General features: G+C 36.7%; 2 protein-coding genes across 5 annotated transcripts; both read left to right on the top strand.

Moving 5' to 3' along the window:
- The first annotated feature begins 3,483 nt into the window (after window positions 1–3,483).
- PUX2 (plant UBX domain-containing protein 2) lies at window positions 3,484–39,350 on the top strand. Of its 4 annotated transcripts, none has more exons than XM_089804705.1 (5): window positions 3,495–3,884; window positions 4,024–4,919; window positions 8,600–8,878; window positions 18,014–18,076; window positions 38,699–39,350. In XM_089804705.1, the coding sequence occupies exons 2-5, from the start codon at window positions 4,026–4,028 to the stop codon at window positions 38,972–38,974; spliced, it is 1,512 nt and encodes a 503-aa protein (XP_089660831.1). In that variant the 5' UTR covers window positions 3,495–3,884; window positions 4,024–4,025; the 3' UTR covers window positions 38,975–39,350. The 4 variants fall into 4 exon arrangements, with proteins under 4 accessions (XP_089660833.1, XP_089660830.1, XP_089660831.1 ...); XM_089804706.1 differs by having other exon boundaries at window positions 3,495–3,769; XM_089804704.1 differs by having other exon boundaries at window positions 3,486–4,919.
- Window positions 22,532–24,965, top strand: LOC149532412 (uncharacterized). The gene is made up of 3 exons (XM_089803227.1): window positions 22,532–23,827; window positions 23,914–24,322; window positions 24,424–24,965. Exons 1-3 carry the CDS (start codon window positions 22,532–22,534, stop codon window positions 24,963–24,965), a joined length of 2,247 nt encoding a protein of 748 aa, XP_089659353.1.
- Window positions 39,351–72,089: the final 32,739 nt, after the last annotated feature.

Below are 72,089 nucleotides of genomic sequence, written 5' to 3' on the forward strand. Positions count from 1 at the left end.
GAGTACAAAAACAAGATAGTTCCAGGAACATCCATTATAGTGTCATGATTTCAAATAGGACACAAAACAACCTATGATCGTGGAGATTCTGATTGCACCTCAAAGCTCCAAGATTCAAGCACAATTGAAACTATACTGTGACTTTGCCAAGAATACAAATTCATATCAAGCATCAAAATCAAACAACTACTCATGAGCACAAGTACCTATACCATTGGTACAATAGGTTCACTAGTAGTTGTAGGACAACATATAGGTTCCCAATATGTTGTTGACATAAAAGACAAAAATAATGATGATGACAAAATATAGGTAAAAAGCACACTAAACACCCCTTCTTTCTATGCAACAGGCACAATAGTCATGTTTCTATTGAGTACAGAGTTCTAAAAGTAGAAAATAAAAATCTCTTTGAATGACTAGCTCCAAATCAACTCTGCATTCTAAGAAGAATCCATGCAAATAACAATCCAATTGCAAAGAGGTGAGACTCCTGCAATGTTGTTTAGAAACATTGTACGATGGAACGACATGGATAGAATATTATGCATAGTGGTTACTACATACATCTATACACTAAAAGACAAGAGAACATTGAATGCCTTGAATGCATTGCTACAAATAACACTACAAGTAAGTAAACTTAGATAATTCAACACTTCAACTATTAATTAATTCATACACAAGCTACATTAATATTGTTAGAATTCTTTAGAATAACTGAGGGCGGGGGGGGGGGGTGAATCAGTTATCCAAGGTCCAATAATGTCCAATGCAACTTATTCTACAAATCCTTAATGACACATAACCGAAATTATCATGCATGCAATTGAACATTAAACAATCATGAAAAGTAAACATGCATCATGCATCACACCATACCACTAAGAATTTGATAACCCAGAAACCCTCCAGGAATAAGAAGGTAAAACTGGAGTGGGGATGATACCCACAAAATAATTGCGCAATTGATTTCTACCACTTCTGATAGTCTGCCCTGTTAAAGGCTACAACACATTGTTAAATGTGACCTTGTTAGAGGATTTCACCATACTATTAGGAATGGGCCTAGTCAAAGGACTTTGGAACATTCACTTGGAATGTCACCTTGTTAAAGGATTTACAACATGGCTATTAAACCAACCTAAGTCCATAGGATTTATTCTAACTGTTACAATTTCTAGAGAGTAACAATAATGGCTTTTGATCTGATACAACTTACAACATATCTTGCAGATTATAGATCACACTTCAGTTCAATCCTTTGCTTGGCTTTAATCACTTTAGCTCTGTCAGTTTGTCATCTCAAACTTCGTCACCTTGAGTCTTCTTACTCATCATACCAATGCAATCATATCTATGGTCACCTAACGAAGCAGAGTATTTGTGCTTTCTTCCACCTTAACACCTTCTTCAACACTTCATGCTTTCATGCTTGACCATCTACTTTGCTTCGTGACCTTATGACTCCTTAAATAGAAATCTAGAATACCTTTTTTGCTCAATTCTCCCTCTTCAACTTTAGGGTTTCAATAGATTAGGTAGGATACAATGTATCTATCCCATATCTTGCTCTTATCTAGAAACTTCATCTAGAATCCAATTGTATTCACCAAAAATGTTTTACATAGTGTTCTGTGCCACCAACTCATCATTCTTATCTTCCATCTAATTCACAGAATTCTAGGTAACTACCATGTCGGCTCGGATCTGGCGAATCTTTGATTTTCAAAATAATGCAACAACTCGGCATTATTGATTTACTGATGCTCGACATCTTCTGTGTTACTCGGCACTTGTATCTTGCTTAGCACCTGTATCTTCACTCGGCACCTGTTTCTTGCTCAGCACCTAAAGACTACTCGGCACCTGAAGATCACTTGGCACTTGATCTTCACTCGGCACACACTAAAATTGAACTTGCTCGGCTTCAACTAAGAATCTGTTCGACACTAACTAGAACTCTAGTTAATCCTTACATCACGTGTCTTAGTGTGTCCATCCTCAATGTCTTAGAATATGTCATCAATACACTATTTCATCAATGGCTTAGCCGATCCTTATATTTCATTACAACATCATAACTTCAACCTTTCTCTAGGTACTCTAGTTACATCTTATTGATTGCCACCTCCTTGTCAATCAACCAACTGATAGTATTTGGGTTACTAAAGCAATTGTCATTCCTACAAGTAGCAAGTTTGACATCAATGACAAAACAATGATTGAAAACATTCTTTACCAGTTCCATTACTCTTCATTCATGAGCTTTTCAATCATTTTCAACAAATATCAAAACATATCTTGCAAGTTGATGGGGTTCTCAAAGTAGCCAACTCATTCGCAGATCCATTTCATGCATTTTGTTCCCAATGCAACTTAAAATTTGAAGATTATGGAGTGCTAAAAGACAAAACAACTCATTGCAATAGATGCAATCAAGAGGTTGCATATGTATATTCATTATACCTAAAGACTATAATCACATCTGAAAACAAACAAATCATCCAGTGTTCAATAGACAAGTCCATTGTTGAATAACTCCTACTAGGCCTGAAAGACACAAAAGTTGAGGACTACACACAAGACAAATCAAAGTTCATCTTTATCCTCCGAGATCTCACTGTGAAAGGTCAATTCACATTGAACCAGAACAATGCCATCAATCATGTTGTGACAAATGGAGATTGAATAATTGCTCACAACAAAAAGTAAATATGACTAGTCACAAATTAACATTTATTTAAAATACGAAAAGCAAGTTATTATGAGACATATTTACAATATACTAACATGCACAAAATGGAATTTGCAAGTATCATGGATAGCTATAATGACATATCAAGCAATAATTAATGGTAGTTACAAAAGATACCAACCAATATAAAGTAAGGCGTGTAATCAAATAATGTATATGCATAAGTCTCATATCCAAGTAAACTCTTTCTGTCATATATGTATAATGAAATAATGTATGTGCATTGATATACTATGATACATACTTTTGCTCTATCAAGTTGTATAACATGATTGAGTAGATGCTTTGCTAATGTAAACTATTATTGAAATATAATGAAAAATTGCATCACGTGATTTATCTTATTGCATATCCAATGTATAAAACATTATCTAAATTGCTACTTGTCATATGCAAAAACTATACTTAGGCAAGAACTTTATGGGTGTGATCTTTAAAAAATCAATTTCCATATGTACTAAATGCATCATTTACAAAAATATTTTACATTAAAATATTATATTCTTTTCATAATAAATAATATTTTTTTATTTTATACTAGACATTTATTTTAAGAAGTTGTACATTAAGTCACACATTCAAATCTTACCATAAGAAATTGAAGATCCATTTTCCATTTCTATTGAAAAAAAAAAAAAAAAAAACAGATCTCATGCAACTACTGCTCAGATCAAAATTGACGCTCATGACTAGCCTATTAATACCCTCCTCTACCCAGAATAGATACGTGGGAAGACACACAAATGAATGGACAATTATTGAACCTGTAAAACGGGGAAATTACCTTCAGCTTACTCGGAAGAGAACAATTGTGGAGAATAACGTACAACCGATTTTTATTCTCGATTGCAATTCTTGCATCAAAATACAGACGGGATTCTGTGAAAATTACGAGGCGGGGATTAATTTAAATATTTAAAGGAAAGTCGTCGCACAAGTTAACGCGGAGGTTTTGACGGGCAAGGCATCTGGTTATTGATTGGCCACAAACATGGAGCATTCGATTTGATGGTATGGCCTCAAAATATTCCAAATTTTCCTCGGTGAAAAGTCGTCCTCAATAAGTCTTTGGAACACATCGATCGCCTTCTCAAAGCTTCAAATGTTGGACAAATCGTTTGATTTTGTAGTTTTTCAAACCCGCCAAATCATTTTATTTGTTCTTTGAATTCTTTTCCGAGTCTTCTGGCGGGGGATAATTTGATTAATCATACAGAAACTATCGAGCCTTTCAAATTGGTAAGTTTGAAAAAACTTGTTTACAGAGATGGATGAGGTGAAGGGCAAGATGAAGGGCTTAATGAAGAAAATAAACAACCCATTTGTAGCAGGATCTTCTTCTTCGAAATTCAAAGGACAAGGTCGAGTTTTGGGTTCGTCTTCTTCAGACGGTACATCCCAGAATAACGTGCAAAGACATTGGCAATCGTCAACACCATCGTCGGACAATGGGCCCAAAAATCCCCCTCAAAACAACAGAGCAAGTGCAATGAATGAAATTCTCGAACGAAGAATTCCTGATTCGGATACTCACCTAAAGGGTAAACAAGTCACGGATTCGAACCCGAAGCCGCAAGGTTTTGACCCTTTTGACAGTTGCATTTCCAGTCGAGTTGCCCCCAAATCGGGATCTTCGTTGGACATGTTTCAGTGCCCTGTATGCAACGATTGGTTCAAGTCCGAGAAAGAAGTTTCAGCCCATGTTGAGAATTGCTTAGAAACTAAGCAACAAGTCGACGAAGATAGGGCAGAGCGCCCGACAGATTCCAAAACAGCCAAGTTAAAAGATCGGGTGGACGTTTTCCTGTCTGGGAAGCCCTCCAAGAAAACCGTAGAGGTGGTTCATAAGTTGCTTAGGAATATTGTGAGTGATCCCGGCAATGATAAGTTTCGGAGGATCAGGATGACCAACCCTAGAATTCAGGAGACTGTTGGTATTGCTATTGGTGGCGTTGAACTGTTGGAGTGTGTTGGTTTTAAATACCAAGCTGAGGGAGAAGATACCTGGTGTATTATGGAATTGCCATCTGCAGACGAAATGAGTATTGTTACCGATGCAATTGCTCTCTTGGAGCCTCACTTGCCCTCGCCAGTTACGACGTCCGTATCGGCTACTAATCAGAACGGAGCACAAGTCAAGCCTGGGAAAATTGATAGACAGGTATGGTTTTCACTTCACCACGATTTCTCTTTTTTGTTTTATAGGAATAACAACTTATTTTTCGAGGGCTGAGGTTTGAGTGTTCATCATTTCGTCATCTGCTAAAACCTCTCTGGTACTTGGAAGTGAGTGTAATCCTTTTTTCTTTTTATGAGAACACCTATTTTGGCGCCTCCTTTAGTTCTGGTGGAATACAATCCTCGCTAACCTAATAACAGCAAAGCAATTTATGTGCGGCCTGTAGCTTTATTGACCTTTGCATCATCCTTTTGAATAAGTTTGCAATTTATACTTTCTATGACTTAATGCAGTACGAAAACATGCCTCAAACCTTGCAACCTCAAATCTAAAACATAAAACATACAGGTACTCTTTGTTCTTAGATTGCAACAATAAACACAATTTAATTCAACAATCTGCAAACACATCATTAAGATTCATGTCCTCTTAATGGCCTTTCTTGCTACATGACATTTTATTATATTCCTATGCAAAATCCACTCAAACTCTCTCCTTACCATCTGTCACTATCTCGTGCTTTCATTCTCTCCTCCAGTCCGAGAATACAATTTTCTATTTTCACCTTCTTAAGCAGCCTCACAGCAAACTTTTTTCACTTATGTGCCCTTTGGCCTCTATTGGGTTGCTTCCCTTCTCCACGGAGATCTCCACTCCTACCCGCTACAGAATGTTTTCTCTTATTCCTCTTCATTGCTTCCACCACATGGCTTTTCAAATTACGTAACGCCTCCTCCATCTTGTTCTTCCACTCAACTGTTGCACCATGTGCCTTTATCTGGTCCGACTTTTCTTTTCCTAGCCTTTCACTTTCTTTTAAAAATTATAATTCTTTTGATTAACCACCATCATTTATTTGGAAGAGTAATTGGTTTCCTCCTGTAACACGAATCTTACACCTGCCAATATCATTTGCTTGTCAGTGATTTAAGGAATTCTTACAATCCATTAATGTGCATATCCTGCCTGGGTTTCTCTCCGTATCCCTTTGCCAGATGCCTCTGCATCATGACTGGAACTAGCTGATCCTGAAACGTTTGCTGCAATCAAATTTATGGTTTTGTCTCTTTTTGTTATCTCAGGGTTTCTCTCCGTATCCCTTTGCCAGATGCCTTCTACTTTATATATAGTTTTTACAACGTAAGAGGATATATAGAGGAGCAATCTCTTCAAACTATTTGGGATTTTGGGATTGAGAACCAGACTAGAAAATCTCTTTTTTGGTTGGATAGTTGTTTAATGCCATATTTTCGCTGGTGTATTTATATAGTTCCTAAATAAAGAATGTCTGTTCTTGTTATTGCGTAATAGAAATGGACATTGGCATTTGTACTGGGGTTCTTTGCAACAGGATGGGGAGGTTTGTTGGGCATATTGATTCATCTGGTTGTTGCATGTGGCTGTTTGTCTCATGCTGCTGCATATCTGTTGTAGTCATGTCTTGCGGTTTAGCTGGAGCTCTCCTGGCTTTCTGGAGTGAAGAGGGAGGACTTTCATAGCTCTTCCCCTAGGACTTCTAGCAATGTTACCGTGGAGAGTGCAATATTTTAGTTCCTTAACATATTAATATAAGAGAGATGATATTTCCACAGTCTATGATATTCTCTTGCAGTGCTTCTGGATGTAAGCTGTGTAAAGTACTAAAGATTTTGAGAATTGAATCATAACTTTACTGTTCTACAACCTTAAGTCCTGATATGTGTAAAGAAGAAGAAGCTCAATAATTAACATTACAATCATAAATAAAGATTATTTAGAAGTGACAAATATGGGATTTCACTTTACAAAGAACCGGGAAACCATCTAAGGGCACCAATCTGAGCTGCCAATTCTGAATTTTAGAACAAAATTCCCTGGTAAAGTTCTGACAACATTATATTGAACTGGGAACTGGAAATTGCCATAACTAAAACCTGGCAACTTACCTAATATAACTGGGAAAATATAATGTTTAATTTCCAACGATAAACATAAACTGACAAATTACATATTATTGTGCCTCACACATAATTCCACATCTCCTTACACGGCCAAACAATCAACCTGAAACTTCACTTACATATTGAACTCTGGAAAACATACTACATGCTTTACATTTGAGACCAAGTAATGCTTAGATTTCCTCTATATTACAGTAAAACATACGACAAGAGTTTACTAATACTTCTAATAAAAACGTCCCATTGTATCCTTTTAACATTCCCAACAAACTAGCAAAGAAGAATTGGGTACAGAAATTTTATTTCTTTTTATAATGCTAAGGAGTCTTTCACACACACCTGAAGTTGTGTGACTCGGAAGTATTCTCCTTCTAAATATTCAATTTGAGTTATCCTTTTGATGTCTCTGCATATTCCTTGTTCCATCTCCCTCTCCAAAACCTATTCATTTTTTATAATAAGAACATCTCCATTTCCAAAAGAAAGAAATTCTAATTTTAGTCCTAAGACGGGAATCAAAAGTCCAGAATAAGGGCAGTAGCTTGCTATTTCATGGAATTTACTGATCTTAATCCACTGTTATTGATATAAAAGAACGCTCAATACTGACCTAGATGCTATTTTTAGGAAGAAACAGCTCAAGCAATCCACCTTTATTTGAATGTCAAAGACATGGACAGTCTCATAGGTTCCAAAATAACCAATGCCAAAAATGGATAATTGGCCATGCCTAGTCTCCACCAAGGAAAGTGACAGAAACAATAACCATACTGTCAAGATTTTAAAGTGTTTCTGCCCTCTAGAATAGAAATTTAACCACAAATAAGACAACCATCGGCTGGAATTTTAGCACTCCTGATGGGTGCTGGATGCTCCAGCATCCAATGAGGCTCTTACATCTTAAAGGAACACTTCATAACATTTACAGTTCTTAATAATTTCTGTCAGTTGATTTCTTGAAAGGAGTACATCTCAAAGCAGTATTGGGATGGGTGACCTCACAGGAAGGCTCAATGCTTCACCTCTGTGAGCATCAACTAGATGCAATGAGTGCTAATTGTTTCATTCATAGTCATTCTCGTGAAAGATGGGTTCTTGTTAATCACTACTCACGAAACATGGGTTAATGAGTTTGACTCAAAAACTACACAGTTGAATCCGGATAGTTATATCACAACTTCTTAAAAGCACTTCCTTTCCTCAAACATATTATAATGTTTCTTAAAAGAGTTGAGACTACTAAGATTCAATCAGGGTTCCATTCTTGCTCTGCTCCAATAATATTAAAGCATAGTATATTGGAGAAAAGTAATATATTCTTTAATTGAATTGTATTTTTAATTACAAATATCTTACTAATACAAGCATCCACATTAGACCAATACAAGCTTTTAATCCACATTAGAATACAAGCTTTTATGAGCAATTATATTAGAAATCACAAGTGGAAGTCCACCACTACTTAAAAATCCACTCTTATTTAGAAATCACCTCCAATGGAAGACCAAAAGTCATGACTTAGAATTCTACTGTGGATGTTCTTATGGGGAATTGAACATGGTTCTCTACAAACCCAATGTATTAACTAATTAAGTTCAGTGCCTTGGACTATTTTTTTTTTTGTTGAATTCTTTAATATTGTTATTTCTTGTTTTCAAATTATCTGTGCTGGCATCAGCAAGCTTGTTAATATTTTAAATCGCTTGAAATGAGCCTTCTCAGGTCCGTGTGTTTTTTGCTGCTCCAGAAGGCATGGCTGCCAGAATTGAACTTCCAGATTCCTTCTATCAGCTGACAGCTGCAGAACTGAAAAGAGAAGCTGAATCAAGAAAGAAAAAGATTGAAGATTCACAACTTTTGATTCCAAAATCTTTCAGGGAAAAACAGGTAAAAACTACACGAAAGAGATATAAAGCTACTGTGATTCGAATCCAGTTCCCAGATGGAGTCATACTACAAGGTGTTTTCCATTCATCAGAGCCAGCTAATGTGTTATACGAGGTTAGTTCATATGCTCTGAGAAAGAATAAGGGATGTGCCATTTTCTATTTTTGTTTTTTTTCCATTTACCAACTTGATCTTATGAAAGGTAGCTCAAATAAAAAAATACAGACTAGGAATTTATAATGATTGTCCTTGTTGTGAGAGTTACAGTTTATTGGATTGCTCTTAAATATAGTTGGCAGAATAAAGAGATAATCTCATAAATGCATTTTCAATTTTGAAAACACTTGCAGTATATGTTCTATTTTTCATGCATTGAGAATAGGTGTAGTGTATCCATGCATAGAACAAGACATCTCCTTATTTATTATGACTGGGATTTCATCTTTAATAAATAAAGATGATAAAGAGTAGAGATGGATGGATATGGCCAGTTTTATGCATATTTATACTAGAAGCATGGTGCTGGTGCTGATAATTATGGATTCCCTAGTCATTTGTGAGGAAGTATAACTAAATCAAAACGTACAAAATTGATCATCGACAATTAGAACTGTGATGTACAACAGTAAGAAACCATACACCATAATACAATGTTTTGGTTGACTAGGGAAACCCTTGGTCAGAGGGAAAACACCGGTGGGGATGGTATCCAGAAGATAGTGTATTAATACTTAAATTCCTTGTGAAAGGATGTGACCCTGTTAGCAGTCAAATATAACTCATTTAGTGTAACAGTCTCTGTTGGGAGATCTTGAACCCTTCTTAGCAGGTTCAGACCTTGTTAAGGTTGATAAGAACAAGTAGACCCACTGTTCAAATGTCCTAACAAAAGTGAAAGATATATCTTTCAGGATAACATATCCAGTAAGCACGAACTGACTGATCTGCAACTTACTTGCCAAAATAGTTCCTTTGAGGTTCACAGACATCCAAACAACTTCTCTACTTTGCTCTGCTAATCCAACATCAAGGCTTGCATCATTCTATCAAGGTCATACTGTTCACATATTGAGTTCATACTGTTCACACATCTCAAACAAGGAAAATATCTTTCCTTTATACCTATTACAAATAATTAATTAGGTTGGCTTGTTAGAGCCTTCCCTATGTACAATTAATTGCATAGGACCATGCTAAGGCATACACTGCTCCAAAAGCGTCTGTATAACCATTACATAAAGTTTCCCACACGATACAACAAGATTATAATATTTGCCAATGATATCTCCCTTGCTGCAACAACCTAGTTGGCTGCTAGTAAAATGCACTGCATGTTACACACCAGTGTCCTTTCCAGAGTAAGCCAAATGACTCAGAAGTCCATATCTCCCTTGCTGCAACAACCTAGTTGGCTGCTAGTAAAATGCACTGCATGTTACACACCAGTGTCCTTTCCAGAGTAAGCCAAATGACTCAGAAGTCCGGAAATACGCACACGAACAATTCTTCTACCATCTTCCATGCTCACCAATATTTATTCCTGCTCACCAAGAAGATATAGCAAAAATACTGCATCTGTCTCTGTTACATTTTTTTGCACACTGGTTTGCTACCAGTCTTCACAAATGAACTAACTTGACTAGAATGTTACATGAAGTACATCGAACATAGATATGACGACTACACTCATTCTTCTATACAAATGTAAGCTCGCATACCTAAACATGTCAACCATTGTCTACACTAAACTGATAAGTACCCTGCGATACACAAAATCTGAGTCTGTCATGAACCAAAGAATATATGTTGACATCAATGATAAAACCTGCCATCAATACAACATCTCTACAACACTTCAAGTGCTAGAAATATCCTCTAATCCTAACAATCTCCCCCTTTGGCATTGATGGCAACATATGGTGAAAAACTAGCAATCCAAAAGTGATCATCAAAATATAATTTTTTGAATATTCTCAACATATACAATCTTCAAACTTTTCATATTAGTATCTTCCTAGATGAAAGGTTTTTTCACAAATTCTCTCCCCCTTTGACATCAATGGCAAAGGAGCCATTATGTCAATTATCAACAATCTCTCCTTAAGGAAGTTCACTCATAAGCAATCTCTTGCGAGCCCTTTGATGATAAACTCTTCAAAGTACCTCCATTGTGTTGGTTCCCAAAACCGTAGATTGGAAATCCAAGAGCCTGCCACTTCTCCGATAGGAATTCTCAATCAATTCTAGCCAACGAATTGGAATACTTTTTTATTCCCCTGCACTTCGAGCTCCGCAACACCCAGGTCGGTAAACCTTCACCTTAACACTGATTGTCTAGTTCAAGGCTTTTCTAGAGCGAATTTAAGCTTTGGAGTTCTTCGGCAGGCAAGGTCCTTGAACTCAATGAAAATTGGATGTTGAGTGTTTGAATTGAATGGATTGTGAAATATTTATAAATAATTGATTTGATGCTTGTAAGAAGGAAATTACAGATTTTCTAACTTCAATAATAAAAAGACCAGTGCCTCTGCTCATCTAGGCAATAGAGTCAACTTCAGTGAACTTTCACGTACAACTTTATAAAGTTCTTGTGCACTTCTGCTGCCAACAATTAAGTGATCAAGATGCGACAGATCAAATATTTATGCAATCTTAAATTAGTCCAGATTGAACTTTTAACTCCTCTGGTAGGGAGACAAACTGGACACAGATACGAAAACAATTAAATATTCCACACTATTTGTGATGATCAAATTTAAATGCTAAATGACCTTGTCCACTTATCCGACATTTAAATTGTATACAAAATTCCAGAAAATAATAACAAAGGACAATTCGTCTGCAGTTTAAATCTCCATGCCATTTAGTAATAAATAAAAGACATTTTATTTTATTATAAAAATAAAATAAATAGAATTTATATTACGAAGTCATAATATACTCCTTATCCATCTGTACAAGTAATATAAAAATACTTCTTCTGCATGTCCGAATATCTCGTTTTCTTCTTCAAAAATGAAATAAGTTTTATATCTTATAAAGTGACTCTTCAGAAAGCCACGTCCCTCTAAATATATTTAACAAAGAGTTAATAATATTCAAATAAGCGGTAAACATATTGTTTAGGTAATTTAATACTCCCAATTTATATTTTATATCTCCAAAACCACGTAACTTCAAAGCATGACTTGCGAGTTTGATTATTCTCGTCTCTTTAATCTTCTTTAATCTTTTAAATGCATATACATCAAGGACACACGGCTACCGAAAATCATCTCAACTTACTTGTTGGGCTTTGTCTCTGGATTTATTTAACAAATCTTTGTCCATTGTTGATTTAATCAAAGAAAATAATGATATTGATAGTCTACGATTTTCAGAGGTTTCGATATAAATGGAATGGTCTTGCTTATTGTTCAATCACCAACTCCTGACATCATTCGTATGGTTTCATTATTAATAGCTTTCGTTGTTTGTTTGAACATAGCCCACTACTGCAGATGTTGCTCATCAATGGGTCTAGTGCTTCGTACACAAGTTGGAAGTCTTTTCACATATATTTCCTTCAGCCCTCATCTGTAAAACACGACACATACTCTCTTATTTAGGTGTCTTCAGATGCGACCTTCCTCTGAAGACAATAATAAACTCGGAACCCTTGTGCGACTTTGGTATCTTTGTCATTCATACGGCTGAATGTATTAAATTGACCAAGTAATTTGATACACTTCTAATTGATGGCACAAGTGTGAATCTGTTAGGATAAACCACAGACAGAAATAAAAAACTACATGCAAATGTAACCAATAACAGAAAATAATAGATCACACAAAAATGAACACAAGGCACCAAGATTTAATGTGGTTCACCCAATCCCTGGGCTACGTCCACTAAAACAGCAAGTCCGATCTTATTACAATCCAGTGATTACAACCTGATTACAATCTGTAATCCCTTACAGCTCAATACCGCCGCAAGAACCAATTTCGTATCACAACATAATGAAAAATACCCAACCCTAAACCCTTTTATACAAGTATTAAACCGCTTTAGGGTTATAACATGTCGGCCATAATATGTCGGCTACCATGTCAGCCACGGCCCAAAATTTTTTTTCGGGGCATCCCCACTATTTATGAAGTATGTACAGTACTTTCTTGATCAGTCACCATAATCTAACAATCTCCCACTTGGGGACTGATCAGGCTCCACACTAAAAAACAATCTCCCACTTGGAGACTGATCCTGTACCAATACCACTACCACATGGGACTCCCACTAGATCAAACCACCCTGGACTCTACTGTTCTTTTATTCATGTTCAGTCTAAAAGACCAACCGAAGCTGAAGAGGAGTTCAGCTTCTCCCGTGTTACAACCTTTGTCAACATATTTGCTGGATTGTCATTGGTATGTATTTTCTCCAGCTTTAACTGTCCATCCTCCAAAACTGACCGAATGAAATGGTACCGCAACTGTATGTGTTTGGTCTTAGAACGCAGAGCTGAATTCTTTGCAAGATGAATGACACTCTGACTATCGGTGAACAAATAATTATCCTTCTGAGGATGCCCCAATTCTTCCAAGAAGAACTGAAGCCATATCATCTCCTTGGCTGCTTCTGTAGCAGCAACATACTCTGCCTCTGTAGTGGATAGAGCATTAATCTTCTGTAACCTAGAAACCTAGTTCACGGCTGCCCCACCAACAGTAAAGACATAACCTGTAGTACTCCGCCTGGTATCAATATCTCTAGCCAAATCTGAGTCAACATAGCCCTGTAAATTAGTAGTAGAGCCCCCAAAGTGTAAACACTTATTGGATGTTCCTCTCAAATATCTGAGAATCCACTTGACAGCATTCCAATGCTCAAATCCTAGATGACTCATATACCTGCTAACGACTCCCACTGCATGTGCAATATCTGGCCTATTGCATACCATAGCATACATCAAGCTTCCTACAGTTGAAGCATAGGGTACCTTGGACATTTTATCCTCCTCTTCCTGTGTCTTGGGACACATCTCCTTAGTCAATTTCAAATGACCAGGTAAAGGTGTGCTGACAGCTTTAGCATTCTCCATAGAGAAACGTTGCAACACCACCTCAACATAATCAGCTTGAGATAGCGTCAATGTTCTGTTCTTCCTATCTCTGCAAATTTTCATACCAAGGATTTGTTTTGCTGCCCCCAAATCCTTCATAGCAAATGCATGTGCTAACTAGCGTTTTAGCCCCTTAATATGATCCATGTTAGACCCAGCTACAAGCATATCATCAACATATAAACATAAAATAATGTAGCTATCATCATCCAACCTCTTAAAATAAACACAGTAATCTGAATGACACCTGTTATATCCATGCTCATGCATAAAACTGTCAAATTTCAAATACCATTGCCGAGGTGCTTGCTTCAAGCCATATAAACTTTTCTTCAATTTGCACACTAAGTTTTCCTTACCTTTGACCTCAAAACTCTGTGGCTGAGCCATATATATTTCTTCATCCAAATCACCATGAAGAAAGGCTGTTTTAACATCCAGTTGCTCTAAATGCAAATCTTCAGTAGCCACAAGACTTAAAACAGTACGAATAGAAGTCATTTTAACAATAGGAGAAAATATCTCATCAAAATCAATTCCTTTTTTCTGTGCAAATCCTTTTACAACTAACCTGGCCTTAAATCTTTTCTTACCTCCTTCCTCTTTTTTCAACCTGTAAACCCACTTATTTTGTAAAGCCTTTTTACCTGCAGGCAACTTGCACAAATCCCATGTCTTATTTTTCAGCAAAGAGTCCATTTCATCTTTCATTGCAGACTCCCACTGAATCTTAGTATCCACCTGCCCAACTTCATCATAACTTTCAGGTTCACCAGCATCAGTAAGTAAAATAGAATACAAAGAGGGAGAAAACCTTTGTGGAGGTCTAATTTGCCTCGTTGACCTTCTAACATTCACTGGTGTGTGTGGTATTTGTTGTTGCAGTTGTTGCACATCTTGAGGAATGGCTGGAACATCAACTTTTGGAGTATCATCCAACACTACATAATCATCTTCTTTCTTCTCATGTTGTTGCAACAGATCTTTGTACAACACTTTCTCATTGAATATGGCATCCCGACTTCTAACAGTTTTAAGATTTTCAAAATCCCAAAGCCTATAACCAAATTCATTAATGCCATATCCAACAAAGACACATTTCTTTGATTTAGCTTCTAGCTTGGTTATATTTTCAGAGTCTATATGAGCAAAAGCTTCACAACCGAAAGTCTTGAGAAAAGAATAACTCACCTTCTTACCAGTCCATGCTTCCTCTGGAATACCACAGCCCAAAGGAGTAGAGGGACCTCTATAAATCAAATATACTGCAGTATTGACAGCCTCCGCCCACATGTGTAAGGGCAACCCAGCATGCAACCTCATGCTCCTTGCGCACTCCATTATAGTCCTGTTCATGCGTTCAGCCACTCTATTTTCCTGTGGAGTCCTTGGAACAGTTTTCTGTCTACGAATACCATTAGTGGAGCAATAATCTTCAAATTCATGACTGCAATACTCACCACCATTATCAGATCTGAGACATTTTAATTTCTTACCAGTCTCATTTTCAACCAAGCATTTTCATTTCTTAAAAGTTTGAAATACATCAGATTTCTGTCTAAGGAAATAAACCCATACTTTTCTAGTTGCGTCATCAATAAATGTAACATAATAATGAGAGCCACCAAGGGAAGATACCTAAGCTGGTCCCCATAGATCTGTATGCACAAGCTCTAATTTCTCCTTTTTGTTTTCCTTCTCAGTCTTTACAAAACTCACTCTCTTTTGTTTTCCATACAAACAACTTTCACAAAAATCCATATTAACACATTTCAGACTTGGTAAAACTTTCTTTGAATGAAGTACTTTCATACCTTTCTCACTCATGTGCCTAAGTCTATTGTGTCACAGCGCTATATCAGAATCTACAACAGCTATTTGTTCTCCCTGCTCAACTGCAGCAATTGTTCCTGGACATTCATTTTTCTCTGAAACAATCAAAGTAGTAGGAACAATATGACCTGTACAAAGATATAAGGTGCCTACTTTCACACCTTTTGCTACTACAAGGGAACTTTTTGAAACTTTCCAATTTTTATCATTAAAAGTAACTACACAACCCTCATCACCGAGTTGTCCGACTGAAATTAAATTTCTACTCAGCCTTGGAACATGTCTTACCTCATGTAGTAGCCAATGATTCCCATTCTGCAACTTAATCTTAATTTTTCTCTTTCCAACAATCTGACAGGGTTCATTATCCCCCAAATAAACAAGCCTAAAATCCCCTTGGACATAATCAATGAAATAACCTCTATGAGGTGTAGTATGAAATGAAGCACCAGAATCTAAAACCCATGAATCATCAATACTCTTTAAAGACAGAAGCAAAGCATCCTCTTCGGATTTGTTACTTACCACATTTGCCTCCTTGTCTCCATTTGATTTATCTTCTTCATTTTTCTTTTGATTCCAGCAATCTTTCTTTTTGTGCCCTAGTTTCCCACAGTACTAACAATCATTTGGTCCTCTCGATTGAGACCTCCTCCCCTTTGACTTTCCTCTTGATTTTCCACGATTTCCAGAGTTACTTCCTCTTTCAGTCGTTCTGCCCCTGCTTTGTGCATTCAAAGCACTTCCTGATGTAGATCCACTTGAGGATTTCTTACGAGTTTCCTCACTCAAAACAACACCGATCACATCATCATATTTTAAGGGACTAGATCCAGGAACAAAATTACTCACCGCCATTACCAAGCCATTCCAGCTTTCAGGTAAAGAACACAAAATCAAGAGAGCCATAATTTCTTCATCAAAATTGATACCCACAGAAGATAACTGACTAGTAATAGTATTAAACTCATTTAAATGATCTGCAACAGATCCACCTTCTACCATTTTCATATTAAATAAACGCTTCATGAGAAATATCTTGTTTGAAGCGGAGGGCTTTTCATACAGTGTCACTAGGGTTTTCATCAAATCTTCTGTCGTCTTTGCTTTTATAATATTAAATGCCACCGATGGTGCCAAGCATAACCGAATACTTCCGAGTGCCTTTCTATCCAAAAGATCCCATTCAGCCTCTGACATAGTTCCCTGATTCTTGGCTTTACCTTCCAACGGCTTCCATAAATCCTTCTGATATAGATAGTCTTCCATTTGCATCTTCCATAACTGGAAGTTTTGCCCATTAAACCTGTCAACCCTCAGCTTTCCGTCATTTGCCATCACTCCCACTCAACCGTGAGACTCCCACTTAACCGTGAGACTTTCCTGCAGAGGATAACTGAAAGACAACCTCGCTCTGATACCACTTGTTAGGATAAACCACGGACATAAATAAAAAACTACATGCAAATGTAACCAATAATAGAAAATAATAGATCACATAGAAATGAACACAAGGCACCAAGATTTAACGTGGTTCACCCAATCCCTGGGCTACATCCACCAAAACAGCAAGTCCGATCTTATTACAATCCAGTGATTACAATCTGATTACAGTCCGTAATTCTTTAACAGCTCAATACCGCCGCAAGAACCAATTTCGCATCACAACATAATGAAAAATACCCAACCCTAAACCTTTTTATACAAGTATTAAACCGCTTTAGGGTTATAACATGTCGGCCATATGTCGGCCATAATATGTCGCTACCATGTCGGCCACGGCCCAAATTTTTTTTTCGGCTATTTATGAAGTATGTACAGTACTTTCCTGATCAATCACCATAATCTAATAGAATCTTGACTTCATTCCAATACTCCGCATCAAATATTAGAATTGTCACGTTGCTTACTGTGATTGGGGTATGAATAATGTCTGGACCAAGGCTCCATGATCTTTGGTATATCATCGTTGCCGGTTATCTTCAAACATTTGGAAATTCCTTTTCATTATTGCCCCTCTGTATGTCTTCAGCATCCATAATCCTGGATGGCATGACTGCCCTAGCTAATGTCTTTTTTCAACAATGCCTTTTCCTTTTATATTGTCAGGTCCTTCCAAAACATATCAAGCTGGATACAAATAATCATTGCATAAGCATATGTGTTGATCATTGTTGTTTTACTCACACAAGTGCATATGTCATCATATTATGGAGGAGGATATATTATCACTGTAAGTTTGTTGCAGACATCTTTTATATACATCAAATTTTGAGATATTTAGGTCTCTGATCATATATTTTACTATACAGAGAAATCCTGAGAATATGCTATGGTTCAAATCTTCTGCACAACCACTTGGTAATTGTCTCCAGGTTGGACTTCTGTATCTTCCCATATCCAATATCTTTGCAAATAGGAAATATTTTTTACATGTAGTAGCAAATTATAATGCACTTTACTGTCACTGTTCCCCTTTATATTAAAATGCAAGCATGATTCTTCAGACAGCAGCAACAAACTTCTTTCTTTTGGTGATAGATTGGCTTCAGTCTTCAAATATGTCTTTAACTCAAGCAACTCTGATTGGACAAGTGTAAATCCGCAAATTTTTAAATTCTGTATGGATCTGCAGACCTCCATAAAACAGTGGGTATTTAAGAGATGATTTTGATTTATCCCACAGCAATATGAACAACAATCTTCTAACATGTTCCCTGTAGGTTTTGAACATGAACAACTAACTCGTCAAGATTTACAGAACTTGTGATGAGTTCGCATTTACAAAGATTCTCCTTTAATATTGTATCTAGAACTTCAAAATTTCTGCAAATTTTAAGGTTCCATCACGTTGGATCAAGCCAATCTGCAGCCAAAAATAATTCCAAGTGCCAACAAACACTGTTGTGTAAAAATCAATACATAAGAGCTCTATGATTAGCTCTGCACTATGTGACCACTTCCTTTAAGGAGCAGTTCCAAGCATCACGTCTAGATGAATGAATGCACTCTGAATATTTTGGATTGATGCATTCCTGCATAAATTACTCTTCATAAGGAGGGGCTATCACCCCAAGCATACCTCTGAGATACTCAAAAATGTCCTTAGGTAAAGGTTCAGTAAAGATATCTGCTAGTTGCTCTTTTGTGCTTATATATTCCAATCTGATTTCTTTTTCAGTGACTCTCTCTTAGAATATGATACTTAATAGCAATATGTTAAGTCTTTGAATGTAATACTGGTTTTATTGACGTGTTGATTATTGTTGGTGTAAATACATATTTACTATTTACACTTACTTAAGTTTACTTAGGTTAATGCATTATTTTATTATTTTATTTTGTGAGACACTTAGGAGTTTGCGCACCTCTTTTTGAGTTGTCATGTTGACAACACAGAAGTACGCAACTCTATTTCAGCACATGGTGTCTACAACACCGGAGTTTGCATCATTCACTGAGTTGTCATGTAGACAACACAGTTATTCGCACTCCCTTTTTAGCACATGTTGTTTACAACACTGATTTGCATGTTGCACCCTTGTAGGCTTATCCTTTCATCATGACACTTATTTCCATGCTTAATGGAGGATAACTCATATCTGGTGGACATGTGCCTGGTTGTATGACATTATGTAGCTGATTTCGAGGCATTTTAGATGTATCTCAGAGGCCTTTATATACAGGCACTCCTAGTGTACTCTTAATGCATATTGAATGAATATATCGTCATTCTGATCATACACTCTCTTTCTGGTCTACAATTGTGCTTGTGTTTGAGTTCTCAGTTTCTGGGTGAATTTTGCCCTAATGCAAATTCTTACATGGTATCAGAGCTTGGAGATTTTCTCATCACATAGCCGTTCGAGACTATTGTTGCTTTAGCACCTCAGCCTGAATTCGGAGTACTGCAGAAATTGGGAGCGTCTAGAACCAGATTTGACCTCTCCATTGCGTCCGAAACGTTGATTCGGTGAAGATCGATTATAAACTTGGCTACCTTAGCCCAAAGTCAACTGTGAGGCAAATTTTTTTTGCAAATCAGCACCCGGAGGCCTCGATTTGCAACGTGGGTATGATCTTTAGATCTGGTATTTTTATTTAATCTCTGCAATTATTTCAAATTTCTATTTTCGAAAATTTTTTTTGCCCTCTAGGCAGGTAGCAGAGAATTTTTTTTGCAAGTACTGGGCTATCAGATCCCCACCTTGCGCAGAGGAATATTCTTTTATTACAGAGAATATTCGATTTCATCGGCGGGCATCACTTCATAATTTCTGGGCACCTTCCATTTTACCTAGTGGACATTCAACATAATTCTCGCGGCTTAGGCTTTACCAACCGAACCGGCCTACACTTAGCACTCAGTCCGTGACAATTTATATAATACAGAGGTGGTGGTGTTTTTAAACACCACGAATGGCTCTCCCACACTGAATGTGGGATAAAACCCACAAACCCCCGCCCGCTGCCAAAAGGATTCCGGCCTCCTCAAAAAGATCTGGCTCGCTGTTGTTCAAACCCAGTGCTGCACAGAATTTTCAGTACCTAGCTCTCTGTAAGAACTTATTCAGCCCACGCTTAGTATATTCCGGTGGCCGTTGTTGACCCCTCCACGTGGCCCACTTACTACCCACCACGTGGACGTCCAATAGCAACCCGCCACACAGACGGTTGGACCTGCCAACTGGACAGATAGCCTTTTGCTATGTCAGGCGCCCTCCACCTCAGCAACAATGCTTGTAGCAGCCGCGTGGATGGATCTATACAAAGACACGTGGACAATGACTCATTTGACTCAGCGTACACGTTGCCACGTACTCTGTACAGTGAACTACCCCGTAGGCGGACATGTCATCAAACCACGTCCGCATTTTCCTACAGTTTCGTACGGTCCGTACCATGTTCCACACCAGCAATCCGTACCACCACGTCAGCAAAGGTCCAATTTTTTTTGCTGATGTTAGCCAAGCACTGTGTTAAATTTGACGGCTGTCTGACCGTCAAAACCAGGCCATTTACAACTGCTGCGACAGCCATTTGACCGTCAAATTTAAGCACAATTTTCCTTCCAAACCCTTCTCTAGATTGCTTTTTGAATTGGCAGCCTAACTTCGCGAGCCCATAACTTGGTCATCCAGACTCCAGTTCAGGTGCCATTTTTTTTGAAATTGGGTAGAATTTCCTTAACTTTCTAGTGGTGGTGTTCTTTTCTGGTTTTGGTGCAAGGATTTTTTGGAAATTGCATTTTTTGGCGACTATACTTGTATAATCCTGCATTTTGCAACTTCAAATGCTTCGTATGGGCTCATCTGGTCATCTTTTCAAGTTTCGTTTTTTTTGAAAATGCGTATTTTTTCATCTACTTTCCAGATTTGTAGTTAGATTCTAGAGTTGTGTGGACACAAATCTCACTTTCAGAATAGGGCTTTTTTTGCATTGTAAAGCTTTAATTACTTTTCAGAATTGTTGTACATCTGAGCTACAGTGCTTAGTGACAGATTTGGGCCTCAAAAGGTAGTTGCAAAAACAAAATCAGAAAGTCCACTTTGTTCATTTTGACAAGTGGCCCACTGTACATGCACTACTTATAAAGTGCCAAAAGCATCTTTTTTGGGGGGGTCTTTTGATTGAGTGAAAAGGGGGGGTGTGTATTGTGTTCTTGTGTCTCTCTTTTGTGTTCTTTTCATTTTCTGCATCATGGGTTCATTTAAATGTCCACCTCTAACTTCACACAATTGTTCTACATGGAAAGATATTGCACAGAGTAGATTAATGGAAAAAGGTTACAGTCTTTATGTTGATGGTACAATCATAGTTTAAAATACCGGCAAAATAACGCCAAAATTGCGAGTTATCGCGAGTGGGCAGGAAAAACGATAAAAATGCGGAAAAACTCGGCAACGTTTTTTTCAAAAAATCGCGGCGTCTTTTTTGGAATAAAATCGCAAGTAAACGAAAAACACGGCAGTTAAAATCGCAGTCAAAGAAAGTCAATAGAAAATGACATAAAAATTAGGTTTGATGTATATGGTCGACATGAGTTTTAGCATTTAGGTCATTTTCTCTCGCCGACGGGTTTTAGACTCAACTGGTCTTCACTGCATCAGCACGAGGGATCAAAGAAGATTGGTTTTAGACTCGACTGGCCTTCACTGCTTCAGCACTGGTTTGTGAACATGCCTTCAAAGACATACTCCTGGGTGTATTTGCCTGAGTTTCTCGACTGTATTCTGCTATTACAAACAAATATAAATAAATTATAATAGTATATTTCTGATATTCATTTTCTATTTTTCCCGACTGAAGATTGAATAATATTACACACAAATATAGATTAAATATTTGTATTCTGTTACCTTTGTAATATTATTTTCATGACCCACCTTTCACTTGATTATTCCAATTTCCAACCATTGTTCTTTGCACACATTTCCTTTCAACCTTGAGAAACTTCTGAATTTTTCCAAAAAAGTGCTCAACATTTAGAAAAAGCTCAATGAAAGAGAATGCCAATCTGTGGGTTAATATAGAGTCCTTATAATTTTATAGTCTGACAATGAGAGTTTCTCCTCACGCATTTGAATTTTCCATTATATTTACTGTCTTAGCTTAACCGCAGTTATGCCTAATAAGGATCTTTAATAGTAATTGGCATTCAGTAACATAATATAATTTTTAAAGTTTTAATTTGTAATAAATTGATTTAGATGTGTTATAACTTGTTATCTTGTAGAAGGTAATGTAACTCTGCATGATGATTTTTACTTTGGAATGTAATCTGATTTTTCGTTCTTGTACAGTGGACTTGTGTGTGTCACTGAAACAAGATGACTGGTGGTGGCAGAGCAAAGGACCCTTTATGGAAACATGGTATCCCAGGAGCAAACAAAGGAGATATCCAGTGTATCCATTGCTCTAAATGCATGACTTCAGGAATCAGCCGATTGAAATATCATCTTGCAAAGATTCCATGCAATGATATTACACCGTGTCTAGTGTGTCCAGAAGAGGCTACAAGAGAGGCTATGGCAAGCCTTCAACAATATGCACAAAGTAAGGCAGCAAAAAAGAGGATATTCAAGGCCATGGCAGCCCCAATGGGGACTTTTAGTTCTACAGGATCACAAACAGGTGGAGAAAGTTCTTCTTCTATTGGGCCTCGGATACGGGGATCGGGAAGTGTGAGTGGGTCTTTAGCAGATTATTGGGTTCCACGTAACACTCCTGGTGCTCAACCCAACTTACTAGGTACTGCATGGAACAAAGAGATGCACGAAAAGACAAAAGTGGCAATTATGAGATTTTGGGTGTGGAATGATCTTTCCTTCAATGCTTTATGCAGTCCATATTGGGATCAAGTGGTAACTTCTATTTCTTTGTCTGGTAAGGGGTTCAAGTCCCCAACTCCCTATGAGGTGAGTGGGCCGTTGTTAGATGACGAAGTAAGAAACATTCATCAGCTTGTGGAAGAGCAAAGAAGAGTTTGGGAACAGAAAGGTTGCACTATTATCTCTGATGGGTGGACTGATGGCAGGAATAGGACACTCATCAACTTTCTAGTTGCTTCAGGGGGGCAGTTGGTATTTCTAAAATTAGTTGATGCCTTTGATCAAGTGAAAAATGCAGAAAATTTGTGTAACATGTTGGATGAGGTGGTAATAGAAGTGGGAGTGGCTAATGTCATCCAGATTGTGACTGATAATGCCGCTGCGTATGTGGCAGCCGGTAGACTTCTGATGGAGAGACATCCCACATTGTTTTGGAGCCCTTGTGCTGCCCATTGTCTCGACTTGCTTCTTGAGGATCTAGGGAAATTGAGCTGGGTGGAGAAGGTGGTTGAAGATGGAAGGAATATTGCGAAGTACATCTACAATCATACATGGGTCTTGAGTCTTATGAGAAAGCACACTAGTGGTAAGGATCTTGTACGAGTAGGGGTCACACGCTTTGCTACTAATTTTCTAAATTTGCAAAGCATATCAGAGACATTGTTAGACCTTAGGCGCATGTTTCTTGATAAGAAATGGTTAGAGAGTCCTTATGCCAAGAAGCCTGAAGCAGAGAAGATTGTGAGGATTGTGTTTGATAGTAGCTTTGAAAAGCTAATGGAGGAGACCCTCAAAGTAAGTTTTCAAATCTTAATTGATGATTTAGAATTTAATTTTGAAATATTTTCGTTGGCTGATTTTGTATGTTTTATTATGTCCAGGTATCAGAGCCGTTGGTGAAGGTTCTACGAATTGTGGATGGGGATAAAAACCCCATGGGGTTTCTATATGAGGCTATGGATAGCGCAAAAGAGGCCATTCAGCACTTGTATAGGTCAAATGAGACTAAGTATAGACCCGTATGGAACATCATTGATCGTAGGTGGAACCGACAACTCCACCAACACATTCATGCTGCTGCCTACTACTTGAACCCCAAGTACTATTTTTTCAACACTTTTAAAGTAGATGCAGAGGTTCAAATTGGCTTGGACACATGTATTCGAAGATTGGTTGCTGATACGAACCTCCGAGACATCATACTTGATGAGTTGCAGAGCTACAAGAGGGAAGAGGGGCCATTATTTTCTTCTCCTGATTGCAAGCGTAGGAGATACACTTTGCAGCCAGGTAAAAAAGAACTTGCGTTTACTTTTATCATACCATTTATTTCACTCGTGAAGTTTATTGGAAGTTTTACCGCATCATAAATATTTTTTAAAACCTTGCAGATCTGTGGTGGGAAGATTATGGTGCCACAACGCCTAATCTTCGACAAGTTGCCATCCGAATTTTATCGCAGCCTTGTAGTGCTTCTGGCTGTGAGAGAAATTGGAGTACTTTTCAAAACATACACACAAAGAAACGTAATAGGTTGACTCAAAAACGCCTAAATGACTTGGTCTATGTGAAGTACAACCTTCTCTTGCACGAGAAGAAGGTGAAAGGGCAAGCTTCATATGCAGCACTAGACTTGGATGACATTGATCTATATTCAGCAGATTGGATTGCTCCTCCTGATGGTGAGGGTGCAGATGAGGATGTGGGTGAACCTTTATTGACAGATGAGCAGTTAGCTGAGTTTGAGATGGAGGCAGATGACTGGGATGCAGATGTGGCAGCACATGAGGTGGAACCTGAGCTTGGTCATCCATTAGAGGCTTCTGTGGAGTGTGAGGCACCTGTTGAGGATGTTGCTACAGCAACTACTTCAACACCACTCACCCAGCAGCAACGATCTTTTTTGAGTTTTACTCGTAGACGCAATTTATGATTGCTACTTTTAGTTTTCATTGATACTAAAACTTGAACTTAATATGTATTCAGAAGTTGTTATTTCGAACTTTCATGGAGTTTGATTGCTATATGTATTGAACTTATTTATATTTTGATGTTATACAATTATACTTGTTTTTCGGTTTATGATTCTATTACTATGTTAATCTGCTAAGTTTTAATTGCTATGAAATTATGAATTATTGTTTAACTTAGAACTTTGCTTCATATATGGTAGATATCTCAAATCATTATATGTTCACAGTTCTACAAATGTAGTGTGTATGTATGCATTTTAAAAAATATTTTAAGAAATTTTATATTTTCAAATGTTCGATAAAAGTGCCGATTTATTGCCGAATACTTTGCCGATTCTGATATTTTCACAATTTTTGGGTCAGTCGAGATATTGCCGATACCGAATTTTTAAACTATGGGTACAATTATCAAACCTATTGATGCTAAAGAACTCATTGATTAAAAAAACAAGACCAACAGGCTTTAGGAATTATCAGGAGTTGTATACATAGAGATCTCTTCTTTCACATTGCTAGTTTCACGGAGTCCAAACCAACTTGGGACAAACTTGAATCATTGTATGGTAAGGTGGATGAGGAAAAGGGATTTCAGATTGAGGACGATCTACTTCTCTTGGATCCGAAGAACTTTGACACAATTCAGGATTACGTGAACAAAACCAATGAGTATAGGGCACTTCTTAAAGATTGTGGAAATCCCATGAAGGATGAAAAGTTGATTCATCACATCCTGAAGAGGCTACCTTCAGAGTATGCTTCATTTGTTTTGAGTTTTAATACTCACAGCTTGACCATGGGAATTGCTTACCAGAAGCCTTCATTTGATGCATTTGCAGAGATGTTGATTGTTGAACAATCTCACTTGATGGATTTAGGACTTCTCAGGACATCAAAGACCAAAGCATCGGTGGCTAATGATGAGCACCAATCAAATCAAGGAGGGAAAAGTTCTAGCAACAAGAAGAAGAAGCAATGGAAGCAGAAATCACAATCTGAGACACAACAATCCTCCTCACAGCAAGTGAATTCTTCTTCCAACAAGAACGGAAGTAATGAAAAGAAGGACAAACTTTTTTGTGCATATTGCAAAAAGCCAAATCATGATGAGTATCATTGCAAGACTAAAAGAATCAATGAGTTAGAAAATCTACTCAAGAAGAACAAGATTCAAGTGCCAGGTACTTCCAAAGATTCAACTCCAACCTCTTCAAAGGGTAAAGGGCAAGCACTTATGGCAAATATGAATTCTTCTTTGAAATGGATACTTGACTCAGGTGCCTCCTACCATATGGGTTCTTCAAAGGGAGACTTTTCTTCATTGAAGCAGTCAAAGGTACTGCACATCTTCGTGGGAGATGATACTAAAATGGAAGTTGAAGGAAAAGGACATGTGGAAATGGAAAATGGGGAATTCAAAGATGTTCTCTACATTCCAAACCTTAGCTCCAATCTCCTATTAGTTTACCAAATCACTCACCTTGGAGATGGTCACAAAGTTGAGTTCCTTCTAGATTCAGTGATGGTGCGAAGTCTCAAAGATGATTCATTGGTTGTAGTGGGGAAAGTCAATCATGACAAGAGGCTTTATTCCTTCTCCCACTTTGTGCCTAGGTCTCCTTCTCAAGCCTTGTTGACTCACTCTACTTCACACATCAACTTATGGCTTGAGCGGTTTGGTCATCTTGCCTTCCGCTCTCTTTAACAACTTTGCTCAAAACACATGGTCAAAGGTCCACCTAACATCAACTTTTCTAAGGGAGAGTGTTCATCATGTTCAGTGGATATGCATCTCAAGGAGAAGTATGATAAAGGGAAATCTTCATGAGCACCAGTTCTCCAGTTGGTTCACATGGTTTTAGCAGGTCCTTTTGCAGTGACTTCAGTTAGCCAAGGCCGCTGCATCCTTACTTTTGTTGATGACTTTTCACGATTCACATGGGTCTACTTCCTTCATCATAAGAGTGAAGTGGTTCATAAGCTTCAAGCCTTTAAGACTCATGTTGAACACAAATCCAAGAAAGCCATCAAGGTTCTACGGGTGGACAATGAGAACAAATATGTGAACAGAAGACTCAAGGACTTTTGCAAACTTGAGGGGATTGATCTTCAAAACTTACCAGCATTCAATCTGCATAAGACAGATGTTGCAGCTATGAGGATTAGAACTCTCAAGACCATGGCAAGTTGCATGATAAAAACCAAGTCTCTTGATCCAACATTTGAAGTTGAAGCCATTAGCAGTGCCACTCACATACTTAGCAGGTCTCCTCAGAATGCCTTAGACGGGAAGACTCCCTTTGAGGCATGGTGCGGCAAAAAACTAGTTGTGGGTCACTTTAGAGTCTTCGGTTGTCCAACATGGGCAAACCTATCTTCCAGGGGTTGCAAGGCACTGACACCTAGGCCTTGTACTTTCATAAGATATGAAGACAATGTGAAGGCTTATAGACTTATGGATCTAGAGACACATGAGATCTTTGTGGAGAAGGATGTTCACTTTGAGGCAAGTTCATCTAGTTTATTCTCTACTCCTCTCCGCACATCATACATAGTGGAAATTGATAGTGACACCAACGATAGTGCTTCAACAGATTTAGACACGTGGAGTTCTATCGATAGTTTCAGTGAGAGGTCACATCATCAGTCTAGTCCACATGCATACATTGCCACAGTGAAAGGTCTAGCACAACATGGTACATCTTGTCTTCTAGCTCCAGCTTCAGTTGACGACTACAAGGCAGACATTGCAGGTTTGTTCATGGAGTCACACACCACAGACTTGGGAGATAGCCTTGATGAGTTACATCTTCTCTTTGATGAAGGTGATCCTTCTACAGTTGTTGCGAGGGCTCACTCTGACCCTCATGTCTATTCTCTACATTATCAATCTTCATAGGTTGGCGTGATTGTGGATACTTATGTACAGCAATTGGAGGAGGTCTCTTTGTTAGTTGAGGAGACAGATGGTTCATTGGAACAGGTTCAATAGACATCCTTGCTAGATTTGCATTCGTTCTTTTCAGCACAGTTGGAAGGGGCGACCATCAGCATCAACACAGGGATACTTGGGCAGGTTTCAAGGCCACCATACATCTTTAGGATTGTACCTTTGCCATCGTTTCTTCCAAACTGGAGGAACATCATTCTGCATTCATGGACCAGCTTCTTCCTTGGAGTGGCTTTCACTGATAAGCATTCTTCATTTGGGGGGGGGGGGGGGGGGATTACCTTGTCTCTCTTCCTCTTCTTTCTTATGGGGGGGACTTTTTCTTCTTATGAGGTCTTGTTCTTCTCATTCTCCACTTTTGTATATATTGGATGTATGTCGTAATGGGGGGGTCTTGATTACTCCATCCATCCATGCATCCCTATTCATCTCTCTTTTTGGGGGAGGGTTTTTCCCATGAGGTTTTCCCCCTTTCTCCGCTTTATAAGAGATTGCATTTCCATTATGTACATGGGTACCTAACATGGCCTAGTAGCCGAGACCCATTATGCATTTCATCCTAATTTTTCATAAGCTTAAGAGCATTCCCCTAAGTTGCACTTAAGGGGGGGTGTTGGTATAAATACGTATTTACTATTTACACTTAAGTTTACTTAGGTTAATGCATTATTTTATTATATTTTATTATTTTATTTTGTGAGACACTTAGGAGTTTGCACACCTTTTTTTGAGTTGTAATGTTGACAACACAAAAGAACGCAACTCTATTTCAGCACATGATGTTTACAACACTGGAGTTTGCATCATTCATCGAGTTATCATGTAGACAACACAGTTATTTGCACTTCCTTTTTAGCACATGTTGTCTACAACACTGATGTGTGTGTTACACCCTTGTAAGCTTATCCTCTCATCATTGCACTTACTTCTGTGCTTAATGGAGGATAACCCATATCTGGTGGACATGTGCCTGGTTGTGTGATTTATCATGTAGCTGATTTCGAGGCATTCTAGATGTATCTCAGAGGCCTTTATATACAGGCACTCCTAGTATACTCTTAACGCATATTGAATGAATATATCATCATTCTGATCATACTCTCTTTTTCTATTCTATAGTTGTGCTTGTGTTTGAGTTCTCAGTTCCTGGGTGAATTTTTCCCTAAGGCAAATTCTTACAATTATACTTTTATTATCACAGTCATGATGATAGTGTTAGAGTGGGGTTGCCATTGCACCAAAAGACCGATCTGTCAATGCCCGATACAACCAATCAACTTATAATACACAGGAGGTGGTTAAGCCCTTGTTACAAGTCCCGAGGAGAGCACTGAACAAATTTTTTACAATCTCCCCCAATCTGTCAATGCCTGATACAAGCACTCAACTTATAGTACACAGGAGGTGGGGTTAAGCCCTTGTCACAAGTCCCGAGGGGAGCACTGAACAAATTTCTTACAATCTCCCCCTTAGCGTTACTTGAGGGTCTGAGGATTTGAACTTGTGACCAAGCTTTGATACTATTTGTTAGAGTGGGGTTGCTGTTGCACCAAAAGACCGATCTATCAATGCCCGATACAACCACTCAACTTATAGTACACAGGAGGTGGTTAAGCCCTTGTCACAAATCCCGAGGGGAGCATTGAACAAATTTTTTAACAGATAGGTTTAGAGAAAGTTATACCAATATTCTTCAGCATCTATTTCATCCACATTAGTTGATTACAATTATTTGCTGCTGCTATATATTTTGCTTTTGCAGTAGATTGTGATATGCAATCTTGCTTCTTACTTAACTATGAAACTAAACTTCCTCCAAGGAAAAATGCACCTGCACTAGTACTTTTCCTGTTCCCTATCTTATCTGAACTCTGTTCAAGGTGTATACTGCAGTAATTACTGCTTTTCTCCAATGTACATGTGCTACATTACCTTAAAGTAACATCGTTCTTGCTGTCTCACAGACTGTTTTGTTTCTTCTTTCTGCTACTCCATTTTGCTGTGATGTTCTAGGGGCAGAAGTTTGTTTGCAAATTCTATGATCCTCACAATATGCATTAAATTTGTTAGACAAGAATACAACATTTGCCAATGATATAACCATTACATAAAGTTTCCCACACAATACAACAAGAATATAACATTTGCCAATGATATTTCACACACTTCAACAACCCAGTTAGCTGCTAGTAAAATGCATTACATGTTACACACCAACGACCTTTCAAGAGTAAGCCAATTGACTCACAAGGCAAAAAATACGCCCACAGACAAAAATATTGTAACTTTCTCTGTCACATTTTCTTGCACACTGTGTCTGCTATTAGTGCCCATAGGCAAAACTGTAACTTTCTCTGTCACATTTTCTTGCACACTGGCCTGCTATTAGTGTTCATAAAATGAATTCTAAATCAATTAGAATGTCACATGAAGTACAATGAAGATAGACATAATGTCTACTCTCATTCTTCTACACAAATGTAAGCTTGCATAACCAAATCTGTCAACTATGTGTCTACGCTAAATTAATAAGCAGCCTGCGATAAACAGAATCTGAGTCTGTCATGAACCAAAGAATATATGTTGACATCAATGACAAAACTTGTCATCAATACAACATCTTTACAACACTCCCAAGTGCCAACAATATCCTCTAATCCTAAGAAAATTATCCTTAGGGCAGGGTAGAGTATGCCTGTCCTTGAGGATAAAACCCTTCTCATCTGATTTTCGTCCAGTATAATTCATGCAGTTCAGCCCTTTGATGATGATAGGGCACAAATCAAGCAATAAAGAGTAAAGTCCCAATGAGTTCGATAAAAATCAGGGAGAATAGGGTGAAAATTCAAAGGAGGAACATGCCCAAAATCCTTAGGCATGGATAGAATCCACCCCTTGCCTAGGATTTTATCCTTTGGACATTGGGATTTCCGCCTCAATGGAACTGACCATTTAATCTCCTTTTGAGAAGTACGATGAAGTTAAGCAATGTGGGAGCTAGGTCTTGAAGGTTTGCTGATGCAAATTGAGTGGGGAATGTCGAGTTTTGAAGAAATTGATGAATGGAGGATGACAGGAATAAAACTAGGTGAAGTAAAACTATATGAAATTCCTTGGGTAGTGGCAGAATCTGCCCCCTATCCAAGATTTTATCCTCAGCAGTATCAGAATTTCGCCCTCAAGGTAAGGCAGTTTCATGGCTTGATTTGAGCAGTTGCCAAACAAACTACCCAACCTAAGTTAAAATGGAGTAGGACGAAGGAAGTTTGGAGGTGAACGAAGGCATGAAAGTGAATGAAGTTGAAGAAAGAAACTCAAAGGCTTCCATCCTTCTTGATTTCATACCTTGCCAAGGTAGACATGAAAGGGCATAAAGCGAGGCTAGAGGTAATTTATCCTCTATACTCCTTGATTTCTGCATCTCTAGTGGATTGAAATCCTTTCATACCCCTGAATTCCACCCTGATGAAACAAAGATAGGGGAGGCATGAAGATGATGATTTAATTCAAAATGAAGGGTTGAAGATTGATTTGACTAAATGCAATAAGAGTTAAGTAGAGAGGAGACAAGCATGGAATTTGAAGATTCCTCGAGGGATTTGCCCATTCCATCATCCCTTGAGATAAATTCCTCTTTCCATGGGAATTTGTGCCCCATAAAGCATGACCAAATCAGATATTGTTTGGGGGCATAAGTCAAGATTAGAAGTGAAGTCGGGACATTTGAGATACGTTCTGAAACGAGCGAGATAGATGAAGTGAAACATAGGACTAAAATTCCTTTCTCTTGATGATTTCCTCCTATCGTGTACACAAAATCCTCAGCCCTCCCAATTTCTGCCATTGTGAAAGACACATTGCGACTTTGTTTTGGAATCCTAAGTGAGAAAATGATGGAAACCAATTTAATATAAAAAGGTAGCAATTTGATTGAAAGGTGAATGCCAAAGTATTTGTGAGTGCCAAAGGAAGAGTCCTTAAGGGAGGGTAGATTCTGCCCTCCCATGAGGATTTTAGCCTCCTATATGCCAGATTTCCATCTAGGCAAGTAATCCTTGCTCCCTACTTTATTCTTCCTTAGACTTGTAAGTGCTTTGAGCTCATACAACTTGGTGTGGATGATGAATGAAAGTGGGTGGGACAGGATGATGTCGTGAGGGAAATAAAAAGTAAGAGAAATAATGAAAGATATATAATCCTCAACCCCTTCAAGCTTTTGCCTTGACCAATATTGTTTCAACATGATGAAGTCGATGTATGCTTTCATCAAATAAGGGAGGAGGTGAGGTTTGCGAAAAAAGACTCCTCACTTGAGGGTGGATTCTGCTCTCCCACAAGAACTATTTCATCCTCTTTAATATCAAATTTCCGCCCCACATCTGAAAGTGGACCACAACACAAGATAAATGAAGACTTTTAAAGGGAGAAGGTAATCATTTAATCTTAAAACATCTAATCTCTTTTCCAAGTTGGTTCAAAAGGTTTAAAAAGCATTTAAATTAACAAATTTTACCTACCAAAATGTCAGGTCAGCCTATTTTGGAAAGTGTCTCTTCAAACCTTAATACCTATATACAGAGACAAAAGAGATTCATTTTAACATCAGTCCGAAACAAGCTCATCTCTGCAATTTTGAAGGCAGCAAAATTCACCTCCAGATTAGCAGCAATTTACCCTTGCTTAGCAGCAAACCATCTCTTCAAAAGAGTTAATTCATCATTATGGGGAAGCAAGCCACTTCATAAAATGATGGATTGACTCGAGAGGCAATGGATCGACATAAGGGGAGAACAAAATCTTTCAAAATTTTGGGCAAGTTAGGTGGATTTATTCTTAGAAAATTACAAGGGGAGAGTGAGATAATAAAAACTAAGCATTTCATTGAATTGAAAAACTAGGTCATAATCCAGATTCCAGACCACAGGGGCAAGGTTATCTAGAGATTTGATCTTGAACTCGAGAAAAGTCCTATTTTTATTTGATGTTGATGAAGTTTATTTTCATGAGATTTTAAGATTTCTTGCATGTTTGCTTGTCACCTTGTTAGTTTAATGCTATTTTTCTTTTGTCTTGTAAGGTGATTATGGGAAGAGGAGATTTGAGATCAAGTTCTGTTGATGTTTTGCCTATAAATATTAAGATAAACAACAATAAGAAAAGTAAATAAAATGCACAAAAGACATGAGATTATCCTAGGAAACCCTTCCACTTGAAGGGAAAAAACCCAGCTACACCAGCAAAATATCTCTCTTATTGATAATAAATGTTCAAGTACAATGCTTTTCACTTGATGTCGTGTTGTACACACACACACAGATATAAATATAGATAAATAAATAAATAAATATATATAGTTAGAATGGGGTTGCCGTTGCACCAAAAGACCGTTCTGTCAATATTCGATACAAGCACTCAACTTATAGTACACAAGAGGCGGTTAAGCCCTTGTCACAAATCCTAAAGGGAGCATTGAACAAATTTCTAACAATCTCCCCCTTAGCGTTACCTGAGGGTTTTAAGGATTCGAACTTGTGACCAAGCTCTAATACCACTTGTTAGAGTGGGGTTACTGTTGCACCAAAAGACCGATCTATCAATGCTCGATACAACCACTCAATTTATAGTACACAGGAGGTGGTTAAGCCCTTGTCACAAATCCCGAGGGGAGCGCTGAACAAATTTTTAGTGCACACACACACACACACATAGATATATATATATATATAGAGAGAGAGAGAGAGAGAGAGAGAGAGAGAGAGTCTTTATATTAGAGCCACATGGTCAAACATTTTATGTGAACCTTTTGCAAGATACAATAAATCCCAATGATGATAAAAAGTGCTCTCAACAAGGCTGTTGCCAGCAAGCATGGTAATCCCAACAGAGCATAATGCTCAATAACACTTGCACTTCAACATGGATGGTGATGATTATGAAAGAAGTCATTTCATCTCCAAAAACATTCGATAGTACAACTGCATCATAAACACGGTGACATATATGTGCTGGCAACACTAATGCACCAACATCATAACCATAAACACGACAGGCAAAAGTGTGACAGATATGATGAAACTGGAGCAAAACACCATGGTGACTCCAATAGCACCATCATGGGTCAAAAAGAAAATAGAAACATTCAGCATACCCTCTGCAAATAGCAAAACATGAAAGAATGGCTCAACAAAATCATTAGTGACACATTATAACTCGTCTACAGAAAGAGAGAATATAATACTCTCATCACTTATCATTGCAAACACATAAGCAGAAATACCAAGCTGTCTCACTCTTGAAAAACTAACATCTATGATGTTGTCTATCTTTAAATACAAAACATCATCAGTAGACAAGAAGTCGCACCAAAAGATGGCTCTTCATGAATACCAATTGATCATCATTGTGAAACACACATGACGACAACTATATGAAAAATGGATGCATACATTAATGAAAAATGACAGACATAAAGGAGCAGCCATCAACTTCTATAAACTGTTGACCATAAAGAATAGAATGTGGCAGCTGAGTTACACAGAGACCATTCTCATAAGTCAACACAGCATATGCGCTCACACGATGCCAAGGTATATCATCACAATGCTGAGTCACATAATACCAAAATGCTTGCGATGCTATGTCATCATTATATTTCTGGTGAACAATAAGAGATAAGAAAAAACAATTATCAAATCCTAACAAAGACACACAGAACAAAGCTATCTGTGATGATGTCACAAACTTGAACAAAGGAAATTACAAAAAATTCTGAAATGCACGATCTTGCAGCTACTCAAAATTCAACATTCCTTTATTTGCTGTTATCTAAAACTTGGCTCAGATACCATGTTGATGTTTTGCCTAGAAAAATAATGATAAACAACAATAAGAAAAGTAAATAAAATGCACAAAAGATACAAGAGATTATTTTGGGAAAACCCTTCCACTTGAAGAGAAAAATCCCAGCTACACTAACAAAATATCTTTTATATTGATAATAAATGTTCAAGTAAAATACTTCTCAGTTGATGTCGTGTTGTATATGTAACACACAAATCAATCACAGAGAGAGAGAGAGAGAGAGCAAGAGAGAGAGAGACTTCATATTACACCTAAAGGTCTCTTTAATTTCCAATTACAAGACCTTTCATTTTTCCAAACACATGACTCTTTGCATGACACATGTCTCTCCAAATAATACTATCTCAAATATTATCATAAATATTATATCTATTTCAACATATGGCAAACTCAGAGATAAAGATCTGTATCACAGCTACAATTTTCAACAAGTTCAACATCAGGAACTTTAGGACTTCAAGTGGGTGCCTCGTGTTCAAGGGTTCAAGATCAAACTCAACCTCAAGATTGCAAATGAGAAAAAGATTCAAGTCAAGCTAACAAAAGGAAAATTCAGATAGAAATCAAGATAAAATCTAGGAAAGAGAGAAAGATCCAAACACATGAAGACATCACTTCATGAGGAATTAAAAGGATCAAGTTACAAGTTTATATATTCAACAGATGGACGTTCATGTCATGAAAATGAGAAATTTTCTGGGAAAGGAGACAGAAGGATTGAAAAGAGGAAGTAATTTGGGAATATGCTATCATATAAAAGGGCTGGACAATGTTGAGTATCGATAGATATTTCTCTTCATCAAAAGATTGATCAAGTCTACATGACAAGGATGATGAGGTGACACCTAGTTGTCTTCTCGAATAAAAAATTTCCAATTTCAAGCCCATTCAATCACATCATGCCAAGTATACACTTTTCTCATTGGCTATCAGAGGCTTTGTAATTTTCTTACTGGCCCATAATGTGGTACCCTCATGTAATTGGTTGGCAATTTGGCAACCCTAATTATGGTTTGTAGGGATTTTCTTGGCCCTTGATCTTGGATCGATCTTGGCAAGGCCTTCTCATTTGTAAGGGTTGGATGGTGAGCAGTGGAGTTTGAAGTTAGAAAACTTGTAGAAGATTAGAATAGATTGTAGCTAAGGGAGAGACTTTATCAATTTGTTGCTATAATTTTTTCAAAGTGATTGATGACTCATTGTTGGTATTCATGGTGAATTACTTAATGTTGCTTTGAAGTGTTGCATGATTTCCTCATCTTTCACTTGGAGTAGATTTCATTTCGTGTTGAAGTACTTAGAAGTAAAAGTAGCAGTAGAAGTTAAGTTTAAGTTGGAGTTGAAGTGGAAATTGAAAATCAAAACTATATTTTAATTGCACATTGTGAAGCCAAATTTTTGGAAGTGAAAATAGTTGATATCCATTGAATGAATAACATAAGTTCCCCAAGTGACTAACATCAAATCACATTATTTTGAGCGAGTATCCACACTTAATGGAACCTTAAAGAGTGTTCATTGTCTGGCCAATAAAACTCACCCCTTGGCCCACAAGTGGCAATAACATCCACCTTGATGATTCCATTTCTTGGGGTGGCCTGCTTAATTCAGGTGAACCGATGTCTACCAGCTCCTAATGCATTTCCTCCCGTTCCTGTATGATTGCTTATTTCACTTCCCACTACCAACCATCATGGGAATTGGAGAGAATGGCATAAAGGGTGCTTGAGGCCATCCTTAACTTAGCCCAATGATGCAGAGCATCCAACCAAGACAACTTGACCCCTTGGCCCACAAGTGGCAGGAATATTCACTAATACAATTCCATCACTTGGGGGTGGCCTGCTAAGAAGGGATACCTGCATCTGCTCTCCCAAATGCATCTCCTTCCTCACCCACATAAGATTGTTTTTAGGATAAATAAATAAATTAAGAATATATTTACGTCATTAGCTATACCAAATACATAAGCAATTGTGAGACAATATCATGCATACAACAATATTTGTATAATACCAGATGGTTGCATTGTTAACTGCACGTCTCTTTACTGAATATTTACCCATCTTTCACTTGATTCTTTGATGTCTCCCTCCAAGGAAGTCCTCTTCATTTTATATCTTTGTCTCTACGAAGAGAAACAACCATTGAAGGATAATGACCTTAAGAATGGCCACAACTCTTCAAGACCCATGTCCTGATGCCACCTCTTGAATTGGTGGGCTGTGTAATTAATAATTATTAATCACTGCTGCATTAGTTAGCCCATTGTCTTTATGTTAGATGATTGCTGCTTGTCATGGACCGCCGGACTTAATGAAGCTAATCACTGCATGATAGACTTAATGGGTACATTGATGCATGTTTAATGTATTTCTTTTAAGACTATTGGGGAGGCATTAGGCAAGGAAATGGCAAAGGATGTAATTGTTGAATAGAATTGAATGATTGGAAAGCTTTAGTGGGTTGGTAGTCTTGACAGCTGTTCTCGGAAAAAAAGTGACTAGTAAACCACAACACAATTATGGAGAGTGTATATGCTATTTATATGAATTTTATATGGTGAATCATGCCAGATTTGGTAATGGTAGATATAAATGCCAGGCAATCATGATGCTGAACCAAAGCATGGGTTATTATTTCCTGGTAAAAATTGTCCCAATAGTAGGTGCAAGTTCAATTGTGTTGTTAAGTTTTACTTCAAATCAGAATGTTTATAATAAATTCCAAGCTATTAGGCACTACTCATGCACAGATCACTGTCATAAAATAGACTAATGTAAAGACTCAATACGGTTTAACAACTATTGGATCAAATCATGGCGATTACTTGTGGTCAATAGTATCTGCCAGAAAGGAGATTCTGATTGAAACATTTGCCAACTGGTTAAGATTTGCTTCTAAAATAAGTTCCAATTTCAGTAGCATGGTGAATTTAGAGTCCATGGAACCAGTGTATATTATGAGGAGCAGGAGGTGCAGCCAGGGTGGTTGGGGTCTTATTGCATGAGGCAATTGAGTCCAGTAGTTCTACTGAATAATGTATTGTAATTGCATATTCAACACTTTGTATCTAGTACAAGAGTGTTGCCAGAACTTGGAGAAACCCTTGTATGCTTAGCTTCTTCCCTCTTATTTGGCCTTTTAGTTATCCATCTGTTGTAGGCCTTTTGAATCTCTTCTAAATTCAGTCTTATCCATAGTTATAATGCTCGTTCCATTTATTCTGAAAAAATGGGCAGAGTCAAATATTATCTGGAATTCAAGTTAGCTGCAAAACTGAAAAGGGCTGGTAATGAAATTCATGAGTAGTTTGTGTGTTGGTTTGTAAATTTGTAATCAACTCATCACATTATTGGCATAAAATCAACACTGAAGCCTGCTGGTTGACTCTTACTAAGGTGTGATAGTGTTATAATACCATTCTCCAGTTGTTGATTTGGAATCTGGATAATTACATAAACCATTAGTTCTTTCCGTAACTGGTAGTTAACCCTGGATGCCTGCATACCAGTAACTCCAATTTCTGGTTCAAATCCCACTAACAGTTGCATTAATGAGTTTTAGAGTAGTAATCATCGTGGATGGCTTTGATATGTCTTCCACATTATATAGAATTATTTTGAGGTTAGCGTATACTGTATAGTATATATAATTACTTCAAGGGAAGTTTCAATCATTTGAAGTACAAGGGACAACTATTTTCAAATCAGTTAGGTTTTAGTTTCTCTGTTGTCTTTATGATAATTTCTGGTTACAAGTTTACTATGGTGCAGCTTGCTATCAAACTGGAGGAACTTTGATTTTGTGCCCTTGTCCGATAGGTGCTATAATTCTTCACTGAAAATTGATTCTCTTTTTTTTTTTTGTTTTTGTTTTTTGCAGTTTGCAAGATCAGCTTTAAAAGATTCAAGTCTGGATTTTGAGCTGTTGGGACCAGCTGTACCTAAGAGTTCAACAATACCCCGTGATGCAAAACCTGGCGAGAAAATGCGGAGTCTTGAGGATGAGGATCTAGTTCCTGCTGCTCTTATAAAATTTAAACCAATTGAAACAGATTCTACTGTTTTTACAGGTCTCTGCAATTATCTTCTTGCGGTGAGTGAGCCACTCACACCAAAGGCATTTCCAAGTGATGTCGAATTCAAAATTGGCTTTTAAGGGGTTGAGGCAGTAGTTTGAATTAATTTTATGCATTGCTGCTGTTAATGTAATCTGTGAAGCTATTACAAATTATTTCCTTCTATATGAGGGAATAGTAAATACCCTTAATGTAATAATACTATGATTATAACGGATATAACTCTAATGATGCGGCTTGATACCAGTGTTTTCTGGTTTTCTATTTGGTTTTCAGTGCCCTCTTTTCAGTAACAATTGTTCATAAGTTATTTATTGAAAACAAGACTTTTAAGGGCTCCAACTTTGGGCCTGCAAATAATCAATGGTTGCCTGTAATGAGGATATTTTTGTAATCTTGTTCGCTGGTGATGGCAAGAGCTGTGTACCATTTATTGAATCTTTTTTTACTTCAGAAGAGACTCTGCACTTTCCTCTAGACAACAATCTATCAGATCACCTGCATCATGAACTAATCATAATTCCTCTGCTTTGGTAAGGTTAATTGATTCTATATTTATGGTCATCCATACACGAGACAAAATCTGGTTTGCGATGAAATTGTTGTTAACTTATCAGCAAGATTGCAGTGCCATTCATGATCATGTTGCTCATGAGAAACCATGGGTGGGTGAAGGCATGCCAGGATGTATTGTTTGACAATTTGATTCTATCTAATTGAAAATATAAATGTTTGAACTTGCCTATTTGCTAAATAGAATCATGCTACTGACATTGGGTGAACATGGAAACTGTATGCTTATCTGGAAATATTTGATTAGATACAATTGTAATCTCAAAACTTTTGAATTCTTTGTCCTTGGCCGAATGGAATTTTAAGAACCTTTCTAGTTTTAGCCAAACATCACTCTAATAAGACTGTCATTTTGGTAAACAGATTGCAACTTGCCTTTAAACATATTGACAAACAGTTTGCTTGCTAAAGGGAATACAAAAGTGCTAATTGCTTTATTAGGAAGAAAGTTTTATATTTGAGTGATGATTTGGTACATTTGTCAATATAATTGACATGAAAAATTGTGAATGACCATATATAGAACTATAGAATCTTTCTTTGCTGAAAGACGGAAAACTATCCCGAGCAATCATAGAGTAACTTATGGAAAACAATAGCCACAAAAATATAAATGCTAACCGTTCAAATAACTATTCAACAAATGATTTGGTAAAATATTGGATGATTATTAACTAAGAGCTAATTGTTCTTATAGGGTTTACAATTGAGATGTTTCTAGAAAGAAACATACAAATAATACAAAGAATCTACTTACACAAAATCTACAAGTGACTATTAAAATAGAAATAGAATAACTTGGGAGATATTTTTTAATACCCTTCCTTAACGGTCAACTTATCAATGACACCAAGCCGCCTCTTGAAATTGACAAACTTTTCTATAAGTAGGGACTTGGTGAGAATATCAATAGTTTGGTCCATTGCAGGAACAAATTTCAAATCCACAGATTTGTCTTCAATCAGTTGACAAATAAAATGACAATGAATGTCAATATGCCTCGTGCGCTCATGGAAGATTAGATTTTTGGTAGGTTTGAGGACCTCTTGATTGTTACAAAGAGGGGTGAAGGGTCTGCTCAAGGCATATGGATGTCTCATAAAGCATCCTAGGAAGCCAAACACTTCACAATCTACTTCGACTATTCCTCTATATTCAATTTTTATTGAGGAAAGAGATACAACCTATTGCTTCGAACTGGTCCAAGTAATAGCACATCTGCCCAAACTGAAGATATACTCGGAAGTAGTTTTTGACATCAACTGATCCTTCCCCATCCAAGTTTCTATAATTGATAAGTTGGGCATCTTTGATTTGCGCATAAAGGAGACTAAAATTAGGAGTTCTGACATAATTCTGAAGTGGGAGCCATCTTGAAGCGAGATATTTAACTTATTGCAAAGCTAAGATCAATTCTAGTAGTGGTGAGATATATCAAATTGCACACTAGTTGTCTAAATGCAGATTTATTCTCATTAGGAGAACTAGGATTGGTTGATAACTTGAGACAAAACTTGATAGGTATGGATGAATATTGACAATCCTACATTCCGAATTTGTTTAGCAAAGCTTCAGCATACTTAGAATAAGATATGAAGATGCCATGTGACTATTGGCAAACCTTATTAAACTTCAAATATGTGATCAATATAAACAACAACCATAAGAAGATACACATACACAATAACACTCGATTTGTGAACTAGGGAAATCTTTGATCAGAGGGAAAACCTCAGTAGGGATGCTACCCACAAAATGATGTACTAATATATAAGTTCCTTGTAAGAGGATGAATTGTGTTAGGGGCCAATGAAATATATTTAGTACATATTAGTCCTTGTTAGGAGACTTTGAATCTTTGTTAGGAGTTTCCAACCCTATTAGGAGTTGTGCCAACCTTGTTGAGAGTTGTAGAAGGCAGAAGGATCCACTATCCAAACAATTTTAGGGTCAAGACCACTAAACTCACTCTCCAACTGGGCTTTGTATCATTCCTTTTAGAATAATAGAAATGCAACTAATCTTAGAAACTCAATACTTGCTCTGTCCTCTTACCGTGCCTCTACAGCACCAAAACACCTCTCAAATTTCAATACCAGATCTACAAACTCGCATCACAATGATCCCTTTGATTGCTTACTCACATTTACCAAATTCAAATATTACTTACTACTTGCACACTACACATCTTACATCACAAGGAAAATAACTTTCCTCTATACCAATTCCTCAAAATAATTCATTGAGTCGGCCTTGATGCTTTCCCAATTAGTTATAATAGGGCCTCATTAAGATAACTCGCTACAATACATCTTTTTCATAATTACAAAATACTGTTGACTCACTATCTTTTAACTTCTCGCACGTGCAACCTTGGGCTTTGTACACTTGTTGATGTCATCATGAGGCTGTCTTCTGCCTCTGTCTAACTTCGCTCATCCAGATTCTATCCCTATCAGGAGATATAATCCGAATACTAGAAACCACTTCTCAAGTACTCTGTTTGCAAATTGTCTTCTGTAAATCACAAATAACTATTACCAGTCTTCAGCTTTTTGCATGCACACTTGACCACTGAATTAGGACACACTTTAGAACATGTCCCCAAATGTGCTTGACCTTATCTTTTGTACTCAATCCATATGACCTCAATCTCTGTTTGCTACTCTACCAATCTTCTTAGTATGTTGATATCAATGAAAACATAACATAGTCAAGCTAATTGTCTCTCCACTACTCCAACAATGCTAGTGTACTCCCCCATAGGAATATCATCAACATTCATGCTAACAATCTCCCCCTTTGACATTGATGGCAACATAAATGAAAAACAACTAAGTTCTAAGAATACCAAACATACTGCTATGCTACTGTTGCTGTTCCTCATCAATCAAATTTGAAACTCTTAGGAACAACTGCTGCTCCCCCACTGATAAACTTTTCCCTCATTCTATTTACTCATCTTTCTCATGTATTCTGCGCTTACTTCTTCCCACTCACTTTCCTCGATTCATAGGAGATTTTTTCATGCACTTTATCTCCCCCATTGACATCAACGACAAAGGCATCATTATGTCAATTAGCTATTCAAATGTCTTCAATCAGCTGAAGTGTCCAAAGACACTGTTCAATACTAGCTACTACGAGTCTTTCATGACTTTGATCAATCATAGATAGCCCCCCATAGAGTAAGCATCAACATTCAACCCAAATAAACAATAGTGCTCTATACCACAGGACTGATGCAATCTCCACATCTTCTATTATGGAGTAGGTAGGGGCATAACCCCAAGCATATCTCACAAATACTCAAATGTATCCTTGGGCAAAGGCTTTGTAAATATATGCGCAATATGCTCTTTTGTATTAACATACTCCAATATGATTTCTTTCTCTGCAACTTTCTCTCTTAGAACATGATACTTAATCAATATGCACTTTGTCTTAGAATGTAATATAAGATTCTTAGACATACTCCATGTACTTGTGTTATCACAATATATGATAATAGGTTATGAAAATTCTATTATGATATCCTTTAACATCTGTTTCATTAACATGATATGATTGCAATTGTTTGTTGATGCTACATACCCTGCTTTTGCTACATTGTGAAATACAATCTTGTTTCTTTCTTAGCCAAGAAATCAATCTTCCTCCAAGGAAAAATGCTCCATCACTTGTACTTTTTCTTTCATCCATATTGCCTACCCAGTCTGCATCAATATATGCACATAAAGTCATTTGATCTATCATACCATAACCCAAAATTAGGTGCACCATTCAAATATTTGAGTATCCTCTTTATTGTTGCATAATGTGATTTCTTAAGATCAACTTGAAATCTTGCTACTATATCAACTGCATTTGCTATATCTGGTCTTGTATGAGTCAGATATTGTAAACCTCCAATCATAGATATGTACTTCTCAACCGTAGGTGTCTCATCTTTTTTTTTTTTTTTTTTTTTTAGACTGCAGGAATTGGGTGTAGCACGGCCCCCCTATAAACTGCAGTGCGCCGGGTAAACTTTTTAATGTGACCAGTAGCACTGGCACAACACGCCCATCGGTACCACGGGGACGGGGGAGACTAGAACCCGTGACCAACCCTCTGCAACAGGGAAGATTTAGCCAACTGAGCTAGGGCCCCCGCCCTAGGTGTCTCATCTTTGCTAGATAACTTGTGATCAATTATCGTAATTGTACCAAATGACTTACAACTTTCCAAGCCAAATCTCTTCAATAAGTCTTTCAAATACTTGGTCAATGATAGGAAAATACCATCATTGTTTTGCACAATTTGTAAACTCAAGAAATGTTTTATCTCACCAATCATGCTCATCTCACATTCATTCTTCATTTCATCAACAAATTTGTCACTTGCTTCATCACCATCTCCAAAGATTATATCATCCACAAATATCACAATAATTAACAAATTATTCTCAATTTTTTCAAAATATAAGTTGCTATCTACAATACCTTTACCAAATCCCAATTTTGCCAAATACTTATCCAACTCCTCATACCAGGTTCTACATGCTTACTTTAATCCATGCAATGCTTTCTTCAACTTACATACCATGTCTCATTCTTTTGTCAAAAGAAATCCTTTAGGATGCTCAATGTAGACTTCTTCAAGTTCTTCATTCAGGAATGCTGACTTCACATCCATCTGATAGACTTTGAACTTCTTGCTTGTTGCAAAAGCCATAAACATTCCAAATGTTTCTTCATAATCTATACCTTCTTGCGGTGAATATCCTTTGCATACTAGTCTAGCTTTGTTTCTCACAATCTTACCTTGTTCATTCATTTTATTCCTAAAAACCCACTTAGTTCGTATAACATTTTTTTCCTTGGATCTAGGGACCGATTCCCATGTATCATTCTTTCTAGTATGATCTAGTTCTTGCTTGAATCTAATGATAATCTTTACATGCTTCATCTGCACTCTTTGGTTAAACTTGAGAAATCAAATTTAATTCTTCATGTACTCATTTTCTTGTCATAACTCCTCTATCTTTGCTTCTAATAATTTGATCAACAAAGTGATTCTTTGCCAAATTCTTGTTTGGTGTAGGTGTCACTATCTCAACCCTTACTTTTGGTCTAGGCTTAGATCTTGGTTCCTCTCTCTGTTCCACAATTTGAGTGTCATTTTACAAGTCATTGTTAGTCTCATAGTAAGTCTCAACATTTTCTTGGATAGGCTTAGGATTAGCACCTTCATCATCATAGTCATAATCAATCATTTTCTCTTGAACTCCAAACAATTCATTAACTTTTGCATTTGTGCTCTCAATAATAGTCTTAGTCATTTGATTAAAACATCTATAAGCTTTACTTTTCAATAAATAACTAAGAAACATGCCTTCATCACTTCTTGCATCAAATTTACCAATGTCATCATCTCTTTTGATTTATCATTTACTTTCAAAAATTCTGAAATGCTTTACTAATGGTGCATGTCCAAACCATGGTTTATAAGGTTTTTTGTTTGTACCTTTTCTGATATGCACCCTATTCATTGTATACACTGTTGTATTAACTGCTTATCTCCAAAATGTCTTTGATACATCATTCTCAAACATCATAGCGCTTGCTACTTCTATTACAAACCTGTTTCTTCTCTTAGTAATACCATTCTGCTCAAGAGTCTTAGGGGCTGATAGCTACCTCTTAATACCATTCATTTCACAAAAAATATTAAACTCATTTGAGGTAAATTCTCCACCTCTATTTGACCTTAAACATTTAATCCTCAATCCTAACTCATTCTCAACTTTATTCTTAAACAACTTAAACTTCTTAAATGCTTTAAACTTTTCTCTAAGGAACACTATCCACACTATCCTAGTAAATGTTAGAAAGGTTAGGGCTGCCGTTGCACAAAAAGATCAACCTGTTAATGCTAGATACAACCAATAGTCTTATAGAACCACATGAGGTAGTTAAACCATATCGTGAACCCTACGAGGATGCTAGTCCATTGCCAACAATCCTCCTCCCAGTGTCACTCACAATGGCTTGCAGTATTCAAACTTGTGACCAAGCTCTAATACCAATTGTTAGAAAGGCTAGGGTTTTCGTTGCACCAAAAGATCAACCTATTAATTCTTGATACAACCAATAGTCTTATAGAACCACAGGAGCTGATTAAGCCATGTCACGAACCCTATGAGGGATGCTGACCCATTGCCAACAATCCAACTCCCAATGTCACTGCCGTGGCTTGTAGGATTCAAACTTGTGACCAAGCTCTGATACCAATTGTTAAAAATGCCAGGGTTTCCATTGCACCAAAAGATTGATCTGTCAATGCCCGATACAACCAATAGTCTTATAGAACCACATGAGGTAGTTAAGCCATGTCGCAAACCCTGCAAGGGACACTAGCCCACTGCCAACAGTAAAGTCCTCAATAATAATCACGAAGTACCTTTCACCATAGAATCTTCTTATCTTTGTGGGACCACTATGATATGTGTGGACAATTTCTAACTTTGTTGTTCTAGAAAACTTCTTGCTAGGAAAATAACTTTTCTTTTCCTTAGTCATAACACATTCCTTGCGACATTAGTAGGCTTCACAATTTTTGATAGATCTCTTACAACAAATGTACTACTTGCTCTCACAATATTATCAAAATTTAAATGACAAAACCTTCTATGCCACAACCAACTGTTATCAACTTTACCAACCAAACATGTCATCTCTATGGGATTCAACTAAAGATCTTGTACCAGTGCCAATCATCTTACCATTCTTATCTTTGATGATGCATGTATTTTCTGTGAACTATAACTAATATCCTTTATCAACCAACTGTCCAACATTCAAAAGGTTATGTTTCAATCCATCAACAAAATAAACATCACCTAAGTTAGTTTTCCCATCAAGAGTAATAAATCCTATTCCCTTGATATGACATGCCACATTGTTACCAACTCTAACAATTCCTCCAGCTTCGCAGGCACTATCTTGCACTCTACCTTTAGGAGGCCATGTAGCTTCGTGAGCACATTATACAACTCTAACTTTGCTCGACATTGACCCCTACGCAACTCATCATTTCTTTCTTCAGTCCTACAGTTCCTGCTTGAGGATCAAAGCGACCTCTCTGCACTATCTTGATTCACATCAGATCTATGAGACCTCGCAAAGATTACACTCAGCAACGTCCCTCTAGTAGACCTTAGAGGTGACCGTCTAGAGTACTCAATTTCCCTAATGTCCATCTTTCCATTCTGGACTACTTCTTGCCTATGAAGAGTTCTTAGTTGTTGTTATTCCTTTTTCTTAGTTCTTTTGTTGTTATTGCTTTCACGTTCTTTCTACGAACGTCGTTTGGTGCTCCCTCTGGTGGCATTTGCCCTTTGTACTATTTCTAGTCCCTTAGATCCTCATTGGTCTCTTGTTGGACATTAATAAATTTATCCTATCTATCTATCCATCTTATCCATCACAACTATTGAACTCAACAAATTTATTCATATCACTAGTCATATGATATGAACAACCACTTTTTATGATCCAATCATTTTTCTTCTCAACTTGTGACACTAGGGCTTTCTCGTCTTTGACTTATTTTTCAAATTTTTCTTCCTTTATGGCAATAAAGCTTAACTCATCATCACTTTCACTTTTTTCTTTAGATTCATCATCATCATTTTCATATAAACATTCTCTAGGTCTTGTAGACTTGAAATTATTCTTATACTTCTTTACTCTCTTAGGACATTTAGAAGCATAATGACCCAACTCATTACAAGTAACATTTAATGATTTTCTTACTATCTAGTTCTCTCTTCACAAGCAAGGCAATTCCTTTTTAAATCTTCTTGTCTTCTTCAGATCTTGATCTACAACTGCAAGTATAATCTCCACTGGTGCTTGCACTCCTTGATACGAAGGGGCAAACACTTAATGTGCTAAAGGTAGTCTCCACCCTAGGAAAATTTCCAACCTGTTTCAAACTTACTTCTGCTACTTCCAATCTTCGAAAAAGAGTCTCTCTAGAAAATTTCTTAGTACAATGCATCACTTCCTTAATCATTTGCATTGTCTACTTGAATGGTGGTGTCAAAGTCTTCAAGATCTTTCATAAAATCTCATCCTCATCTTGAATTCCATTACAAGACTTGATTCCTACAACTATTTATGATATTTTGCCAATATAACTTCTTACAGATTCATCTTCCATCAATTTAGCCTCTTGAAATAAATATCACCTGTTTTGCAATCTAATTCTCTTGCATGCTTATCACTTTCAAAAGTAGATTCCAAAGCTTTCCAAATTTCATGAGATGATACCAAAGATCTTACTTGACTATACTCATTTTCAAGAAGAGCTAATAAAAGTGCTTCTCTAGCAAGCATGTTACTCATGAAAAAGTTTCTTTCAACTTTTGTACATTCTTCAAGTTTTTTCTCTTTCACATTCAAGTTTTCTTTCTTTCACAATGGTCTTCCCATTCTTCATAATCAACCAATATCCTAGAGCCATGCATAGTAGATGTGTCTTCATCTTCTCTTTCCAATTGTCATAGTTAACTCTATTGGGACTCAAAATTGCGACAAAAAATTGAGTACCTTTTTGTTAACTTTGCTAAATGAACCCTTATAAATACTTTTCATGCATATGTCCTTGACTGTCATTTTGAGGCCTATGATATGTTTCAGGTGCTCCTCCCCTTTTCTTGGGCATATACACATGTCTCATGATGACAAGTTGTAATTCTGAGTCATTTCGTAAAGTGTCATTTGGAGCATTTGAGAAATCTGCACTTTTTGCTTAACAAAGGTCAGAGGGCTAGTTTGCATTTGAATATCTCATACCCGGTTAAGTATCACGATTCACCACTTTAGGAGTGTTTAGTATGCATATTAGAGAACCTATGTTTTAGATTTTAAGTCATTTCCATTTTGATAAGTTTTTGGGTTCCTCAAAGTTGGTTGTTTATCTCTGTTATGATTTTGCACTTTGCACATTAATCCAGGAAGCCATGTTTGACAGTGAATATTTTATGACCTATTGAGTGTTTTGAGGAAATAGTCATACCACTACATTGTAGTCATAAATTGCATCCTATGTTTACAATTTGAAGTTTTGACGAATCCATTTAAGCAGTTTTCAAATGCGATTCCATTTGCAATTTTTGAAATGTTAATGCAGATTAGTTTCACAGATTGGTCAGGAGGCCTATTCAGGATGTTATAACTTTGAAATTGCGATAAATGAAGTTGAGCTGATTTCACCAGTGTATTCTATATGGAAAATACTTGCTCCATGCTAGATTGTAAGTTTCCACCAATCCTTTTTCACACTTTCCTAAGGACATTCCATATGCAAAGATCATGGTTTTGACAAGTTACCCAGTTCTGTAATTCCTAGAGGTCAACTTTGCATGTGTGCCAATTTGGACTAGTTATTCATCATATGCTAAAATCACACATTCATACTCTCCATATGAAAATTTGACAATGTCCCAAGTTTCATCTTCTCAACTGACCAATTGACTGATTTACAAAGCCAAAACCAAACACAATTTTCTATTTCTAACATGTTTGCATGATTAGTTTTGAATGAGAAACTTTGACAGTCAATATCTTTTGACTCAGATGTTGTCATGAGATGAAAATTTGTAGAATGAGAGTTTGTTGACCAGAGGGCAAGCGTGCCAGGTGCCAAGGCTTGGTCAGGTGTTTTTGTTAGTTTTTAAGGCTAGTCTGATGACCTCTCGGTACAAAATTGACGGTTTACAAAAAATATTAAAAATGAAATTTAAAGGTTTAAACAGTGATTGATTTTAAATTCAATCAGTGTGACAAGCTCAGTAGATCAATTAGAGTGGTCAAGTATTTGAGTTTGAATTTTTTTTAGCTGAGCCACTTTGTGACCCAGCTTGGCTTGACAAGTTATTACATTTTGAGTTGATGGAACATTGCAATTATTTGAGTTAAAATTTAATATGGTTGAAAGTGTCAAATACTTATTTATGAAATAAGATATGTTAAAATGTCACTTGGGATCTTTACAATGTGCATATCCATTGAAGCCCTAGATGGTGTCATACAAAGGTGAAATGTTACTTTTATAAGTCTCAGGTCTTTATTGATATAAGATAAGAAAATAATATTTATGTCCAACAAAAGACCAACAAGGGTCCAAGGGACTAGAAGATACAACATGGCAGAAAAGCAACCCACCAGGAGCACCAAACAGTGTCAAAAAAGGAATGAGCAACAAAACAAAGAGAGGAAATAGGAATAAATAGACGAGAGAAGGACTAGATATCCTTTCTCGGTACAAAGAAGTCGATCAGAGAAGGATAAGACCCAAGGAGACTAGGGGCCCGAGCTCGAATCCAAATCCAAGTAGCACTGGGAATGGAATGTCGTTGCTTGATGAATCGGCAACATGGTCTAACAGATCTGGTGTGTCTCGATGCCAGTATTTAAATGAATGGAGCATATGCTTCTCTAAGATTACCACATTATTAAGCTACAACATCTCAATTGTAGCATTCTCCTTTTGAAGTAGGCCACCATTCAAATGGAAAATGCATGAGATCATGGATCGGTCAAGGTGCTAGGTTCATTGAGTATTTTCCAAACAGGATTGGGCATATTTGAAGCATATATCAAAGTGATGAGAATAAATCTTGTTATTAATTTGAGATGCAACCCTCCATCCTCTCGTGTTCATATGTGAGAATAATCATCAACATAGGCAGATGTGGCATTGCTCTCGGTACAAGCAAATCTTACAAAGTCAAGAGACTCTTGCATTGTCAATTCACTATGCACATTAATGGATAAATTAATGAGCTTTAAGTCTAATCTTCTAACGATATCACAAGAAGAAAATGGATTGTTTGACCTGGTATTGACTACAATGGAATGTGTAGGGACGTGCATAGACGAGAGAATGAACACAAATATAATCTTTTCCCGTCTGCCCACGAAAACAAGCACAAAAGACCATTTAATTATTTCAATTTACTCTCTATGGTGCATCCATTCAATTCCAGAAGCGCCTACTCCACTGTAGATTTTTTTTGACTTGACAAATTAAAAGGAAACCACAGCATAGCAGAAGATGTACAAAACAAAGTCAAGAATCTTTGTTGTTGATGATCTTTCCAAATTTGCTTACAAACTGAAGGAGGAGCTAGCCATCAATGCCGAGTCTGGATGAATCCACCTCCAGTCTAGCAACGCAGCCTGCAATCCCCAAATACAGAAGTATAGTAGTTTTATTTGCATTCTTTGGGTTGAATTGAAAATGGTCCATTGCTACATGCAAGAGGCATTGATTTCACGATTTCACTTTGAGGGTCTACGCACACAGGAGTAAATCAAAAGAAATGGTAGAAATGGACGCAGTTCGTGGAAGGCGGTTGGGGCGTCTCAAATAAACTAAGATGTGCGGAGCGGCCAACTTCAAAATTGATGGAGTCTGCGTTGGAGATGAATGTTATAAATTTTTCTTTTCAAAGAAAATGACCTACAACCTACGTCAAATCAGGAGATGTCGTTTTTGCACTTGCAGGACGTGAGTTTGAGCTCATCTTTCGTGTCAAGAGACTGGCGATTTAAGTTGAAAATGAAATTGATTGCCCATATCAAATTACGCGTTTCCAAGTCAATGTGCTATGCTCCCATGGTGTGAGTTCTCAGTTTGAAACGATGGTATTGTAAGGAGGTACAATTAAAAAATGGATACTTTGGCTCTTTGTTTCCGATTTGTCAGAGACTTCCCCAACCTGCGCACGCAGAGGCACAAGAATGAAGATGCATTGCTTCAACTGCCCTTCACCATAATAGTTTGTGAAATAAGGGACACGTTGTCTGAAAAGCGATGAACAGAAAAGGGAGATTTGGCGGCAATGGCATTTTCCCATGAAAATATCATTATTGCTTGAAATGAGAGGTGATCAGAATAGCTGCGGAGGAGGAACACTTTTACAAATTATCCCACATTCGTCCTAGATTATACTTCTTACTTATTTTAGGGTCCGTATTTGGAGGAATTGGAATAGGAGAATGGGTGTATATTCCTAATCTTTGAGAATTTGATGGGGGAATTCGCGGATTCAAAAATTTATGTTTATTAAAAATAAATAAAACTGGAATAGGAATATGTATTCCAATTTCATCTATTTGGGTGGAATTCCAAAACCTCATTTTTGGACCAAAATTGGAATACCTATTCTTATTTTATTTCATATTCTGATTTCGATATGGTGCATCCAAACAAAGAATTCAAAATTTTAAAAATTTATATATGACTATTCCGCTTGTATTCCCATTGCCAAACGAGCCCTTAGTGTACTGGTGCACAAGGTTCAGTTGTCTTTTAAGTGCCACGCTTAGGTGGCAGAAATGATATATGTCAAGTTGTTGCTCAATTGCTGATGACATGGTGTAATGTCTTGCCAAGGGATCCAAAATTTGCTTCCAAATTTGCTTCCAAAATTTGCATCCAAATTCGTCTCTCTCGAAAATGAACCCCTAAATTGAGATATGGTGTTCTCTCCTTAAATCGGGGCACTAATTGTGCATTCACCTGAGAGAACCCTCTGCTCACGGAACTCAACTTTAAATTAACTTTTCTTTATCTTTTCTTAATCTTTTCCATGCACGTTTATTAAATTATTAAATAATTTTATTTACTTTTCATTTGACTTCTATTTTAATTAATTTATTAATTTTAATCTCATGTAAGCACTTTATGCAATACAATGTTTTTATTAAATCCACTTGTTTTATCTTTTTAATTAATTTCTTATATTTTCATCTCTTGCATACATCATGCAATCTAACAACTTTTAATAAATTAATATATTTTCACTTTTAAATTATTTTCGAAACTTAATTGATAAAATATTTATTAACTTAAATATTAATAATATTTAGCATTTATTTAAAAGTGAACTCTAAATATATTATTATTAAATTAAATGAATATTATCACGTTCTAGATTTATTCTTATAACTTTTATCTTCAAATTTAATTCTTTTTATTTAATTAATTTTTCAGTTAATTAAATATTAAAATATCATAATAATTTTTCATTAAATTAAATCATTAATTAAATCTTTTTAATTAGACTTAATTAATAAAATTTTTACCAAAGACTCATAAAACAACATATGAAAACACATCATAGAAAAACACATACAAAATCAAACTAAAGGGTTATAATCACGAATTAACGTCATTCGACGCATTCAGAGGGTAGTCAACTTAGATACTTGTCCTAATTATCTAGGACAAATGGCTTAAAGGTTTAGGATTTGGACTTAAGAATTTATCTCCCCTCTCTTACCATTGAGATAATGCGATAGGGTACGCTCATTTTGGTGATTCAGGAAAGTCGATGCCCAGTACCTGCAACTTGCATAAAATCCACACATGTACAGACACAATATTCTAAGCTAAACAGGCAATGGCAAAAAGTGGTGCATCATGTAGATCCCGACTAGTAGGTGACTACGACTCCTTTCCTTAACCACATCAGAAATGCCATACATAAAGAAAACAAACACGCACACCATACACATGCAGTATGGGGTAAGTATCCATAAGAAGACACATAATAATCCATCTAACTAATCATCATCAATAACTGAAATCACTGAATAATAATTATGCATACATGAAATATAGAGTACCAAATAATCTCATCATATAATAACTGAATCTGAAACAATATCTGATAATCACAAAACAATATTAGTAATCATCAAACATAAAATTGACTTAAAAGAGTTTGGCAACAATAGCAAAATATAAACTAGGGGTAGGCACTACATCCACCCCCTCTAGACTTAGGCTTACTCCTGGAAGCCTACATGAATGATGAAACTAAGGAACTCACTGTGCGGGTCCCATTGGACCCTTTCCCCCTATAGGAGGATATGACTTCGTTGAGAACACTACAACAATAATATCCAAGATATATACAATATGGCTCTGCGTGACACCTCTTGGGCGATTCTCGCACCCTCTGCTGCGACCGTCTCTGTGCCTCGCTTCTCCTGCTGCGCCCGTATCTGTGCCTGCTGAGTCCAAGTTGTCGCCTAGGTTTAGCACTCCTGTGGGTGTGTGAGCTGCTGGGTTGGCCCTTGTTGCAGCATCGACTTCTACAATGACTTTTCTTGATGCCCTAGCTCGGGTTCATCCCCATTCACGGCCATTGGGCCTAGCTTTGGTGGCTTTGATCCTGTGGGGCTGTCCTCTCTATCACATTGTGAAGGGGGTAGGTCGGCTATTTCATACGCTGATGTTGCAGCATATGAGGCCGACATTGCCCCGGTCAAACCTTTGGGGGTGTGGGAAGCTGTTCCTATTGCTGTTGACATCCCTATATGCTTGGATCTTAAGGATGAAATTTCTGATGAGATAGCCTCGTTTGTGAATGATTACTCATCCATGGCTGCTATCTTCCAGTTTAAGGGCTTTTGGCCCTCTTTGTCGGCCCTGCATGCCTGGATCTCCCGTGAATGGGAACCCTTCATTATAGATGAGGCCTGGATCTTCCCTATGGCTTGAGGTTTTTTCATTGTGAAGTTTGCCTCTACTGATGATAGAAATGCCATTTTGCATCGGGGTTTCTCATGAGGGGGAGAAGTTCCCCTTGATGGCCAAACCCTGGTTTCAGGGTTTCGACCCATTGACTGAATCCTTCAATAAAATCCCACTGTGGGTTAGGCTACCGAATCTCCCCCTTCACCTTTGGTTGGATTTTTTCCTTGAGGTTGTGGGGATGGCCCTTGGGGAATTCTTACTGGTTGATACAACATCATCCAATGTATGCTCCCATTCTTGTGGAGATTGACATCTCCAAGGGACTCCCTGAAAAGATTAAGCTGGTTTCCTCTTTTGGATCTTGGACTCAAATGCTTGACTATGAGGGCATCTCCTTCCGATGCTAGAAATGACACAAAATTGGACACCTTGCTGCTCGCTGTTGTTGTGATATTTCCAGACGGAAGAAGTCTCCCTCTTGGTGGAAAGGAGTTTTAGACGATCACTACACGGTTCAAAAGGCCTCACCTATTGGGGATGTTAGCTCGCCTCCAGATTCTTTGGTGGTTGACTCGACTGGTGACGTTGTTGCCCCAGTTGCGTTCTCGTTTGGTATTGCTGATGCCCCTTCGATGGTGCCATCTTTTATTCCCCATCCTCCGGTGGTGGATTCCCCTCCTTCGGTTCCTGCCTCGGTTGTGGGCTCCTCTCTTGCGATTCCTTCTACTGTGGATGTTCCTGCCTCATTCCAGTGTTCTCGGGCTGCAAGGGTTGTGGGGGATGGCCGCGTAGATGATGACTTTTCTTGGCAGAAGGCTGCCGGATTGGTGGAGGAAGGATGGACTACTGTCAAGAAGAAAAAGGTCAAGTTCTCCAACTCAGCTTTTGACATGGCTTTACGTTCTCAAAAGGTGGGACCGAAAGAGAAATCTTGAGTCCCTGCCCCGCTTTCTGTTGTTGTGGTTCATGGTTAGGGACTTAATGCTAATCTTTTTTAACCATGGGGTTCCAGGTGCCTGGTCAAAACCTGGTGTAGTGGCTGAGCTGCACTATGTTATCTTTGTAGCCACCTCAGTCACCTTTTTGGTTGGTAACCTATCTCTCCTTTGGTCTGTTGTTACTATGTAATGGGGTTTCAGGGCCCTTTCAAATCCTGTTTTTCTTAATCAAAAATAATAATATCCGAGATAAAAAGGTACTGTGATAACCATATAACATACTACTTTTAGTCACTTAGAGCAATATGATTCTAGTTTAATAATAAATCAAAAATCACATTGATCCAACATTCATCCTTTTTAACAACTATTAAAATAGATCCCCTAAACACTCTAAACAAAGGATCAACATCCCTAATCCATTGGAAAACATACAAGATGCTATAATAACCATAAACCATATTACTGTAAAGCATAGATAAAAGACATGTTTTGCAAATAGAATAGTTTCAATTTTTAGTTTGCCTATTTTTAGGTTTAAGTATAATTTCAGTTTTGAAGTCTAAGTGTTGAAGTATGAAAAATATACAACTAAAAGTGTAAGTTCTGTTTTAATTCAACTAGTTCAAGTTTCAGTTTGATATAGATATACATAATAGTTTAAAGTTTCATTTTTGTTCAACTAGTTAACAACTAGTGGTGTTCCAATATACCCAGAGCTCCCAATGTAGAAACTTGGGCTCTGATACCAAAATCATATTGCTTTAAGTGATTGAAAGTAGTATGTTATATGGTTATCATAGTACCTTGTTATCTCGAATATTATTGTTGTAGTGTTCTCAATGGAGTCATATCCTCCTACAAGGGGAAAGGGTCCAATGGGACCCGCACAGTGAGTTTCTTAGTTTCATCATTCATGTAGGCTTCCAAGAGTAAGCCTAAGTCTAGGGGGGGTGGATGTAGTGCCTACCCCTAGTTTATATTTTGCTATTGTTGCCAGACTCTTTTAGGCCAATTTTATGTTTGATGATTAGTAGTATTGTTTTGTGATTATCAGATATTGTTTCAGATTCAGTTATTATATGATGAGATTATTTGGTATTCTATATTTCATGTATGCATAATGATTATTCAGTGATTTTAGTTATTGATGATGATTAGTTAGATGGATTATTATGTGTCTTCTTATGGATACTTACCCTATATTGCATGTGTATAGTGTGTGTGTTTGTTTTCTTTATGTATGACATTTCTGATATGGTTAAAGAAGGGAGTCGTAGTCACCTACTAGTTGGGATCTACATGATGCACCACTTCTTGCCATTGCCTGTTTAGCTTATAATATTGTGTCTATACATGCATGGATTTTATGCAAGTTGCAAGTACTGGGTATCGACTTCTCTAAATTCTTAAGATGAGCGTACCCTATCGCATTATCTCAATGGTAAGAGGGGAGATAAATTCTTAAGTCCAAATCCTAAACCTTTAAGCCATTTGTCCTAGATAATTAGGACAAGTATCTAAGTTGACTACCCTCCGAATGTGTTGAATGATGTTAATTCGTGATTATAATCCTTTAGTTTGATTTTGTATGTATTTTTCTATGATGGGTTTTCGTATGTTGTTTTATGAATCTTTGGTAAATTTTCTATTAATTAAGTCTAATTAAAAAGATTAAATTAATGATTTAATTTAATGAAAAATTATTATGATATTTTAATATTTAATTATATTTAATTAATTAGAAAATTAATTAAATAAAAATAATTAAATTTGAAGATAAAAGTTATAAGAATAAATTTAGAATGTGATAATATTTATTTAATTTAATAATAATATATTTAGAGTTCATTTTTAAATAAATGCTAAATATTATTATTTAAGTTAATAAATATTTTATCAATTAAGTTTCAAAAATAATTTAAAAGTGAAAATATATTAATTTATTAAAAGTTGTTAGATTGCATGATGTATGCATGAGATGAAAATATAAGAAATTAATTAAAAAGATAAAACAAGTGGATTTAATAAAGATATTTTATTGCATAAAGTGCATGCATGAGATTAAAATTAATAAATTAATTAAAATAGAAGTCAAGTGAAAAGTAAATAAAATAATTTAATAATTTAATAAACGTGCATGGAAAAGATTAAGAAAAGATAAAGAAAAGTTAATTTAAAGTTGAGTCTAGTGAGCAGAGGGTTCTCTCGGGTGAACGCACAATTAGTACCTGAAATAGATGAGAGAAATCCTTATCACCAATTGAGAGTTCATTTTTGGGGGATGCAAATTTTAGAAGGAGAATTTTGGAAGAGAGAAGAAATTTCTCTCAAATCTTCTGGGTGTTTGCAACTTTAGCATCAGAATCCAGGTAGATTGTTGTGTCTTGAATTGCACAATTGATTACGTTATTTAAATAATTCTATCTTCTTCATGACTGTGAATTGATCGTCTGTATTTCATTGCAAACTTAGTAAAATGTTAGGTTAATTCTTTTGGATCCCTTGGCAGGGCATTACACATGATGGACCTTGAGGTGGCATGCAACAAAGCAACAAGCTACCATGTGGTGGTGGCATGCCACAAAGCAACAAAGCTGCCATAGGACCTGAGGTGGCATGCAACAAAGCAGCAAGCTGCCATGTGGCAATGGCATGACACAAAGCAACAAAGTTGCCATGTAGTGGTGACATGCAACACAACAACAAACTACCATGCGGTGGTGGAATGCAAAGCTATCATGTGGCAGGGCAAACTCAACAAAGCAACCTGCCAAGCTCAACAAAGCAACAAGGTGCCATGTGCAAATTGTCATGTGGCAGTGGCATACAATAGAGTGACAAGCTGCCATGTGGCGGGGAAAGCTCAACAAAGCAACAAGCTACCATGTGGTAGTGGCATGCAACAAAGTGACAAGCTACCATGTGGTGGGGCAAGCTTAGATTGTGTGTGATGAGATTTTGCCATGTGGCACGAGATGGACGGTCGTCATATTGTCACAATGAGAAGATGCTCAAACTTTAATGAATATTAAAATAAACCCTCACAAATATGAACCCACAAGTTATGAAAAGACCTACTTTAAAATGAAAGAATATTAAAGTTTTAACTTTGTGATAAAGCGAATTATTTTTCATAAAAGAGAAGAAGTTCATTTTTTGAGTTGCAACTTTGGATCGATGCCTAGGGCTTGATTTATGCCCAAACCTAACATTATTATATATTGTTGGAAAGGTCTTAGAGTGAGTTTTTTTATTTTTGCAATTATATCAAGTGCATGTGTTAATGGCTGAAAGCTACTCCAAGATTTGTTACTGCAAAGGCATTTGTCAAACTATATTTCTTATTGTTTCCTAGTTCGATTTAGATTCAATTTGTGGGCAAATGATAATGCGGGTTGTCTCCAAACTTGGAGAGGGTGTTGTTATTAGAACTTTTTTACTTTCTAATCCTTTTGGTGGGACTTGTAGCAATGTTTTTATCAGCAGATCTGGTTTTCTTCCAAAGAGGGGTTTTCATCATTTTGAAGAGATATTCTCAAAGTTTATTGCAACAATGATGAGATTTGATTCAATATTCAATTGAGGAGAGATGAGAGAAGTTTTGTTTCAACAAATTGAAGAGATTCAAGTGGACAAATGACACCATTAGATCAGATGCGAGATTTGTTTCTCTTCCTATATCTTCTCATTCTCTTTCATTGTACAAGGTTGGTTCCTAGATTTTTGAGTAAGTTCTAAACCTGGTTTTCCACCATTCTTCTAGTTTTGAATAGAAGATGCATTTCCTTGAACAATAATAAAGAAATAGTGACATATCTAATTTATTGTGCATTATTTTGAGTTTCCATATGCATCTTAATTTTATTTGGTTTCAAAGAGATTAATACAAAGCAATAATGAGAGTATTTTCATCTTGAATCTTGTCTCCTATCTTTGAGTTGTGCAATTTTTTGAGATGCGTAGTCAAAGAACCCATATCTTAATTGCAATTCATTTTGAGTTGTATGCCATTATATGTTATGTTATTGACCAATGAATCAAGTAAATGCTTAGCGTATTTGGCAGATTGCAGAGTTCATGGAAGGATCTTGATGAGTAGAAGGTTCCTAGTGAAATATGCTGTCTCATTTAAAAAGTAAATGGATAGATCGCAAGGATCATGGTGTATTTTTTGGCTTATGTAACACCTAGGGAACTGATCACAGCTAAAAGATTTACATATTTATTATTGTTTGGTTCATGGATCTTGCTGAAATATTTAATAAAAAATCCATTTCCCTTTTCTGTTTGTAGAGATGAAAAGAAGACCCCCACTTAGCTTATGGATCGCTAGGCTATGTAACTAGCTACTACATACTTATTGCATTGCATGAGTATAGAGAATTAAGGGTATCATCTACTTTGTCTAGATTCAAATTTGTATTTTTCATTGGTAGTATGGATGAATCTAAGGTCCACCCGCCTAGGTTTTGCAAAGCCCAAAGTGTAGAAGGAGTATAGCCTTATAGTTGGCCCAAGTTCTATCCAAGTGCATTCGTCATAGGAATAAACTACCTTTAGATGTTGTTTTGTCTCAGTTATTTGGTTATTCAAACACTATTAAATCAGGAGCCAACAAACTCCATCAATCTTAGGATTTTGTTTTATGAAATGACCCGTCATTGATCTCCTTAAGCTAAAAAGATTTTCCTTCAAGGACCTGATGCTCTAATATGAATTGTTAGAAAGTAAAGTCCACCAAGATAATTGAGAAGGGGGGAGGGTGAATCAATTATTATATCAATACAAATTTTATCAACCTTAATAAACTTCAAACATGTGATCAATATAAACATCAACCATAAGAAGATACACATACACAATAACACTAGATTTGTTAACTAGGGAAACCCTTGATAAGAGGGAAAACCACGATGGAGATGATACTCACAAAATGATGTACTAATATATAAGTTTGTTGTAAGAGGATGGACTTTATTAGGAGCCAATGAAATACATTCAGTTGATATTGGTCCCTATTAGGAGACTTTGATTCCTTGTTAGGAGATTCCAACCTTGTTAGGAGTTGTGCCAACCCTATTATGAGTTGTAGAAGACAGAAGGACCCTCTATCCAAAAAAATTTAGGGGCAAAACCACTGAACTCATTGTCCAAGTGGTCTTTGTATCATTCCTTTTAGAATAATAAAAATGCAACTAATCTCAGCAACTCAATACTTTCTCTATCTTCTTATTGTACCTCTACTGCACCAAAACACTTCTCAGATCTCAATAGGAGATCTGCAAACTCGCATCACAATGATACCTTTGATTTCTTATTCACATTTACCAAATTCACATATTACTTATTACTTTCACACTATACATCTTACACCACAAGGAAAATAACTTTCCTTTATACCAATTCCTCAAAATAATCCATTGAGTTAGCCTTGATGCTTTCCCAATTAATTACAATAGGACCTCACTAAGATATCTCGCTACAATACATCTTTTTCATAATTAGAAAATACTGTCATCTCATAGTCTTCACAATTTCTAAAATGTGTGACCTTAGACTTTGTGCACTCGCTGACATCATCGTCAGGCTATCTTTTGACTCTGTCTAACTTTTCTCATCTAGATTCTATCCCCATTAGGAGATATAATCTGAACCCTAGAAACCACTTCTCAAGTAACCTATCTGCAAACTATCTTATGTAAATCACAAATAACTGCAAGCAGTCTTCAACTTTCTCCATGCACATTTGACCACTGAATTAGGATAAACTTTCAAACATGTACCCAAATACACTTGACCTCATCTTCTATACTTGATCCATATGATCTCAATCTTTGTCTACTACAATCTTCTTAGTATGTTGACATTAATGACAAACATAGTCATGAATGCAACACATAGTCATGCTAACCATCTCTCTACTACTCCAACAATGCTAGAATACCCCCGTAGGAATATCATCAACATTCATGCTAACATAATCATCTTTGTATTTGATTTTGTAGGTCCATTTGCAACCCAAATGTTATTCTTCAATAGGGTATTATGGGCAGTCTACACAACTTCTTCTCACTTAGGTTTGTTCGCATGAACGTTGACGGTATTCCTATAGGAGAGTATGTTAGCATTGCTAGAGATATGATTGAGAGCTTATGTGTTGAATTCATGATAATATTTGTCATTGATGTCAATATATACATTATCTTGTGAAGATTAATATTGTTATAGAGGAAGAAACATTTGGCATAGTCAATGATCAATGAGTTGGGTCCTATGCACTTGGGAAAACATTTAGTGATGTGTACAGATGGTACAACTATGAGCGTGGAAAGAAATATGATGATATATCAGAGTTATATGATGTTTTCTAGACATATCTTTCAAAGAGAGTTTCTAGAAAGAAGGTACTCATAAACCAATTGTATCTTTTAGCAGAGATAGAATTTGGTTAAGTGAGCTTAGAATATGGTTAGAGATATGTTGAAGATGTTTTTTTTTTCAAGATGGAAAAATTAGATATGCAATTTGAGCAGACTTACGAAGTCTGTTCAGCGTGTTTTTTCCTGTGAGTTGACTATTGATAAAATCATTATGGGAAATGTTAATTGTAATGTAACATATATTGTAACTTCTTAATGATGTCCTATAATGTTCATAGTAAATTCAAAAATCCTCAATGTTGACTCAATACTTGTTTTAGGACTTGGTATAAAGGAAAGGTCATTTCCTTGGTTATAAGTGTGGCAATTAAATAAGTTAGATCATGTTATTGTGTATGCGAGCTTGGATGTGACACTATGATCATAGAAGAGATTGATGTTGAGGATGTAATGCAAGCTTCAAAGGAATTGTATTGGTAAATAAGTTGATGTTTAGTTAGTTCAAAACTTGGATATGATATCTTGAAGATTGTTTAGTGAAGGTAGTCCGAGGCTATTTGACCAATGGGTTTAGTTGTCCTCCTTTGAACTCCTAATAGGGTTTCCACAACTCCTAATAGGGTTGGAATCTCCTAACAAGGATTCAAAGTCTCCTAATGGGGGTTCATATGTACTTACTGTATTTCATTGGCTCCTAATAGAGTTGATCTTTTCACAAGGAACATTTATATTAGTACATCATTTTGTGGGTATCATTCCCACCAAGGTTTTCCCTCTGATCAAGGGTTTCCCTAGTCAACATATCTAGTGTTATTGTGCATGGTTATCTTACTATGGTTGTTGCATCCATTGTTTACATGTTTAAGAGTTAATAAAGATATTGAGATTTGTTTTAAATGCATAACTGATACTCAATCCCCTCTCAGTTATCTTGGTGGACTTTACTTTCTAACAAGGTTTCCCTTTTGCCTCACTATATGTTTGAGGCTCATACACACTATAAAATTTGATCATGGGAGAAAAATTTACCGAGTTACAATGTTTTCTCTCTTCTGAGTAGTTCTACCCTAAAAAATCTCATCATCATGAAAATCACCATTTGTGTTATCGCACCACTTAAACCAAAGAGATGAAGTGCTAATTTATGAAGCAAGAGGTGCGAGGAGATCATCATCAAATGTAAGGTCAAATGAATCTTGAGAAAATATAGGTGGTGTGGTTGTATTTCTAGGTGAGCTTGCTAGAGAAGGAACTGTTGGAGAGGTAGGAACAAGAATAAATAAAGCCTTCTCAACTAAATCCCTCCCCTTAACTAGGCCTAATGGGAGATGGATATCCAAGTCTTGAGCTCAAAGATATTGATCTTCTAAACTCATAACTTGAGGAGAAATAAAAATAGTCCTCGTTCCTCATCAAAGACCACATCATGACTAGATATGAGATGATTAATATCTTGTCAATTAGATGGGAGTCTTTGCAATTATTGTAGCCAGTTAGCTCAAGTTTTTAGCTCTTGGAACCTAACTTAGTGCATTTAGCACCAGGGATCCAAACAAATGTAGTGGAGTTGAAAACATGAGATTATTGATTCTAGGCTTACGTCTTGACTAATCCTCTCCTAGAGTCTGCTTCTTGACAACCATTGTAGAAGAGAAGTTGAGAAGGTGAATGAAAATGTGAAGAACTTCAGCCCAAAATTTCTTTAGAATTTTCTTGTGTTCAAGCATAGATTGGATCAATTTGGTGACTATGCAATTTCAACACTCAATGACACTGTTTTGTTAAGGGGTGTCGATTTTGTTAATTGGTACTTTATGCCATGTTGATTACGAAAATGTGAGAAGGTATTGGAACAAAACTCACCCCCTTTTCCAATTCCAAGAGTAATAATATGTTGACTAGACTATTTTTCTATAAATGTTTTGAACTATTGAAATACCACATACACCTTTGATGATTGACGAAGGAAATACACCCACATTTTATGACTAAAATCATCAATGAAAAGTAAAAATTCCTTCGACCTAGTAATAGAGAGTAGCAATAAATCCAAAAACATAAAAAAAGATCAATTATAATACATTAGAACCACTTTAGGAGTCACCATCCAAAAAAGGAGTGCAATGTTGTTTCCCACCTTGATATTCTCCATAAACTCCAAGATTCTAGGTTTGAATTTGAACAATTCAATGGTAACATGTTCTTGAACAAGTTGAGAAAGATAGTGTACATTTTGTTGCCCATATCATTAATGCTAAAGTGTACTAATTGAGGAGCAATGAATTTCCAGACTAAGCTATTGAGAATCCCTAGAGTTAACAAGTATGTAAAGACCTTGATCTTCGACACCAATGATAATTGTGGAATGATTTTCTTGATCAATCATACTCCACTGATGTGAATTAAAGGTGACATGAAGTTGAGGAAAATGCCTTAGAATTTAATTAGCAAAGAGAAGATTGATTTCCATTCTTGAAACATAGTACACATAAACAAAAATTAGTTTCCTTCCTCTCAATTGAATCTACATATTGTCTCTGCCAAAAATATTCTACTCTTTTCCTCCTCCAAAAGATAACTGAATTTGAGAATTTCTAGAAGTCTATGAACCAATCTTGATGATAAGTGAAGTGGTAGGAGGCACTCAAATCAATATACCAAGCAGAGGATTTGACATGATTTGTAGGTCTTTTAGCCATGAAGGCATAAAAGGGAGATTCACATGTCTCAATGTGCTCTGCAACATATGCTTGAGGTTGTGAATTAGATTGTTTGACTTGATAAGCTAAGCATTTATGGATCTCCAAAACTAATAGTGGCCTATGGATTTGGCTAAGAAGGCTTGACTATTAGAAGATGATCTAGTACCATTGCAAATTTTTTGTTTCCATCGATGTTGTTCTAGAAAAATTATACAAAGATCAGAAAATGAAATGTCATAATGAGTGGAAGCAATGCCAAGAGTTTTGACAAAGTGCTCATAGGAAGATGGATTACTATTAACAACGATTACCACCATGCCTTCTCATCCATTTTGTGTCTAATGTCTTTCAACTAATCAAACACATTCTTGATATTATTGATGTGCATTTATAGGAATACTTGATCATCCATGATGATCAAGAAGAACACGTCCTTTAGAAAGAATGAATTTTTTTTGGCTTAGGTTTAATGCAAGCCTTTCAGATGGCTTCAAAATTTTATAGTGATTTGATCAAAAGGAACTTGTTGGAGCAATGATCAGTGACACAAAGTTTGATGAACATTATATCTTTTCAATATTGCTCATCAAATATATCTATCTTTGTCTTCATCCTTAGGAATTATTTGTGCCTAAGACAATTTTGTCAAGACACATGCATTCAAAAATTGTCATCATATGTTTCTTCTAGGTATTTTAGTTATTTTCATTAATTTTGTTAATGAATGGTTTCCCCCCCAGTTACTTATGCTTTATTTGCAAGAAAAACACACATTCACAATAATTGAATCTTTATAATTGCAAAGACTCTTTGTGTTTCAATGGCACAACTTTATTTTAAAATGATTTGCAATATAACTCTTTCTACAAATGAATCATTATTTTAACTAGAAAGAACTTAAGGAAAGATGTAAACATCCTTTTATAACCATAAAAGAACATTGCAGATTTGAATAATTGTACTCAAACATATTCCATATGATACACTATTTGAAATCTAAAATTTGATCAAGCTCAACTAGAATGAACGGAAAGAGACAACAACAACAATGAAATCAATGAAATAACACCTGAGTGAGGAAGGCCCTTCCACTATTTTCCATAAGCTAGGATGTAGAAGAAGTAGGAGGTCATGTAAAAACCAATAGTTCTAGAGGATTGGGAAAGTTCTTCCTGCAACCTAGTTGCTATTATATCTACCCAATCAATGTATTTATCCCTAGAATAGTCCAAACAAAGAAATACATCCAAATTTACCAATAGAAGGCATTTGCATTTCCTTTTACTTTGTTTAGCAATGTAATAACATCCTTAATCTTAGGAATCATATGCTCTCTAGTCAAAGGTTTTGCAAGACCTAAACCCCCTCTTTCAGACTTGAAGAGCCAACTCTTAGCGATATTGTTGCTTAGCTCTATGGCATTCATAGAAAATTGAGTGTAGGAGGAACTAATGATCCAGTCTTCATACACTTCCTATGAAAGGATTCTCAAGGTGCCAATAACAACAATTCTTCTCACATATACCGAGATTTCACCATTGAAAGTGCAAATGCATTTCTCAATAGCATCATATCTATCCCTATAGGATAGGACTAATTCAGAACAAGGGAAAGCCTTTGGGAATGTAGACACCTACAATAGATCACTATTTGTGACTTTTTGAGATATGGAGCTAGGTGGTGGATTTGCAAATGTAGCCAACAATTTGTTAATGTCTTCATTGGCGAGGAAGGTGTCTTCTGTGTCAGGGAGGACGCTACTTATCACTAACTCTCTAATCTTGATATGGAGTTTTCGATGAAATGGGGTAGCCATGACAAGAAAAAAATATAAAAGAAAGATAAAAAATGAAAGTAAAATCTTAAAGAAATGCAGATGGAAAAGGCAAGTTGGAAGTGAAGGGATAGGAACTCACTAGACTTGGAGTACGCAGATTTGTAGGAAGGAAAAACTCAAACTATCACCACATACACCTAGAAAAGACAAACCATTTACCTAGAAGTGGAAATAGTAGGGAATGAAAACAAGGAAAGTTGCTTTTAAAACATGAAGCCTAGACTTAAATGATATATATGGATGACATGATTGGTAACAAGACATGAGTTATGATCATTACCAGCTCACCTGAGTTCTACACATGCTGCCACATACCTTTTCATTATTGTTCTTAACTCCTCATTAATGCTGATCTTTTCCATAGATTTAGCAACTTGCACCACTATTGAGTTGTCTAAAAGACATGTGTCATCATAAGCATACATCTTTTATGAATGGGTGAACATGAACACTTGAACTATGAGGCAATTCAATGTTCAAGTTCAAAGGCCATGAAATATTGGAAACTACTCTCACGACTTGACCTAAAAAGAAGATGCACTCATGAGCTTGAACTTTGGACAAAAGAAAAAAGTGTTCAATGTTCACATTCACTCTGACAATGAATATTAGTGTTTGAACATGACTAACTTCCTTAAATGATAAGGTACCCAGTGAACATTGAACCTTGAACCTTGAACACCGAACAAGGTGTTCAATGTTCAAGTTCATTGGTTTGTTCAACCAAAGGACTTTTGAGACAAGAAAACTGAGAGGGTTAATATTGACAATGAAACATCTATGAGGCACCACTCCTACATTGATGAGACCAAAAGGCATCTTGCTGTATGCAAAGGTTCCCCATGGCATGATAAAAGTAGTTTTGTGTTGGTCTTCAGGAGCTACACTAATCTGGTTACATCCAAAAAAACATCGAGCATAGAGATCATTTTTGAGCCTGCTACCATCTGTAGGATATGGTCTATATGAGGGAGGGTGAAATTATCCTTTAGGCTCCCTTAATTCAAATTCCTAAAGTAGATGCAAATACTAATCTCCCCACTCTTCTTTCTAACCAGAACTATATTTGCCACCCATGTTGAATGATGAATAAGGTAAATTATGCACGCCTTTAGAATCTTATCCACTTCTTTGAAGATTGCATTAGCTTCACTTGGATTATAAGTTTTGAGCTTTCGTAAAAAAGGTGCAACATTTGGATTTAAAGGGATTTCATGTTTAAATTTCCCTTGGTGGAAGTCTTTCAAATCTTCATAGAACCATGTAAACATGTCTTCAAATTCCTTCAGTAGCTTCAAGAACCCATCTTTCTCTGATTCTTTGCAACATTTTTCCAAATTGACCCACTTAAGATTATCCTCTGAGCTAATGTTCACTTTCTTGCATTCCCCTAACTCCTCTTTTATTTTGCCCATATTTTTACTGAAACAACAATCTTTTTGATTAAAAAGTGACTTCAAAGTGACCATGCCTTTGGGGATGTGACTGTCTTTCAATTAAATGATATCTTTAGGTTCAACTTCAAGCTTGATGTAGAGTTCAAAATCTTTAAAGTCAGATCCTTTAGACTGTCAAAATTGAAATGGTACAGATCCTTGGAGAAAAGTATTGATGTGACCATTGTTATCAAAAATCTACCAAGAGTTTACATTATCAGGCACACTTAGTCGATGAACCAATTCAATCGTATAGGTATCAATTATGAAATCAAGACAAGGAATCATTAACGATGCGAACCCAGCTAATAAATCGGCTCTACTATTAAATTCTCTAGGCATGGCCTCTATGGAGAATGCCTCAAAACCTTTGATCTCATCCTAGACTCTATTTCTATAATGCTTCAATCTGGGGTTCTTCATAATGAAGATATTTCGTACTTGTTTGACCATAAGTTTAGCATCGCCCTTGGCCCTTAATAGCTTAATCCCTTTCTTTTTGGTTTCCTCCAAGCTTAAGAGTAGAGCTTCATATTCCACTATATTGTTGGTATTTTTGAACTCCAGTTTAAATGCTTTAGCAATAATCTCACTTAAGGGTGAGATTAGAACTACCCCTACACCTGAGCCAATAGTAGCACAACTTCCATTGAACTCTAAAGTCCATAGACCATCTTTAGATGAAATGAAATAGTTAGCGAAATCAGTTTCTATGTATAAGATATGAGATATTGGGTTCTTAAAAGCTAAGATCATGTATTTGGCTTTACATTCGGGCTTGAGTACCACTTTCTTGTTTCCAATCAGAATAGTAGCCTGAGACCAATCTAATTTTACCTCCCCACCCAAATCTTTACAAAATGTTCTTCTCATAAGCATTCCGTAACTAGCAGGGATATTTGCAATTAGTATAGTCAACTTAAGCCTTTTTTCAGGAAACTCGGTCAAAGCTACATGGTTATCTTTTATTTGACATATGAGGGGAACTTTTTTAGAGTCCATGACATAGTATTTACCAAATGTTTTAATCAAGGGTAGGTCTAGTGCTTTAGCTACTGTAGCTGGCATAATATTGTTAGAGGCTCATGAATCAATGATGTAATTGCCCAGTTTATGTCCATGAATGAATACAAATACGTAAAATGGGTTGGGTTTTTCAGCATCAACATACATTTGAGAGGTTTTGGCATGATCAGATGTTTCACCATTATTAAGTTCAATATCAACATTAACATTGGCCTTGGAATTAACCTAATTTTCCTGATTGAACTAGACTTTTAATGCATTCAACTAATATATTTAGTTCATCAGGATTGGATCTCAAGTAATCAAAAGGGGAAACTTGAATTCGAGAGGATTTATAGAATTCAACAATGTCAAAACTAGACTTGGGACCAGTCTCGTTCAACATCTTTTCTTCATGTATTAGATTCTTTTGGATTTTGAATTCACCTTTGCGTTGTCCAAGATGATCGTGCCATTTGTTCGTAGGTATGGAGGAAGATGAAGCGACAAGAGATTTGTCATTATGATTACTCCTAATGAGAACTATGTAGGAAGGGTCCTCTAGAGTAGTCTATACATCACCACCTCATTCTGAGTCAGATTTGTATTCAAAGTAGTAATTTCTAGAGTTGCCAGGTCCTCTAGGGGTTTCCTCATTGATAGGTATTTCTTTTATGACTTCCTTGTTCATTCCAATTTCTCTATAGCACAAAATTTTTGGATAGGAAAATTTTTCGTGTTCATCAGTCAAGTGAAAAACACACATGCTTGCCTTCTTTGGGGAATCTCCTTCAATTGCTAGTCTCTGATTTCCAAGAAACATATATAGTTGCCTTGCTTACATTACTAGCTGATTATTTTTCCTAGGGATATTACGATAAGTCATTCCAGGCATCTTCCTCTTTGTTTCTTAAATGTCATTTAACAATTTTTGAACTAAAGGATCACTTGGACCAGAAGTGGATGTTCAATTTTGAGGCTATTGCATTTCTCATTTCCACTTCCCTGTAGCCAAGTAGTCATCTTCTAACTCCGCTGCTAATCTCTCTACTACATCAACATCTGTCACCTTGTCCCTTCTCAAGTGGACGCTGATATCAGGAGGCATAGCATTCAAAAACATACCCTTTCAATTTTATGCATCGGGTCTTTCTTCAACAGGGATTTTGTAAACAATCTTGTTGAATTTGGCTATAAAATCCCGCATGGGCTCTTGAAATTCCTTCTTTAATTGTGAGAGTTGTAACAGAAGAGTGTGTTCATCATTGGATGGTTTGAACTTGGATTCAAAGGCAATTATCATGGTAGTCCAATTGGTGATAGATCCATTAGAAACCAGTCAACCACAACTTCTGTCAGAGTTTGGATGAATAATCAGACTACCACACCTTTAGTACTAACAACAATAACCCCACAGGCGGTGTGGAATGCATTCAAATGCTCATCAATGGATTTCTTCCCATCTCCATTGAACTTAGGAAGAATATCTTGAGCTCCTTTAGGTAATGGATCAAGATTTTCTCCTAGGACTAAAGGTCCTACTTGGGCACCCCAGGGATTGACAACCATGACTGGTATCTGTAAACTGATCAATTGACTATTAAAGTATGAAGGGATGATGGTACTAGGAAAAACTAAAGCATGTAGAGAAATGGGAATGGGTTGAGGTTTGGTGGGAGAGGTAGGGATACTCTTACAATTAATATTTTTCTTCCTCTTGAGGGTATGGTTGGGGGAAAAATTTAGTGATTTTACGAACTTGAAAAATTGGTCTGTGGTGCCTTTGTTTTTATCACCTCAAGTATATTTTCCTTGATCCAGCCTAATAGGGGAAATATCAACTACTAAGCTTATGGAGTAAGATTAGGGTTTGGGGCTTGCTAAGCTAACCTTTTGACAACTACTTCTTTTTGTGTAATAGGTACTCCACTAATTAGTTTAGCCCTTTCTTCTTTGTCTTCAAGGACATGACTGACTTGCAAGTATTGTTCGTTGCTACTCCTGCTATTCCAAGCTAGGGTGTTTTAAGTTAGAGATAATGTCTTCTTGAGTATTATAAAATCCTAAACCAAGTTAGAGAATTGAGATAATGTCTTGATGAGGTAAGACCATCTTAAATCAATATAATGTATTTCCCTAGTAGAGTCACCAAAAACTGTTATTGAATAGTTTTCCCCCCTAGTTACTTATGCTTTATTTGCAAGAAAAATACACTTTCAAAACAATTGAATCTTTATAATTGCAAAGACTCTTTGTGTTTCAAAGGCACAACTTCCTTCTAAAATGCATTATTGTCATTCTTTTAACCAGAAAGGACTTAAGGAAAGATGTAAACATCCTTTTATAACCATAAAAGAACATTGTAGATTTGGATAACTGTAATCAAACATATGCCATACGACACACTATTTGGAATCTTAAATTTGATCAAGCTCACTAGAATGAACCAAAAGAGAAAACAACAACAACAAAATCAATGAAATAGCATCTATATGGCATGAATATCACACAAACTCCATAAACGAATAAGATAACTGCACGATTATTAGATAGACACCATAGAAATAACCAAATGACCAGTATCTATTATCATTAACTTGCTATTCATAAAACTCATAAGAAACTAACTATACTTAACCAAGGAATTATCTAAGAAAATTCAGAGAGCTGACCCTTAAGATTGGTTAAAATATTACATATATAGCCACTTTGGGATTTCTAAATTCCAATCAAAATTAACTCCATGTAGGGAGTTGAAACATTTTCTTGCAAAACACCAAAAAAGTTTATAACATATTAACTAAAAATAAAGAAAGAGAGCAAGGTCTCTTTGTCTTTTGTCAGGCTCTAGCTATGCCACTTATAGCTTGTGATCCATGGTCATCAGAACCATTGGTGTTAATTTCTTTCCACACTCTATGAGCATTGAGGAAACTGACGAGTTCTTGCTGCTGTGGGACACCTAACTATTCCATCCTGAGTTTCCACATCCTCACGATTTAGCCAATGTGATCCAACTTCTTATCTTGAACCTCCAGGTGGTCAATGCAAATAATCATCATAGAATCTGTCTTGGCAATTATGGTTAGATCATGTACTGATACCTCACCCGTTTCTTTTAATAGCTTAATTCTCACGAAGAAGGCCACCTCCACCTCTTTAGGAAGTTTTTCAATGCGATCTTCATTCCCCATGATTTTCACATCAATGCATTTTATGTCATCCATTAAGATTTCTTTCAGGCAACCCACATCCTTTAGTAGCTTGGAACATTCATCCAGTGCCTGCTCCATTACAAATTTTCTCCATTCCAAGTTGGCGTGGGCAATGAACAAGAAGTCAATGCCAACCTTAGCCTTTGGATTCTCCTTTACGAACTTATCGATGCCATACTCTTGAACTTCAGTAATATTGATGATGTACTCGTTGCATTTGATCTTCTTAGACTCCCAAGCATTCATTTTTGAATCTAAGGCCATGGTTAACTTATCTGCCCTATTGCTAGTATTAGTGAAATGAGAAAAATAATAGGTTTCTTGAGTATGCACTGCGCTTAGCCATTCACTATACACTTGGGCAATTGAACGATATCTCTTGACTTGTTTAAGGAAGATTTTGTTCAAAGGAGATTCCACATTAATAACTATAATAGCACTAGGAAAAGCTTCCACATGAGGGCTCTATAGCTTGTGTATGTACTCGTCCATCTTCCACATGGATTGCTTCAATTCTTTCTTGTCCCTTTGGTCTTTCCATACTTGATGAGAGATATGAGAATTC

This window comes from Cupressus sempervirens, chromosome 10 (genome assembly GCF_028749045.1).
Source record: "Cupressus sempervirens isolate cs-2001-9-10 chromosome 10, ASM2874904v1, whole genome shotgun sequence".
Taxonomy (NCBI): Eukaryota; Viridiplantae; Streptophyta; class Pinopsida; order Cupressales; family Cupressaceae; genus Cupressus; species Cupressus sempervirens.

Excerpts from the sequence above, each read along its gene's own strand:
- PUX2 (XM_089804704.1), top strand. The coding sequence starts at position 4,026 with ATGGATGAGGTGAAGGGCAAGATGAAGGGCTTAATGAAGAAAATAAAC. Across the intron at positions 4,920-8,599 it reads CTGGGAAAATTGATAGACAG|GTCCGTGTGTTTTTTGCTGC; the intron begins GTATGGTTTTCA and ends GAGCCTTCTCAG. Across the intron at positions 18,077-38,698 it reads CACTTGGTAATTGTCTCCAG|TTTGCAAGATCAGCTTTAAA; the intron begins GTTGGACTTCTG and ends TGTTTTTTGCAG.
- LOC149532412 (XM_089803227.1), top strand. The coding sequence starts at position 22,532 with ATGACTGGTGGTGGCAGAGCAAAGGACCCTTTATGGAAACATGGTATC. Across the intron at positions 23,828-23,913 it reads TAATGGAGGAGACCCTCAAA|GTATCAGAGCCGTTGGTGAA; the intron begins GTAAGTTTTCAA and ends TATTATGTCCAG. Across the intron at positions 24,323-24,423 it reads GAGATACACTTTGCAGCCAG|ATCTGTGGTGGGAAGATTAT; the intron begins GTAAAAAAGAAC and ends AAAACCTTGCAG.